The sequence below is a fragment of the Triticum urartu genome, chromosome 6A (genome assembly GCF_056163025.1).
Source record: "Triticum urartu cultivar PI428250 chromosome 6A, HENAU_Tu73, whole genome shotgun sequence".
In the NCBI taxonomy this organism is placed as follows: domain Eukaryota; kingdom Viridiplantae; phylum Streptophyta; class Magnoliopsida; order Poales; family Poaceae; genus Triticum; species Triticum urartu.
The window spans coordinates 444,116,335-444,188,072 of record NC_141878.1 but is presented as its reverse complement, the minus strand read 5'-3'; the positions used below and the strand labels follow the sequence as shown (position 1 = coordinate 444,188,072).

Below are 71,738 nucleotides of genomic sequence, written 5' to 3'. Positions count from 1 at the left end.
CTGTTGTTGCTTTTTCTTAAGGCTATTTGTCGTGGCTATAAGCCGGCGCTTGAAGCACTCTTGTTCGACGAGATCCTCAGGCACGACAAATTCGTCATCGTCGAGGCTTGCCTCGTCTTCAGAGGGAGGCATGTAATTATCATCCTCCGCCTCCCCATCTGCCGCTCTCTCGGGAGGGCTGGCTTCTCCATCATCCTGCTCTAAATCTTGCTGGAGGGGATTGTTGTTATCTTCAGCACTGTCCGGAGTGCTATTATCTCCTGTGCCGGTATCACCGCTTTTGCCTTGGCGAGACTTAGAACGGCGCCGCTGACGTCGGCTCTTGGGTTTCTTCTTGGAGGGGTCATCCTCCGCTGTCCCATCGCCATTGCCTTCTTTGGATGTGTCCACCATATATATATATATATATATCATATGATGAGGTGGCTGTCTAGTGCCCTGTGGGCAGTGGTTCTTATTCGCCTCCTGCATCGTCGTCCATGCCGTCGATGTCTTCGGAGTCGAAGTTGAGCATGTCGGTCAAATCGTCGACAGTGGCTACTAAGTGGGTGGTGGGTGGGCAGCGAATTTCTTCGTCATCCGCATCCCAATCCTGCCGAACATAGTTCGGCCAGGACTCTCCTGACAAGGAGAGAGACCTTAATGAGTTCAGTATGTCGCCGAAGGGCGAGTGCCGAAAGATATTCGCGGAGGTAAACTCCATGATCGGCGCCCAGTCGGATTCGATAGGCACGGGCGCAGGTGGTTCGGAGTCCGTGGCCGGGGAAGAATCCGGCGATTTGGCATCACGGCTCTCGTGAAGGGTAAGGTCGATACTCGGCTCGATCGCTGCTGAGGATACGGCCTCCGTGGAGGGGTATATCCACCCATCCATGGATGGCGCAATTGGCTCCGAATTGAGGGTCGGAGCGGTTACCGGTGCGATCTCCTGAACACTGTCCAATGGTAGAGCTAAATCATGCTCATCGTGACCGTGTGGCGCACTCGGTGGGGGCTTGAATCCGTCGAAGATCAAGTCTCCGCGGATATCGGCCGTGTAGTTTAAGCTTCCAAACCTGACCTGGTGGCCAGGGGTGTAACTTTCGATCTACTTCAGATGGCCAAGCAAGTTGGCCCGCAGTGCGAAGCTGCCGAATACAAAGATCTGTCCGGGAAGAAAAGTCTCACCCTGGACTGCATCGCTATCGATGATCGAAGGAGCCATCAAGCCTAATGGTGACGACACAGAGGAACTCTCAATGAAAGCACCAATGTCGGTGTCAAAACCGGCGGATCTCGGGTAGGGGGTCCCGAACTGTGCGTCTAAGGTGGATGGTAACAGGAGGCAGGGGACACAATGTTTTACCCAGGTTCGGGCCCACTTGATGGAGGTAAAACCCTACGTCATGCTTGATTATTCTTGATAATATGAGTAGTACAAGAGCTGATCTACCATGAGATCAGAGAGGCTAAACCCTAGCCTATGGTCTGATTGTATGTTGTCCTACGGACTAAAACCCTCTGGTTTATATAGACATCGGAGGAGGCTAGGGTTACACAAGGTCGGTTACAAAGGAGGAGATATGCATATCCGTATTGCCTAGCTTGCCTTCCACGCCAAGTAGAGTCCCATCCGGACACAGGACGAAGTCTTCAATCTTGTATCTTCATAGTCCAATAGTCCGGCCAAAGGATATAGTCCGGCTGTCCGGAGACCCCTAATTCAGGACTCCCTCACTAAGCGAAAAAGGAAATAGCTTCAATTTAACAATATCATTGTCCACATCTTTCTTATTTTGCATATCACACAGATCAACAAAGTTGTTTAGATGGATAGCGGCATCTTCACTAGGAAGGCCGGAAAACAGATCTTTCATGACAAGATTCAGCAAAGCAGCATTTATTTCACAAGATTCAGCATCAGTACGAGGAGCAATCGGAGTGCTAATAAAATCATTGTTTTTGGTATTGGTAAAGTCACACAATTTGGTATTATCTTGAGCCATCGTGACAAGCAAGCAATCCAACACACAAGCAAACAAGAAACGGGCAAAAAGAGGCGAATAGAGAAAGAGAGGGAGGATGGAGAGAGAGAGGGCGAACAAAACGGCAAGGGTGAAGTGGGGGGAGAGGAAAACGAGAAGCAAATGGCAAATAATGTAATGCGGGAGATAAGGGTTTGTGATGGGTACTTGGTATGTTGACTTTTGCATAGACTCCCCGGCAACGGCGCCAGAAATCCTTCTTGCTACCTCTTGAGCATTGCGTTGGTTTTCCCTTGAAGAGGAAAGGGTGATGCAGCAGAGCAGCGTAAATATTTCCCTCAGCTTTTGAGAACCAAGGTATCAATCTAGTAGGAAGCCACGCACGAGTCCCTCGCACATACACAAACAAATAAACTCCTCGCAACCAATGTGATAAAGGGGTTGTCAATCCCTTCACGGTCACCTACGAGAGTGAGATCTGATAGATATGATAAGATAATATTTTTTGTATTTTTATGATAAAGAGAAATAAAGATGCAAGTAAAGTAAATGGCAAAGGAAATAACTAAGTATTGGAAGATTAATATGATGGAAAATAGACCCGGGGGCTATAGGTTTCACTAGAGGCGTCTCTCGAGAGCATAAGTATTGCGGTGGGTGAACAAATTACTGTTGAGCAATTGATAGAATTGAGCATAGTTATGAGAATATCTAGGTATGATTGTGTATATAGGCATCACGTCCGAGACAAGTAGACCGACTCCTGCCTGCATCTACTACTATTACTCCACACATCGACCGCTATCCAGCATGCATCTAGAGTATTAAGTTCAAGAGAACAGAGTAACACTTTAAGCAAGATGACATGATGTAGAGGGATAAACTCATGCAATATGATATAAACCCCATCTTGTTATCCTCGATGACAACAATACAATACGTGCCTTGCCGCCCCTACTGTCACTGGGAAAGGACACCGCAAGATTGAACCCAAAGCTAAGCACTTCTCCCATTGTAAGAAAGATCAATCTAGTAGGCCAAACCAAACTGATAATTCGAGGAGACTTGCAAAGATAACCAATCATACATAAAAGAATTCAGAGAAGATTCAAATATTGTTCATAGATAAACTTGATCATAAACCCACAATTCACCTGTCTCAACAAACACGCCGCAAAAGAAGATTACATCGAATAGATCTCCACAAGAGAGGGTGAGAACTTTGTATTGAGATCCAAAAAGAGAGAAGAAGCCATCTAGCTAATAACTATGGACCCGTAGGTCTGAAGTAAACTACTCACACTTCATCGGAGGGGCTATGGTGTTGATGTAGAAGCTCTCCGTGATTGATACCCCCTCCGGCGGAGCTCTGGAAAAGGCCCCAAGATGGGATCTCGTGGATACAGAAAGTTACGACGGTGGAATTAGGGTTTTGGCTCCGTATCTGGTAGTTTCGGGGTACTTAGGTATATATAGGAGGAAGGAGTATGTCGGTGGAGCAACATGGGCCCCACGAGGGTGGAGGGCGCGCCTGGGGGTAGGCGTGCCCCCTACCTCGTGCCTTCCTGGTTGATGTCTTGGCGTAGGGTCCAAGTCCTCTGGATCACGTTTGTTCCGAAAATCACGTTCCCGAAGGTTTCATTCCGTTTGGACTCCGTTTGATATTCTTTTTTCTGTGAAACTCTGAAATAGGCAAAAAGCAGCAATTCTGGGCTGGGCCTCCGGTTAATAGAACAGGATATAATATAGCATGGAACAATAAAAAATTATAGATACGTTGGAGACGTATCAGTATGCCTCTACTTGGTTAGCTCGTTGATCAAAGATGGTTGAGTTTCCTAGCCATAGACATGAGTTGTTATTTTTTCAACGGGATCACACCATTAGGAGAATGATGTGATTGACTTGACCCATTTCGTTAGCTTAGCACTTGATCGTTTAAGTTTACTGATATTGCTTTCTTCATGACTTATACATGTTCCATGACTATGAGATTGTGCAACTCCCGAATACCGGATGAACACTTTGTGTGCTACCAAACATCACAACGTAACTGGGTGATCATAAAGGTGCTCTACGGTGTCTCCAATGGTGTTCGTGGAGTTGGCATAGATCAAGAATAGGATTTGTCACTCCGAGTGTCGGAGAGGTATCTCTGGGCCCTCTCGGTAATGCACATCACTATAAGCCTTGCAAGCAATGCAACTAATGAGTTACTTGTGGGATGATGCATTACAGAACGAGTAAAAAGACTTGCCGGTAACGAGATTGAACTAGGTATTGAGATACCGACGATCGAATCTCGGGCAAAGTAACATACCGATGACAAAGGGAACAACGTATGTTGTTATGCGGTTTGACCGATAAAAGATCTTCGTAGAATATGTAGGAACCAATATGAGCATCCAGGTTACTCTATTGGTTATTGACCGGAGACATGTCTCGGTCATGTCTACATAGTTCTCGAACCCGTAGGGTCCGCACGCTTAAAGTTCTGTGACGATCGGTATTATGAGTTTTTATGTTTTGATGTACCGAATGTAGTTCGGAGTCCCGGATATGATCACGGACATGACAAGGAGTCTCGAAATGGTCGGGATGTAAAGATCGATATATTGGATGACTATGTTCGGACATCGGAAGGGTTTCGGGAGGTTTCAGACATATACCGGAGTACCGGGGGTTACCGGAACCCCCCGGGAAGTTATTGGGCCTTATAGGCCTTAGTGGAGAAGAAAGAGGGCAGCCAGGAGGTGGCGCCCCCCCCTTGCCCCAATCCAAATTGGACAAGGGGAAGGGGCGGCGGCCCCCCTCTCCTTCCTTCTCTCCACCTCCTCCTTCCCCCTTCTACTTCTTGGAATAGGAAAGGGAGGGGGCAAACCTACTTGGAGTAGGATTGCCCCCCTTGGGCGCGCCTCTCCCTTGGCCGGCCCTCTCCTCCTCCACCCCTTTATATACGGGGGTAGGGGGCACCCCAAAGACACAACAATTGATCTGCTGATCTCTTAGTCGTGTGCGGTGCCCCCCTCCACCATATGCACGAGTAGAACACAAGTGAAGCGGCCCGTACCGACATTACGTGTACGCTTACCAGCATGTCATACTACTTACTAGCATGTCGTACTTTGGTTCGGCGGTATTGTTGGATGAAGCGGCCCGTACCGACATTACGTGTACGCTTACGCGAGACTGGTTCTACCGACGTGCTTTGCACATAGGTGGTTGGCGGGTGTCAGTTTCTCCAACTTTAGTTGAACCGAGTGTGACTACGCCCGGTCCTTGTTGAAGGTTAAAACAACACTAACTTGACGAACTATCGTTGTGGTTTTGATGCGTAGGTAAGAACGGTTCTTGCTCAGCCCGTAGCAGCCGCGTAAAACTTGCAACAACAAAGTAGAGGACGTCTAACTTGTTTTTGCAGGGCTTGTTGTGATGTGATATGGTCAGGACGTGATGAGATATAAATCGTTGTATGAGATGATCATGTTTTGTTAAAGTTATCGGCAACTGGCTGAAGCCTTATGGTTGTCTCTTTATTGCATAAGATGCAAGCGTCATACAATTGCTTTACTTTATCGCTATGCGATAGCAATAGTTGCAAAAGCAATAGTTGTCGAGACGACCATATGATGACACGTTGATAGAGATCAAGATGATGGAGATCATGGTGTCATGCCGGTGACGATGGATATCATGACAGTACTTTGGAGATGGAGATCAAAGGCACAAGATGATAATGGCCATATCATGTCACATATATTGATTGCATGTGATGTTTATCCTTTATGCATCTTATTCTGCTTAGTTTGACGGTAGCATTATAAGATGATATCTCACTAAATTTCAAGGTAAGTGTTCTCCCTGAGTATGCACCGTTGCCAAAGTTCGTCGTGCCGAGACACCACGTGATGATCGGGTGTGATAAGCTCAATGTTCATCTACAACGGGTGTAAGACAGTTTTACACACGCAGAATACTCGGGTTAAACTTGACGAGCCTAGCATATGCAGATATGGCCTCGGAACACTGAGACCGAAAGGTCGAGCGTGAATCATATAGTAGATATGATCAACATAGTGATGTTCACCATTGAAAACTACTCCATCTCACGTGATGATCGGTTATGGTTTAGTTGACATGGATCACGTGATCACTTAGATGATTAGAGGGATATCTATCTAAGTGGGAGTTCTTAAGTAATATGATTAATTAAACTTTAATTTATCATGAACTTAGTCCTGATAGTATTTGCATATCTATGTTGTAGATCAGTTGCTCGTGTCCCCGTTTTTATTTATGATATGTTCCTAGAGAAAACTATATTAAAAAATGATAGTAGCAATAATGCGGATTGGATCCGTGATCTAAGGATTATCCTCGTTGCTGCACAGAATAATTATGTCCTTGATGCTCCACTAGGTGACGGACCTATTGCAGGAGCAGATGCAGACGTTATGAACATTTGGCAAAGCTCGGTATGATGACTACTTAATAGTTTAGTGCACCATGCTTTATGGCTTAGAACCGGGACTTCAAAAATGTTTTGAACGCCACGGAACATATAAGATGTTCTAAGAGTTGAAATTGGTATTTCATACTCATGCCCATGTCGAGAGGTATGAGACCTCTGACAAGCACTTTGCCTACAAGATGGAGGAGAATAGCTCAGCTAGTGAGCATGTGCTCAGAATGTCTGTGTACTACAATCACTTGAATCAAGTGGGAGTTAATCTTCCAGATAAGATAGTGATTGATAGAGTTCTCTAGTCACTATCACCAAGTTACTAGAACTTCGTGATGAACTATAATATGCAAGGGATAAAGGAAACGATTCCCAAGCTCTTCGTGATGCTGAAATCGATGAAGGTAGAAATCAAGAAAAGCATCAAGTGTTGATGGTTGACAAGACCACTAGTCTCAAGAAAAGGGCAAAGGGAATACGGGGAACTTCAAGAAGAACGGCAAGCAAGTTGCTGCTCAAGTGAAGAAGCCCAAGTCTAGACCTAAGCCTGAGACTAAGTGCTTCTAATGCAAAGGGACTGGTCACTGGAAGCAGAACTGCCCCAAGTATTTGGCGGATAAGAAGGATGGTAAAGTGAACAAAGGTATATTTGATATACATGTTATTGATGTGTACATTACTAGTGTTTATAGCAATCCCTTAGTATTTGATACTAGTTCAGTTGCTAAAGATTAGTAACTCGAAACATGAGTTGCATAACGAAAAGAGACTATTTAAGGGTGATGTGACGATGTGTGTTGGAAGTGGTTCCAAGATTGATATGATCATCATCGCACACTCCCTATACTTTCGGGATTAGTGTTGAACCTAAATAAATGTTATTTGGTGTTTGCGTTAAGCATGAATATGATTTGATCATGTTTATTGCAATACGGTTATTCATTTAAAGTCAGAGAATAATTGTTGTTCTGTTTACATGAATAAAACCTTCAATGGTCATATACCCAAGGTGAATGGTTTATTGAATCTTGATCGTAGTGATACACATATTCATAATATTGAAGCCAAAAGATGCAAAGTTAATAATGATAGTGCAACTTATTTGTGGCATTGCCGTTTAGGTCATATTAGTGTAAAGCGCATGAAGAAAATCCATGCTGATGGGATTTTGGAATCACTTGATTATGAATCAGTTGATGCTTGCGAACCATGCCTCATAGGCAAAATAACTAAGACTCCGTTCTCCGGAACAATGGAGCAAGCAACTGACTTATTGGAAATAATACATACTGATGTATGCGATCCGATAAGTGTTGAGGCTCGCGGCGGGTATCGTTATTTTCTGACCTTCACAGATGATTTGAGCAGATATGGGTATACTACTTAATGAAACATAAGTCTGAAACAGTTGAAAAGTTCAAAGAATTTCAGAGTGAAGTGGAAAATCATCGTAACAAGAAAAATAAAGTTTCTATGATCTGATCACGGAGACGAATATTTGAGTTACGAGTTTGGTCTTCATTTGAAACAATGCGGAATAGTTTCGCAACTCACGCCACCTGGAACACCACAGCGTAATGGTGTGTCCGAACATCGTAACCATACTTTATTAGATATGGTACAATCTATGATGTCTCTTACCGATTTACCACTATCGTTTTGGGGTTATGCATTAGAGACAGCTGCATTCACGTTAAATAGGGCACTATCTAAATCCGTTGAAATGACACCATATGAACTGTGGTTTGGCAAGAAACCAAAGTTGTCATTTCTTAAAGTTTGGGGTTGCGATGCTTATGTGAAAAAACTTCAAACTGATAAGCTCGAACCCAAATCGGAGAAATGTGTCTTCATAGGATACGTAAAGGAAACTATTGGGTACACCTTCTATCACAGATCCGAAGGCAAGACATTTGTTGCTAAGAATGGATCCTTTCTAGAGAAGGGGTTTCTCTCGAAAGAAGTGAGTGGGAGGAAAGTAGAACTTGATGAGGTAACTGTACCTGCTCCCTTATTGGAAAATAGTTCATCACAGAAACCGGTTCCTGTGACATCTACACCAATTAGTGAGGAAACTAATGATGATGATCATGAAACTTCAGATCAAGTTACTACCGAACCTCGTAGGTCAACTAGAGTAAGATCCGCACTAGAGTGGTACGGTAATCCTGTTCTGGAAATCATGTTACTTGACCATGGTGAATGTCGGTGTCAAAACCGGCGGATCACGGGTAGGGGGTCCCGAACTGTGCGTCTAGGCCGGATGGTAACAGGAGGCAGGGGACATGATGTTTTACCCAGGTTTGGGCCCTCTTGATGGAGGTAAAACCCTACGTCTTGCTTGATTGATATTGATGATATGGGTAATACAAGAGTAGATCTACCACGAGATCAGAGAGGCTAAACCCTAGAAGCTAGCCTATGGTATGATTGTATGTTGTCGTTGTTGTCCTACGGACTAAAACCCTTCGGTTTATATAGACACCGGAGAGGGTTAGGGTTACACAAGGTCGGTTACAAAGGAGGAGATATCCATATCCGTACTGCCTAGCTTGCCTTCCACGCCAAGTAGAGTCCCATCCGGACACGAGACGAAGTCTTCAATCTTGTATCTTCATAGTCTAACAGTCTGGCCAATGGAGATAGTCCGGCTGTCCTGAGACCCCCTAATCCAGGACTCCCTCAGTAGCCCCTGAACCAGGCTTCAATGACGATGAGTCCGGCGCGCAGTATTGTCTTCGGCATTTCAAGGCGGGTTCCTTCTCTGAATACACCGCAGAAGAATTTGAATACGAGGATAGTGTCCGACCCTGCAAAATAAGTTCCACATTCCACCGTAGAGAGAATAATATTTTCGCAGATGTAATTTGCTGGTTTGTTTTGGCAGCATGACGTTATGTCATGGCCCGGTGATTATTCGAACCGTTTCTTTTAACCAGCTCCACACATAACGCGAGGTGGTTTCTTGACACGTCTTGTCAAAGAAGAGATTGTGTTCCCCCAATTACGGGATTCTCATTAATGCGGTCGTGGGTAACCCAACCGTGTCTAGGACTCCTAGATTATAGGCAAGTCCTAAACGGCTACGGAGAGGACGCTTGATATTCACCCTCTTTATAAAGGGACAAGGTTTTCGCTTTTTCCCTCTCGTGCTCAATCGAACCCTTCCCCCGCCTCGAGCTCTAACACCCAAAGCCCAGGTTAGGTGCTCCGGATCTTTAGTTATGTCCGGATCCAGCCTTCAAGGCCGATGGATGCCCTCCTTCGTCACGGAAGAGGACATTAAGAAGTTGAGGGAGGCCAAATACCTGACCGCCGAGGTTTCGCATCAGTTGCCTGCTCAAGGGCAGATCATCCCTACTCCTGAACCCAACGAGAACATCGTGTTCGTCTCCCACTTCCTCCGAGGTCTAGGCCTCACTCTGGATCCTTTCGTCAGGGGTTTGATGTTCTATTACGGGCTAGATTTCCATGATCTAGCTTCGGACTCTTTATCCACATCTCGACATTTATTGTCGTGTGTGAGGCCTTCCTCCGCGTTACCCCTCACTTCGGCCTGTGGCTCAAGACCTTTGAAGTAAAGCCGAAGATGATCGAGGGGCAACATGCAGCGTGCGGAGGTGCATCAATAGGCAAGATGGCAGGAGCTCCATGGCCGAAAGGTTCCTTTCCAGAGGTGTCCGAATTATGGCAACGGGAGTGGTTTTACGTCACGGCTCCCAGAAGTGCCAAGTGGGCGGCTGCCCCCGTTTTCCGCTCGGGCCCCCCACCACAACTGATGTCATGGATTAGCAGAGGTCTGAGCTGGGGTCCAGCCAAGGACGTGCCTATACTGCAAAGCCGCATCCGAGATCTCTTCGAGGGAGATTTTAATTTGGCTGTGGTAATACAAGTTATGCTGGTTCATCAAGTCCAGCCTTGCAAACGCCGGCCCCTTTGCTTGTGGGAGTTCAACCCAGAGGGACTGCGTGCCATTCAAAGTTTCCTCGGCCTGACGCACGAGGAGATGTACAAGTCATTCTTTGGACCTCAAGTAGAGTGTCCTGATATTACCGAGGACGTGGGCCTGAGCAGTAACCGCGCCGCCGAACAAGTAAGAAATCCTCTGGCCGAACACACTGTCTTTGATTCGTCACGAAGTTATTTCTGAGAATTTGCTTTTTGACCAGGACTGGCTAACAAAGACGAAGATGATTCGGTGTTTGGCCCCCCTCCCTGAGGGTTTGGAAAATCCGGTATTGGAAAAGATGCTCGAGGTCGCACCTTGCCCGGAGCCCTCGAAGGAAGATACCGGGGGGGATAATACGGGCGGACGCGGGCCCCCATCGCTGCCCATTCCAACTGAGGGAATGAGCGTCTCCACGAAGGAGGACAACCGGGGGAGGAAAAGGACTGCTTCCGAGGATCTGGAAGCCAAAGCCTCCAAACGGGAGAAGAAGTCTCCCACGGAGGGTCCTGCCTCGGGGGGTGCTTTTGCCGCACAAAGTCCGCGGGGGGATCATCCCTCCAACGATTCGTAAGTGATCCAAAATACTTTAATAGTAAAGGTATGCTATCTTTTTTCTAAGAAAATAACCACCGCATATATCTTGCAGTTCGGGCCTTAGCCCCTTTCAGATGAGCTCGTCTTCGGGGGATCTTCTTCCAGAGATGATGGAGAGCGAAACGCCTCCCCCGGACTCCTCCGCTCAAGAAGCGGGTGACCCCGAAGTGTCGTCACGGAGGGCCTCTCCGGATCCGGTGAGGCCAGAAGATAATCCCATAGACCCCCGAAGTCCCCAGCGTCCGGCTCCCGAAGAGAGCAGACAAAAGAGTCCGGCACCGTCTGGTGTGCGGTCAGACGTTCTGAGGGAGTTGGTGGGGCGAGCGGCCATCTCAGAATAACACCGTATGCTGATGAGTACGGTGATGGAGAGAATCTCGTCCGCCGAAAGCGGATTACATGAAGCCTTTATGAGTCTACTGACAGGCTTCGAGGTACGTGAGATAATATGTGATAGTACTGCACATGTTAGGTGTGCCCTGTGTAGATAGTAGCCCCTGAGACTCTGGTTGTCATCGAGAACGGCGGCGAACAGAGGATCATATTCCCAGGCAATAACCAGACTGCCCCTATGTACAGGTGGTGGAAGCTCGGGTGGCTAGCCGGACTAGTGACTTTGCCAAATTAAAACGGCAACTGGATGCGACAGACGCCGACATCGAGCTTGTTAACAAGAGGCTTGACGAGGCACAGGGTAAGTGTTATTATTTGGTGAACGCCACATAGTAAGAGTAGCATGATGCCAGTATCTTTAATATGTTGTGACTGCAGATGGAGCTGCCACCGTGGAAACCTTGCGGGCAGAACTTGCCCGAGCCAAGGAACAAGCGAGGATTAGTAATGCCGCTGCTTTCAAGGCGGCCGAAGAGTTGAAAGCCGGGAAGGCCGCACATTGCGAAAGCCAAGAGAAGATGGCCAAGATGGCCGTAGAATTAAAAAACACTGCCGACCGTTGCCGGGTCCTTGAAAAAGAAAACCGAGCGAAGGCAACAGACCTTGAGAAGGCCACGACGGCGGACAAAGACACCCGTTCTGCTATGAGAGCGAAGAAGGAGGAGCTGCGGGAAGCCAGGGATATTGCAGCTAGGAAACCCTTCATGTTACGGAGGAAGTTTGGAGATCCACGGTATGCCCCTCTGGATCGGCTGTGGAGTTCGGCAGATGCGTATATGGATTTGGCGGCGAGCGCTGCCGATGCGGCCAAGTACTTCCAAGGTCAGACAGATCGTGAAGTGGACAAGCTATTCTGGTCGCAATTCCACGTTCTAGAGTGTCTGCTTTCATTGACTGACCAGCTAGCCGAATGGGCCGAACTGAATAGGTTGTCCGGACTCGCCATGAGGTCTGTTGTGGATCAGCTATGGCCGGAAAAGCCAAAGCCGAACAACTATTTTAGCTTAGTGCAGCAGTTCCTTGGTGCGGTGCCGCGCATTAATGCGATGAAGAGGTCGGCGTGCATAGAAGGCTCGCGGATGGCCCTTGCCCGGGTTAAAGCATACTGGGCGGAGATGGACGCTACCACTGTTGCGGCGCAGGGTTCGACCATAGGCCGAGTGGCTGCCGAGCACTATTTCGAGGAGGTTCTCGAGGGTGCTCGTTTGATAGAGGCCCAGTTCTCGAAGAATATTATGTTTGAGTGATATGTATTCTCATTGTAAACACAATGCTTTTATGAAGTTTTTATAAGGCTATGTTTATACTTTTGCCTGAAAGTAGTATGATGCCTCCTGTGCGGCCGTTTATGTATACATGTGTATAACCTGAAAGATTGCAACTGTCGGCTTCAACCCCCATGCATATAATGCGGAGGTGCTCGCAAAAAACGCATGTTCACACTTAACCCAATGTCTTGGTCCTATTAAGGAGGTGATAGCGTAGCGAGCGAGGCAACCGGACTATAATGCTTTAGCACTTTCACTTAGCCATAGGAGTTTGACAGTGGGGCTACTAGATAGCCCCTGGTGGCTCCGCACTCTCCCAATCGCGGGGTGCGCACATGCCTGGCCGGAAAACGGCCCTTCGTTAAGGCGGAGGAATTCTAGCATTCCGATAGGTCATCGAGTGGTTGACCAGTCTCACGCTATAGCATGACAGTCAGTTTTCGGCTTTCTCTACTGAGGTGCTCGTCCGGATGAACCAGGGCACAATCGCAGTAGTTCTCCTAGTGCTACCTTAGCCGATAAAGCGGAACGTAAGGCACCAAAACACAGGAGCTGGGCAAACCCAACATTTGACCAAAGACAATGATTCGGAGCTGATGCATATAAGGCCAAACTCGCGACGCCGAACACTCCCTAAGGTATTCGGTCCTTATGGTATAAACCGGGCCTAAATAGTGCCCTTTGTAAGAAGCCCCTTGTGTCCAGGTACGTGCATTATTCTGACGTGGCCACATGCCAAGACGTCAGCATCCTTCTCAACTGTACTGAGAATTCGGTGGATATGTATCAACAAGAGACAGTAAAAAAGGTTTGCGCAGGGTCTTAATCTAAAAAGAATCCTTGGAGCGGGTCCCTACCGCACGTCTGCGCCTGTGTCTCCGTTGTGCCGTATCCTGGACGGGTGTAGCACGATGATCATCTATAAAAGAGAGGAACTTAGGTGAAAAAGTTGTCATGCAAAAAGGATAGTTTTTAAAGAAACCATGTATAATTCAAGATGATTAAAAATTGCCACTTGTCTGCGCGCGTTGAGCCCCTTGTATTTGTAATAGGGGTGTGACCATTGATCCGGTATGAATTACATATAGCTGCGCCGGACTCGTCTACCCGTGTCCGAGGTCTTGACGACCTGTTAAATGCTTTAGTTGGTGAGGCCATTTTTAGTGTGCGGCTGCCAAGGCAGCCGCACTCTCTTCGGCGCGCAAAGATCGCTTAATACTTCCGTTTACTATAATGATGCCACATGGGCCGGGCATCTTGAGTGTGAGGGAAGCGTAGTGCGGTATTGCATTAAAGCGAGCGAAAGCTTCGCGTCCGAGTAGTGCTTGATAGCCACTTTGGAACGGAGCGATGTTGAAGGTTAAATGTTTGCTACGGAAGTTATCGGGAAGCCGAATATAACCTTTAGTAGCAGGGAGCCCGTGCAATTAGCCCCTGGGCCTGGCGTTACTCCTTTAAAGGTAGTATTGCTATGGCAGATTTTTGTTGGGTCTATCCCCATTTCGCGGATTGTGTCCTGGTATATCAAGTTTAGACTGCTGCCACCGTCCATCAGGACTCGTGTGAAGTGGTATCCGTCAATTATTGGGTCTAATACCAGGGCAGCCCATCCTGCACGCCGGATACTTGCTGAGTAATCACGATGGTCGAAAGTGATCGGTTGGGACGACCAGTGGCAGGACTCCGCGGTGATAGGCCCTTGGGCATATTTTTCTGGGAGTGTCGTTTTGTATCTTCCTTTGATCACGTGTAACACGTTTACTGTTTTGACTTCTGGTGGAAATTTCTTTTGTTCCCCAGTGTCTTGCTTGAGAGGCTCATCCTCGTCTTCGCTTGGCGTATCCTCCCCCTTGTGTACGGCGTTGAGCTTGCCGGACTGCTTGAAGACCCAACATTCTCTGTGGGTATGATTAGCGGGTTTACCAGGGGTGCTATGGATCTGACATATTTGGTCCAGAATTTGTTTAGGCTGGACAGTTCGTCTCTGGCGCCTTTAGAGGGCGGCTTTTGCTGACCTGGCTCAGAGCTTTTGAATCCGGCGTTTACTGTCGTGCTCTTCGTGTTGTCTTCTTTATTCCGGCGTTTGTTATTGCTGTTGCGCCGTGATTTCCCGTTTCCATCTCTAACTTCAGATGTACTAGGGTCGCTGATGCTGCATCTGGCTAGCCAGCTGTCCTCACCCGCGCAGAAGCGGGTCATGAGGCTTGTTAATGCTGCCATTGTTCTCGGCTTTTCTTGGCCGAGGTGTCTGGCAAGCCATTCGTCACGGACGCTATGCTTAAAAGCTGCCAAGGCTTCGGCGTCCGGACAGTCGACAATTTGGTTCTTTTTAGTAAGAAACATGTTCCAAAGTTTTCGGGCTGACTCTCCGGGCTGTTGAGTTATATGACTCAAATCGTTCGCGTCCGGAGGTCGGACATAAGTCCCTTGGAAATTTGCCTGAAAAGCGTCTTCGAGCTCTTCCTAGCTTCCAATGGAGTTTTTGGGGAGGATTTTAAGCCAGTGACGAGCTGACCCTTTGAGCTTGAGGGGTAAGTACTTGATGGCGTGGAGATCATCTCCTCGAGCCATATGGATATGGAGGATATAGTCCTCAATCCAGACCCCAGGGTCTGTTGTTCCGTCGTATGCCTCTATGTTTACGGGTTTGAATCCTTCTGGAAATTCATGGTCCAGCACCTCATTGGTGAAACATAGGGGGTGTGCGGCAGCCCTGTATCTGGGTGTACCCCGTTGTTCGGATGTTTGTTGTGTTACATTGTATGCTGGGGCGCGCTTGCGTGATCCATAGGTGGTTCTGGTCTTTTGGTGTGAGCCCTCGCGTGGATCGCGTATTGTCTTGTGAGTGGCATTGTTTGCCGCTCTATGTTGGCCGTGAGGTCGTCTATCTGGCCAGGTGGCTGTTTTGATTTTTGGTTGTGGGGGGTCTGAGGCCTCCTCATCGAATTCAGGTAGCAACTTCCGCTTTGGGTAGCTCTTGGTTGGGCGATTGTCGCCGTACTTCGCTGCTGTGTTGAGTACTTTACTCCATCTGATTTGGAGTGTGTCCTGCGCAGCCTTGAGCCTTTGCTTCTGCTTTTTCAGACTCCTCGCGGTGGCAACAAGCCTTTGGCGGGCATTCTGCTGCTCTGGGTGCCTGTCCGGCGTTATGTCGTCCGGACTATTATCTTTAACAGAATTGGTTTGTTCGGTTTGATTCTCCGTATTGCCGTGGTCCGGCAGTGGTTCGCCCTGCTCCAACGCTGGGTCTGTATGATTGTTATTTCTGCCGAGGCGGGATTTGGGGCGGCGCTTGCGTCGCCGCTTTGACTGCTTCTCGAGGGCACAAGCCTTCGGTGCGTCCTTTCGTTCCTCGTCGTTGTCTTCTTTTGGTGTGTCCACTATGTATACGTCATATGATGAAGTGGACGTCCAGCGCCCTGTGGGCGGTGGTTCCTCTTCGCCTCCCACATCGTCGTCCGTACCATCGATGTCTTCAGAGTCGAAGTCGAGCATGTCGGTTGAGTCGTCGACAGTGGCTATTAAGTGGGTGGTGGGTGGGCGTCGAATTTCTTCGTCGTCCGCATCCCAATCCTGTTGGCCATAATCCGGCCAGGGCTCTCCTGACAAAGAGAGAGACCTTAGTGAATTCAGAATGTCGCCGAAGGGCGAGTGCTGAAAGATCTCCGCGGCGATGAATTCCATAATCGGCGCCCAATCGGATTCGATTGGCAGGGGCGCGGGCGGTTCGGGGTCAGAAAAAGAGTCCGGCACCTTGGAGTCGCGGGCTGCGCAGAGGGTTAGGCTGGTGTTTGGCTCGATCACCGTCAAGACTGCAGCCCCTGAGGCGGTGTCTAGCCACCCGTCCTCGATTGGCGCAGTTGGCTCCGAGCTAAAGGTCGGAGCTGATGCGGGCGCGGCCTCTGGGGTACTGTTCGGCGGCAGAGCTAGGTCATACCCATCGCGATAGTGCGGCGCGCCCGGCTGTGGGTCGAATCCGTCGAAGATCAAGTCTCCGCGAATGTCGGCCGTGTAGTTCAAACTTCCAAATCTGACCTGACGGCCAGGGGCGTAGCTTTCAATCTGCTCCAGATGGCCAAGCGAATTAGCCCGCAGTGCAAAGCCGCCGAATACGAAGATCTGTCCGGGGAGAAAAGTCTCACCCTGGACTGCATCGCTATCGATGATAGTAGGAGCCATCAAGCCTAACAGCGACGACACAGAGGAACTCTCAATGAAAGCACCAATGTCGGTGGCAAAACCGGCGGATCTCGGGTAGGGGGTCCCGAACTGTGCGTCTAGGCCGGATGGTAACAGGAGGTAGGGGACACGATGTTTTACCCAGGTTCGGGCCCTCTTGATGGAGGTAAAACCCTACGTCCTGCTTGATTGATATTGATGATATGGGTAATACAAGAGTAGATCTACCACGAGATCAGAGAGGCTAAACCCTAGAAGCTAGCCTATGGTATGATTGTATGTTGTCGTTGTTGTCCTACGGACTAAAACCCCTCGGTTTATATAGACACCGGAGAGGGTTAGGGTTACACAAGGTCGGTTACAAAGGAGGAGATATCCATATACATACTGCCTAGCTTGCCTTCCACGCCAAGTAGAGTCCCATCTGGACAAGAGACGAAGTCTTCAATATTGTATCTTCATAGTCTAACAGTCCGCCAATGGAGATAGTCCAGCTGTCCAGAGACCCCCTAATCCAGGACTCCCTCAGTGAACCTACGAACTATGAAGAAGCGATGGTGAGCCCAGATTCCGCAAAATGGCTTGAGGCCATGAAATTTGAGATGGGATCAATGTATGAGAACAAAGTATGGACTTTGGTTGACTTGCCCGGTGATCGGCAAGCCATTGAGAATAAATGGATCTTGAAGAGGAAGACGAACACTGATAGTAGTGTTACTATCTACAAAGCTCGAATTGTCACAAAAATGTTTTCGACAAGTTCAAGGTGTTGACTACGATGAGATTTTCTCACTCGTATCGATGCTTAAAAGTCTGTTCGAATCATGTTGGCAGTTGCCGCATTTATGAAATCTGGCAATTGGATGTCAAAACTGCATTCCTTAATGGATTTCTTAAAGAAGATTGTATATGATGCAACCAGAAGGTTTTGTCAATCCTAAAGGTGCTAACAAAATGAGCAAGCTCCAGCGATCCATCTATGGACTGGTGCAAGCATCTCGGAAGTTGGAATATATGCTTTGATAAAGTGATCAAAGCATATGGTTTTATACAGACTTGCGGTGAAGCCTGTATTTACAAGAAAGTGAGTGGGAGCACTACAACATTTCTGATAAGTGTATGTGAATGACATATTGTTGATCGGAAATAATGTAGAATTTTCTGGAAAGCATAAAGGAGTGTTTGAAAAGAGTTTTTCAAAGAAAGACCTCGATAAAGCTGCCTACACATTGAGCATCAAGATCTATAGAGATAGATCAAGACGCTTGATAAGTTTTTTCAATGAGTACATACCTTGACAAGATTTTGAAGTAGTTCAAAATGGAACAGTCAAAGGAGTTTTTGACGTTGTTGCAAGGTGTGAAGTTGAGTAAAGACTCAAAACCCGACCACAACAGAAAATAGAAAGAGAATGAAAAGTCATTCCCTATGCCTCGGTCATAGGTTCTATAAAGTATGCTATGATGTTTACCAGTCCTATTATATACCTTAGCATCATTCTGGAAAGGGAGTACAATAGTGATCTAGGAGTAGATCACTGGACAGCGGTCAAAATTATCCTTAGAGGACTAAGGAAATATTTCTCAATTATGGAGGTGATAAAAGAGTCCGTCGTAAAGAGTTACGTCGATGAAAGCTTTGACACCGATCTGGATGACTCTAAGTCTCGATCTAGATACATATTGAAAGTGAGAGCGATTAGCTAGAGTAGCTCCATGCAAAACATTGTAGACATAGAAAATTTGCAAAATACATACGGCTCTGAATGTGGCAGACCCGTTGACTAAATTTCTCTCACAAGCAAAACATGATCACTCTTTGGGTATTAATCACATAGCGATGTGAACTAGATTATCGACTCTAGTAAACCTTTTGGGTGTTAGTCACATGGAGACGTGAACTAATCACATAAAGATGTGAACTATTCATGTTAAGTCACATGACGATCTGAACTAGATTATTGATTCTAGTGCAAGTGGGAGACTGAAGGAAATATGCCCTAGAGGCAATAATAAACTTATTATTTATTTCCTTATATCATGATAAATATTTATTATTCATGCTAGAATTGTATTAACCGGAAACATAATACATGTGTGAATACATAGACAAACATAGTGTCACCAGTATGCCTCTACTTGACTAGCTCGTTGATCAAAGATGGTTGAGTTTCCTAGCCATAGACATGAGTTGTTATTTGTTCAACGGGATCACATCATTAGGAGAATGATGTGATTGACTTGACCCATTTTGTTAGCTTAGCACTTTATCGTTTAAGTTTACTGCTATTGCTTTCTTCATGACTTATACATGTTCCTATGACTATGAGATTGTGCAACTCCCGAATACCGGAGGAACACTTTGTGTGCTACCAAATGTCACAACGTAACTGGGTGATTATAAAGGTGCTCTACAGGTGTCTCCGATGGTGTTCGTGGAGTTGGCATAGATCAAGAATAGGATTTGTCACTCCGATTGTCGAAGAGGTATCTCTGGGTCCTCTCGGTAATGCACATCACTATAAGCCTTGCAAGCAATGCAACTAATGAGTTAGTTGTGGGATGATGCATTACGGAACGAGTAAAGAGACTTGCCAGTAACGAGATTGAACTAGGTATTGAGATACCGACGATCAGATCTCGGGCAAAGTAACATACCGATGACAAAGGGAACAACGTATGTTGTTATGCGGTTTGACCGATAAAAGATCTTTGTAGAATATGTAGGAACCAATATGAGCATCCAGGTTCCGCTATTGGTTATTGACCGGAGACATGTCTCGGTCATGTCTACATAGTTCTCGAACCCGTAGGGTCTGCACGCTTAAAGTTCTGTGACGGTCGGTATTATGAGTTTTTATGTTTTGATGTACCGAAGGTATTTCGGAGTACCGGATATGATCATGGACATGACGAGGAGTCTCAAAATGGTCGAGACGTAAAGATAGATATATTGGATGACTATGTTCGGACACCGGAAGGGTTCCGAGAGGTTTCGGACATATACCGGAGTACTGGGGGTTATCGGAACCCCCCGGGAAGCTATTGGGCCTTATGGGCCTTAGTGGAGAAGAAAGAGGGCAGCCAGGATGTGGCGCGCGGCCCCCCTTGCCCCAATCCGAATTGGACAAGGGGAAGGGGTGGCGGCCCCCTCTCCTTCCTTCTCTCCACCTCCTCCTTCCCCCTTCTACTTCTTGGAATAGGAAAGGGAGGGGCAAACCTACTTGGAGTAGGATTGCCCCCCCTTGGGCGCGCCTCTCCCTTGGCTGGCCCTCTCCTCCTCCCCCCTTTATATATGGGGGTAGGGGGCACCCCAAAGACACAACAATTGATATGTTGATCTCTTAGCCATGTGCGGTGCCCCCCTCCACCATAATCCACCTCGGTTATATCGTATCGGTGCTTAGGCGAAGCCCTGCGACGGTAGCTTCATCAACATCGTCACCACGCTGTCGTGCTGACGAAACTCTCCTTCGAGCTCTACTGGATCGTGAGTTCGCGGGACGTCACCGAGCTGAACGTGTGCTGAACGCGGAGGTGCCATACATTCAGTGCCGAGGATCGGTCGATCGTGAAGACGTACGACTACATCAACCGCGTTGTTATAACGCTTCCGCTTAACGGTCTACGAGGGTACGTGGACGACACTCTCCCCTCTTGTTGCTATGCATCACCATGATCTTGCGTGTGCATAGGAATTTTTTTGAAATTACTACGTTCCCCAACAGATTTTACCAATTTCAAACCCACGATCTTGCAACAACTCGGTAAGGTGGTCATACCACGCACGTGGGGCTTGTTTAAGGTCGTAGAGTGCCTTATCGAGTTGGTACACATGATCCGGGAAATAGGGATCCTCGAAACCGAGGGGTTGTTTGACATACACCAACTCATTAGTAGGACCATTAAGAGAAGCACTCTTCACATCCATTTGTTGCAACTTGAAGTTATGATGAGAAGCATAAGCAATCAACAAACGAATAGATTCAAGGCGAGCAACGGGAGCGAAGGTTTCACCGTAGTCGATACCCTCGACTTGGGAGTAGCCTTATGCTACCAAGCAAGCCTTGTTGCGGACAATAATCCCATGAGCATCTTGCCTGTTCTTAAACATCCACTTGGTTCCAATGACATTATGGTTCCCCGTTGGCCTTGGCACCAATCTCCACACCTTGTTGTGCTCGAAGTTGTTGAGTTCTTCATGCATGGCATTAAGCCAATCCGGATCTTCGAGCGCCTCATAGACCTTTTGGGGTTCAACACAAGAGACAAACACACGATGTTCACAATAGTTTTGCCAATTTTCTACGAGTGCTTACCCCCTTTCGAATGCTTCCAAGCACATTTTTCATGAGATGACCCTTGGTAGAGAGCTTGGATGCGATCTTGGCAGCACGACGCTCCAATTCCTCCTCAGGAGTGAGTTGAGGAGCGGTTACTTGATCATCTTGAGCGTCGTCTTGAGCTTGTTCTTGATCTTGAGCTTGAACTTTCTCGGAGGAGAGAACTTGACCTTGGGCATTGCTTGGTGGTTCAACACCATCTTGAGATTGATCTTGCCCTTGGTCTTGTTCATGAGGTTGAGGGCCTTCACTTTATTCTTCGGAAGCGTGTGGGCCTTGGGTTGGTGATGGTTCCACTTGAGTGGAACATTGTCCTTCTCCTTCGGCCACAAGGGATTCCTCAATGGGTAGGATAAAACCAACACCCATTCTTCTTATGGCTTGGGGAGGAATTTCATCACCTACATCACAAGTGCCACTTTGCTCCACTTGGGAGCCGTTATTTTCATCAAACTCTACGTTACACGTCTCCTCAATAAGTCTCGTGGACTTATTGAGGACACGGTAAGCATGAGAGTTTGTAGCATAACCAACAAATATGCCCTCATAAGCTCTAGCCTCGAATTTAGACAAACGAACACCTTTCTTGAGAATGAAACACTTACACCCGAACACCCGGAAGTACTTGAGGTTGGGCTTGTTACCGGTGAGTATCTCATATGGAGTCTTGTTCAAGCCTTTGCGGAGATAGAGCCGATTGGATGCATGACATGCAGTGTTGATGGCTTCGGCCCAAAAGTTGTATGGAGACTTGAACTCCGCCATCATGGTCCTTGCCGCATCCATCAACGTCCGATTCTTCCTCTCTGCTACACCATTTTGTTTAGGGGTGTAAGGTGCGGAATATTGATGCTTGATCCCCTCATCACTAAGAAACTCATCCAAGGTGTAGTTCTTGAACTCGGTGCCGTTGTCACTTCTTATTGTCAAGATCTTTGCATTGTGTTGACGTTGGGCTTCATTTGCAAAGTCAATGACAGTTTGTTGGGTCTCACTCTTCCTCTTGAAGAAGTACACCCAAGTGTATCTTTAATAGTCATCCACAATCACCAAGCAATACTTTCTACCCCCAAGGCTATCAAAGGATGGAGGCCCAAAGAGATCCAAGTGAAGGAGCTCCAAAGGCCTCTTTGAGTAAATGATAGTCGTGGGAGGGTGAGCCTTCTCATGTAGCTTTCCTTCAATGCAAGCACGATCTTTGGCAAAGCTAACATTTGTTAGTCCACAGACATGGTCCCCCTTGAGAAGACTTTGCAAAGATCTCATATTGACAACGGTGATGCCAAAGCCATCCCACGTCAACTTTAGCCATTAGGCATGTCGTGGTCTTAGTGGGTCGCTCTGAAAAGTTAATCACATAGAGACCGTTCTCGACATGCCCAACAAAGGCTACTTTAAGAGTCCTGCTCCACAAGAGGGCCATGATATCAATATCAAAGAAAGTGGCAAAAGCCCATGATTGCAAGTTGACGAACGGAAAGTAAATTGTATGCAAGGGACTCAACAAGCATGACCTTCTCGATCATGAGATCATGAGAAATGACAACCTTGCCAAGTCCCAATACCTTAGAGGACGAGGCATCACCCCACTCGACATTGGTGGGCATAGATGGAATCTTGTGCATGTCCACCACCAAGTCCTTGCTTCCGGTCATATGATTAGTGGCTCCACTATCGAGCAACCATGATCCCCCACTGGAAGCAAACACCTACAAGAGATCAATGCTTGGTTTTAGGTACCCATTTTGTAATGGGTCCTTTGATGTTAGTGATAAGGGTCTTAGGAACCCAAATAGACCATTCAATGTACTCATAAGGATAACCAACAAATTTAACATAAACATGCCCGTCACTAGCACGACATAACACATAGGAAGGGTTAAAGTCGCCGGCTTTGTTGGAAGGGGTGGCATTGCTCTTCTTGACACCACCACCCTTCACATTGTTCTTCTTCTCCTTAGAGGCACCCTCTCCCTATTTGACAAAATTTTGCATGAGAGGAGGAGGTCGTTTGGTCTTGTCATTCTTCTTCTTGTTCTTGGCCTTGGGTGCAAACCCAATCCCTTCCTTGGCCACAACTTCCTTTTGATTGCTCAAAAGGTCGTTGAGGTTCTTCTCACTTTGTATGCACGACACAAGGCCTTTCTCAAGTTGCTCCTTCAACTTTGCATTCTCCTAAATAAGATGCACATGCTCACAACAAGGGTTAGTAGCATTTACATTATCAATTAAGACCATATGAGGAAAAGTGGCTTTCTCCTTGGTTAGCTTCACTTGGAGTTGATCATGAGACTCTTTAAGACTAGCATGAGTACCATTCAAGGCCTTGTGAGCCTTGTCAAGTATATCAAACTCCTCCTTGAGTCTAGCAAGATCAACCCCAAGTTTGGCTTTCTCGGAATTTAGCACACGAGATACAACAAGAGCATGATCAAGATCTTTCTTCAATTTAGCATGGTCATCACTGTGTGACTCCTCAAGAGCCAAACGATGACCTCGCTCTTCCTCAAGAGCATTAGAGAGATCTGATATCTCATCGGCATAGTCACGACTATTCCTCTCCATCTTAGAGATGGTGTGTTCGTGAGCCTCGATAATGTCATTGGCTTCACCAAGTTGTTCCAAGAGAGCAACGAAGTGCTTCTTGGACTTACCCTTGAGCTTACTCATAAAGGACTCAAATTCATTCTCCTCCATGTTAGACCCCTCACTTTCATCAATGAAATCCATCAAACAAGGATGAGTAATGATGGTAGTTTTGATGTTGGGGGTTACCTTGTTGGTGGCTTTAGCCATGAGGCACTTGGCGGTGATGTTCTCATTTGGTGAGTCGAAGAGAGACACCCGTGGATTTGTCGCAATGGCAAAGGAGGCCATGGCAACTGACTCACCGTCGTCGTCATCATCATCATCATCATCATCATCATCATCATCATCATCATTGTACTCTTCTTGTGCCACCAACCCCTTGGGAGGAGTATTCTTGGTAAAGTTGCTCTTGTTGGGGAAGGACTTGGCCTTGTCTTTTCGGATAAGCTTGCCACCATTGTCTTCCCTCTTCTCATATGGACACTCCGCAACAAAGTGGCTCACATTGCCACAATTATAGCAAGTCCTCACTCGTTGCTTGCTCTTCGCGCCACTTGAGTTATTCTTGTTGAAGTTGGGCCTTGAGTTCTTCTTGCTCCAAAATTGCCTTGAAGCGAGAGCCATGCTGATGATAAGCATATTTTGTATCTTCGGGGTTGCTCTCCTCTTCTTCCTCTTCATCCTCTTCTTCCACACTAACCTTGGCCTTCAAAGCAAGGTTGGGCTTCTTAGCTCTTTGAGAACGCAACACCACATTGTCGGTGGGCTTGTCCAAGATCCTCATTGCCACAAACTCATCCAACACTTCACTTGAGGACAAGGTGTGGAAGTCCGGTCTTTGACGGATGACGGAGGACATGGCCTTGTGATAAGGCATCATGGCCTCGAGGAACTTGCGCTTGATCCAATTGTCATCCGTATCCTTGCTCCCATGATCTTGGAGAGAGACCGCGAGAGTGGTTAACCTCCGGTAAAGCTCACGAGGTTCTTCATCTTCGTTCATTGCAAACACATCGGCTTCATCTTGCACCACTTCATAGTTGGGGCGTTGAATGCTTGCGCTTCCCTTGTAAAGGGAAACAACATGGTGCCATGCTTCCTTGGCCATGGTGAAAGGTCGGAGATGTGCAAGATCTTTGGAAGGAATCACATCTTGGATGATGAAGAGAGCATTCTCGTTGAATTGATGATCCGCGGCTTCTCTAGGGGTGAAGTTGCTTGGGTCATGCGGATAGAAACCTTGTTCAATGATTCTCCAAAGGTTAGTATTAACATGGTTTAAATGACGTTTAAAGCGATATACCCAAGCATCAAAATCCTCATTTTTTCACAATCTTAGGAGGAGGACCGGCATGATTTAAATGAGTGGATGGAATAGGTCCTCCATAGATAGGAGGTTCCACATGGGAAAATATTCCACTACCCTTTCTACCACTAGACAAAGGAGCTTTCTCACTAGTAGCTTCCCCTTGTCGGAGTTAGCATATGTCACCTTGTTAGTGAGATCGACCACTTCCAACGATGCGGTGGATAATTTGAGACCATCAAGAAAGTTCTTAAACACGCCTTTGACCTCGGCTGTCATGGAGGTTTTCAATGTGTCGAGAGCCACATTGAATTCCCCACGTGAAACTGAGGTTTCCCCATCGGCCGTAGATGAGGACGGAATCACACCGGGGTGTTCCTCCTCACCGTCTACGGTGTCAACCATACTCTTCGGACGGCAAAGTCCTTAATAAAGAGACGGGGCTTTGATACCAATTGAAAGGATCGATATAGTTGACTACAGGGGGGGTGAATAGGCAACTAACAATTTTTAGCTTTTCTTCACCAATTTAAATTTTGCATCAAAGTAGGTTGTCTAGATATGCAACTAGGCGAGCAACCTATATGATGCAACAACAATAAGTACACACGCAAGCAAGGGAAGTAACACAAGATAAGCTTGCATGAGTGAAGGGACGAGATAACCAAGAGTGGAACCGGTGAAGACGAGGATGTGTTACCGAAGTTCCTTCCCTTTGAGAGGAAGTATGTCTCCGTTGGAGTGGTGTGGAGGCACAATGCTCCCCAAGAAGCCACTAGGGCCACCGTATTCTCCTCACGCCCTCACACAATGCGAGATGCCGTGATTCCACTATTGGTACCCTTGAAGGCGACGACCGAACCTTTACAAACAAGGTTGAGGCAATCTCCACAACTTAATTAGAGGCTCCCAACAACACCACGAAGCTTCACCACAATGGAGTATGGCTCCGCGATGACCTCAACCGTCTAGGATGCTCAAACACCCAAAAGTAACAAGATCCGCGAGGGATTAGTGGGGGAATCAAATTTCTCTTGGTGGATGTGTAGATCGGGGCCTTCTCAACCAATCCCTAGGAAATCAACAAGTTTGATTGGCTAGGGAGAGAGATCGGGCGAAAATGGAGCTTAGAGCAATAATGGAGCTTGGGGTGGAAGAGGTGGTCAACTCGGAGAAGAAGACTCCCCTTTTATAGTAGAAGAACAAATCCAATCGTTATCCACCAACTCAGCCTGCGACGCACGGTACTACCGTACCAGAGACGCGGTACTATCGCCAGGGCCCGCGATACTACCGCAAGGCACTACGGTACTACCGCTGGCGCAACAGTAGCTAAACCAGCCCTGATGCGTTGAAGCAGAGGGCGGTAGAACCGCTGGCGTGGTACTACCGCTCCCCCTTGTGGTACTACTGCAAGGCAGGGATAGTCTAGATAGAGAAGGCACAAACATATAAAAATACACCCGTGGCAACTTCCATTGAGTTTAGATCTATGCAAAAATCCGACACGGTACTACCGCGAGCCAGGAGCGGTACTACCGTGTAGGGCGCGGATGTAAAAAATTACATCCGCCCCTACTTCCGCTCGTGCTGCTGAGCCTGGCCTGAGGCCACGGTACTACCGCGTCCGAGAAGCGGTACTACCGTGAGCACCTGCGGTACTACCGCGCCCAAGGCCGGTACTACCGCAAGGGCCTGCGGTACTACCGCTCTGAGGAGCAATACTACCGCATACCCCAGTTCAGCAACACTAGAAGTCCTTCCTTTTGCAGAGATACGGAGAAACGGAGGATGCTCCAACGAGTCAAAGGAAAGGTGGTGCAAAAGGAACAGATGTGTACGTGTTGATTCCACCCAAACCTTTTCAACGCGGACCCCCTCTTAATAGTACGACTTTCCTACGACTCAAATCCACCGAAAAGAAACGTAGAGAAACGTCGTCTTCAATAGTCTTCGAGGGGCACCAAATCGTCTTGTGCCTAGACATAATATATCTGAAAATTCTCAATGCACACGATTAGTCCGCAAAAACATTGTCATCAATCACCAAAACTATTAAGGGATAAATATGCCCTTACAGTGGGCCATGGGGATAGTTCTAGTAGTGAATACATCCCTTTGTACCTGTCGTAAATCAAAATAGAAATAAAAACATACCCTCGTACTAATATAGCTGTACATATCCCTATGTTTGTTTAATGGCGAGATACGAGGGGGTTGCCCCACAGGTGCTCTTATGCATTTTCGGTAAACATGTGAATCACTTTCCACCTTTCCCCCATGAGCGACCCAACAACCAGGGTTTCCATGCTCCCCTCCTATCGCCGATCCGCCTCATCTCTTGTGGCCTTAAGACTATGTAGACGTGGTCGATCCCGACCCTTACCGGTGGGTGGGTTCCTGCTCCGTTTTAGGTGTGTTTTTAGTTTGTTTAGGATTTGTGTTTCGCTCGGGAAGGAAAGGCGGTGACGACTTCATGAAGATGAAATAAGGTTCTCCCCACCTAACCCCGTCCTAGCGACGCGTCTAGAGCTGTCGGAGGGCATGTCAAGGTGTATCCCCGGCAAATTTCACATGATTCGATCAATGCTTTGTCTTCGGTGGATCTGTATAGATTCGGTATTCTCGTGTCTACAAGTTTGATCATTCTCATCTCTTCATCGACGACGGTTGTTGTTCTGGTATACTAGTCCTTGTGACCATATCACGATGACTTCCTGATTGTCTACTACAACAAGGTTTGCTCAGCTTTGGTGGGGGTGGGTGGATGATGATGGTGGCGGGTCTCCGGCTCACTCTAGTGCATATACTCGTCCCTAGGGATGTAATTTCGGTTACTTCCAGTGTTCTATGTACTGGCATAATGTTCGGTGATAGATCGAAAGTTTTTTGATAGAAAAGACATAGTTGTCGCTTCAAACTCTAGCCCGCTCCTATATACCCTGGTCCCAAGCCAAACACACAAGTCTATGAAATCACTAGTTAAAGAGTACCCCTTGCAAAGGCCACCACCATCTTCTCAGTCATGGACAAGTGGCGTGCGTAACTTGTTGCAATCTGTATGTTTCCACTCTCTTCGTATATTCAAAACATTTTATCTCTTGAACCGTGCGTCCAAATCCTGAACTGTTTTTACTATTGAATTCTTGCATCAAGATTTTAAAAACTAGATACCATGTTAATATGTTTCGACGAACTTTCTTTTCATGAAAAATCAGAAATAAAAAACAAAAAGCAAATTTCGGTAACAAAAACAAAAAAAATCAACAAATGATAAAAATGAATAACAAAACACAGAAAAAACAGAGCCCAGAAGCATGTTTTTCAGGATGAAAATTCTAATTTTTCACTTATTTGCCCTCTTGCAGAAGCACAGTTTTCCCCAAAAAAAGCACAACTGCGCTTCTTGAGAAGCACTGTTGTGATTCTCATGAAAGTACATCTTTTTCCTTGTCGAGAAATACTTTTCACAGATGCAAATCTATACTTCCACGAGAAGCAAATATGTATTTCTCATGGAAGCACATATTTTTTTCTCTTTTCAGGGAACATAATTGTGCTCCTCGCAGAAGCAAAAATGTGCTTCCATGACAAGCACACAAACATTTTTTTCAAAACCTAGGAAAAATCAAGCATAGACCAAAAAACGAAAACCCTCGAAAAACCCATCAGAAACCCAAGAACACAAAACATGTACAAAAATAAAATAAAAACATGAAATCTAGAGAGAGCGTCCAACACGCGACATGTGACGGCGGTTGGGCGCACCACTTGGCGCGCTCTCAACTCACAAAAAGGACCCTTGCGGGTTCCTTCTAGGGCTAACCTTTAGTGTTTTTGTTTTCAATAGTTTGGATTGCTCACCACATGTGTCACATGGTGAGGGCTAATCTTTAGTTTTTTTAGGTGAAAACTAATCTTTAGTTAGTTTTTTAGAGAAACTAATCTTTAGTTAGTTGCTCCTGCAAGTCTAATTGAAATATCTGTACTGTATACTTGGTTGTTTTTGTAAGCCGAAATGAAGCCTGTTTTTTTTTAACGAAATGAAGCCTAATAAAAGAAGAACTAGCCCAACATCCAAATAGTCCTCCTATGGCCCAGAACACAGTGATGGGCCGACAGGCTAACGTTTCGTGGCCCTTACGAAACGAGAGCTTTTTAGAGCCCTCGCCGCATCCCCGAAGAGGCAGACCGCAAAACGAAAGCAAGCCGCCGGCCCTAGTTCGTTTCAGTGCCTCGCCTCTGCAGTCTCCACCACACGGACTTGCCACCATGACGGCGGCTCCTCTGTTATCGTTGACGGATGCGGCGACGGCGACGGCGACAGCGGTGCTGGCCCCGGGCCGAGCGCCCGCCAGAGCCCGCATTCAGGCCGCCCCCCGCCACCGGGCCACCGTCTCGCTGAGATGCCACCGCGCGCGGCCCCTAACCGCGGCCGCCGCCGCGGGCGACTCGCCGTCGTCCGCCGCGTTCCACGGCGAGTGCTTCGTCGTCGGGGACAACATCGACACCGACCAGATCATCCCGGCCGAGCACCTGACCCTGGTGCCGTCCAAGCCCGACGAGTACCGCAAGCTCGGCTCCTTCGCCTTCGTGGGCCTCCCATCCGCGGCCTACCCGATCCCGTTCGTCGCCCCCGGCGAGGAGTCGTCCCGCTACGCCGTCATCATCGGCGGCGCCAACTTCGGGTGCGGCTCCTCCCGCGAGCACGCGCCCGTCGCGCTCGGAGCCGCCGGCGCGCGCGCCGTTGTGGCCGAGGGCTACGCCCGCATCTTCTTCCGCAATTCAGTGGCCACCGGGGAGGTGTACCCCCTGGAGCTCGCGGACAGCGGTGCCAGCAAGGAGTGCAAGACCGGGGATGTGGTCACAGTGGACCTCGATAACTCGGTCTTGATTAACCACACATCCGGCAAGCAGTACAAGCTGAAGCCTATTGGTGATGCAGGCCCGGTTATTGAGGCCGGTGGGATCTTCGCTTATGCTCGGAAGGCTGGAATGATTGCGTCCAAATCTGCGTGAACAAAAAGTGAGTATTCTTCTACCGCATATTAAGCCACATAAGTTTAAAACATTGTTAATTCGAATTGGTGATGTGTTCTGTGTGTGACTATGACGCGAACCTAAGGTTATCACATGTTCAGAAGAACATTCGTTTTCTGCCAATACGATTAGGTGAACCTTTATCTTGAAATAAGTGTTTCGTTCAGTTGATCATGTAAGCAGGCAATAAACACCTCCCTTTGAGAGGTTTGTCTAACTAGTAGACTAGTAGAAACATATGCTTGGGCCATATGGATCTTGCTTTTGATTCTTACGGTATAATAGTTGCACGCCTTGTTAAGTACTGCATCTGTATGCAATGTTGCTTCTTTGTATCATCTGATACCAGCTATACACAAGAACACATGTCACAGTAGCCAAAACTAGGACTGTAATATGATGTCTATTTTGCACCAAAGAGGGTCAGTAACCCCAATGGTGCCTGTAGGAAATTATTGAACATATATCTGAGGTAAAGAATATTGCAGTGTTGTCACTTGTAAGGTTATTGATGTTTGTCTATTGACTTTAAGTAGTGGATTGAGAAACCTAGGCAGGTGATTGTCAGATCAGCCAATTCGCACTCCTTATTTTGATTGTGTTAGAATGGAATAACTTACCTGAAAAGTAAAACTTAGAAGGTATTATGTGAATGTGACAACTGTTTACACGCTCCTACAGCCAAAAGTCCTGGGATTAGCATCCCATAGTGAATCTGCACCTTCATCCTTAATCCTGGGGAATTCAACTAGGAATGGACACAAACCTAGAAGCGTACAGTCTCATTGACGCTTTCTGGACGTCCCTCTCATGTCGCCTCCCACCATTTTCTCAAGTTCTCCTCCCAGTCAGACTAACTCAACTCAAATCATTTACCTCAGAAAGAAAAGAAAGACAACTCAACTCACCCCCTTGATTCGCTCATATGTTCATCTTCCTCGATCAACATGGCTGCTGGAATATTTTTGCTTGCCCCTTGGTGGCGATTTTGTATTTTTAGAGCATGTTTGGTTACCCTTCCGGACTTTGCCACACTTTTGTCCCACAAGTGTGGCATTCCACATTTTTTGTGGTGGCCAAATTGGTCGCCACACTTGTGGCAGAAGTTGGCTAGCAACCAAGTCCATGACAAGTGAGGTATCTGACTAAAAGAAGTGTGGCATGCCATAACTGTGGCTACAACCAAACGCTTGCCACACTTGTGGCAGAAAAGTGTGGTGAAGTGGATGCCATCCAGACATGCCCTTAGGCCACAACTCACCTTACCCCTCAATTGTGATTTGGCTCCCAGTTCATTTGATTTTGGCATCCATTGTACACACCTACACGGCATGCCGCCACATTTTAGTGCCATGACACTCCAAGCGCCAAGCATGGGTTGCAATCGCCTCCATTTCTATTTACATGGCATGTTGGTGGTAGGATCAGAACAACGCATAATGAGGTTATTAGGTGTTGTAGGTCTATCAAATTTATTTATTTGTTCTTTATCTGATACTTGGACTCAGTTTGTGGTTGTTGAACTATACTGTGCTCAACTTATTTTATAATCTGGTGTGGGAAAAAGCAGAGAGAAGTTGGTTAGCCAAATGGAAAAATGGGCAAATCAGACGGTTCTTTGATAATGTGAAGACCTGACCAAACAGGATCCGGATTTTCTGTGTTTACCGTGCTAGACCTTAGAACAGTTGCTAGAAGGCAAAGTTTGAAGATGAAATATCAAAATACATGTCATTTATTACATTGCAAACATATATCCGAAGTACATTATTTCACACCACCTGAAGGCCAGTTCAACACAAATAAGATAAGACCATTAACCCCACACAAGTTAAGGGGACTCGCGACCCCAAGTCGTTAATCCTTTTCAAGGTCAGATTTTGCACATAAAACGTAGCGGGTGAGTACATTGATTGTACTCATAAGTAGTTATACCAGGAAAGAGCAATACATGCTTGATGTCCTATGTAGGTTTCTAGGGTTTCTTTTTTGAATTTGAAGTACCAATAATAGTTTTTTTTTGGAAATTAAAGAATATAGGGCTTGATGGACAATCTTCTAACTAACCTACCCAGTATGGGTTCACATCATCTGTATAGCTTGATGCTCATGCCTTAAACATGAGTTCATTACAATTGTACTACTTGAGCCCAAGTGTTCTCCCAAGATGTTTTTAAGTTTGAAAACAAGATGAGAGAAGATTATCTATCTGTTCTGGACCTAGTAGCTCAAAATGCTCGTAATTAGGTCACGGCTAATTGCCTTGATTCACACTTTGCAGAGTTGTGCACTTTTCCCACATGACACAATAAATCTTTTGTGTTGGTACACTTGCGGTTGGGGTAAGATCATGGCGGGGTCTTTCCAAAGTAGCACCCTATACTTGTACTAGATCTGCCCGCAACTATGTAACATTGGCCTCTCTGAATGGCCTTACCTAAGTAAAGGGTTTCCCACTATGTACTTGAACAAGCCAGAGCCCATATGGCTTGTGGTTGTATGGTAACCTTTGGGGCTCCATTGAAACATTGTTGATCTTTTTGACCCTTCACGAGTTCCTGACTCTGCACTTGTTTTCTGCTGGGATCTTGTCAACGCCCCCGACCTACCACTCTGCCCTAAGAAAATCATGTTTTTCTTTAGGCGGAGCGTCGACAAGAGTTGCAGGCGGGAAGTGGGTGTAGGCTCAGGAATTGGTGGGGACCGCTACCCAGGGTAAAAAAACGAGATCGATTTATGTTTCAATAGAACCCAAAAGCTTATCGCACAGCCACATTTTATATGGGCTCTGGCTTAGGTCAAATAATTAACAGTAAACCCTCACTTAAGTATTGCCATTCGGAGAGGCTGGTTGCAGGAGGATCTAGTACAAGTATATGGTGATCAGGAAAGACCCGTCACGAAGGATTGGTTGTGTCATGTGGGGTAAGTGAAGAACCTCTGCTGAGTGTCAATCTAGTCGGTTAGTCATGACCTGGTTACAAGCATTTTGAGCTACATTAAGTCTGGAAGAGCTGGAGGATCTTCTCTTGTCTTGTTTTCAAAATAAAAATGATTTGGTAGTACACTTGTGAACTCGATGTTGTATACTTGTTATGAACTCATGCTGAATGTTTTGGGACCCTGTAATCCATTATGGCTCTCATATGTAGGAAGGATCATCTATCTGTTCTGGACCTAATAGCTCGATGTGCCTGTAATCGGGGTAACGACTAATTGCCTTAATTCACACTTTGCGAGATGTGCACTTTTCCTACACGATACAATCAATCTTTTGTGTTTGTACACTTGTGGTCGCAATAAGATCATGGTGAGGTCTTTCCAAAGTAGCAGCATATACTTGTACTAGATCCGCCTGCAACTCTGCAACATTGGCCTCTCTGAATGGCCTTACCTAAGTAAGGGTTTCCCGCTATGTACTTGAACAAGCCAGAGCCCATATGGCATGTGGTTGTACGGTAACTTTTTGGGCTCCATTGAAACATTGTTGATCTTTTTGACCCTCGGTGGCAATCCTAACGAGTTCCTGAGTCTGCACTTGTTTTCAATTTGTAGCTCTTGTCAATGCTTCCGACCTACCACTGTCCTAAGAAAATCAGGTTTTTCTTTAGGCGGAACGTCGACAAGAGTTGCAGATGAGAAGCGGGTGCAGGCTCCGGAATTGGTGGGCACCACTACCTAGGGTAAAAAAAGATCGATTGATGTTTCAGTAGAACCCAAAAGCTTATCATACAACCACATTTTATATTGGCTCTGGCTTAGGTCAAATAATTAGCAGTAAACCCTGTATTGCCATTCGGAGAGGCCGATGTTCCATAGCTGCGGGCGGATTTAATACAAGCATATGGTGATCAGGAAAGATCCCGTTACGAAAGATTGATTGTGTCACGTGGGGCAAGTGTAGAACCTCTGCTTAGTGTCAATCTAGTCAATTAGTCATGCCCTGGTTACAAGCATTTTGAGCTATATAGCAAGTCTGGAAGAGCAGGAGGATCTTTTCTTGTCTTGTTTTCAAAATTAAAATGTTTGGTAGTACACTTGTGAACTCATGTTGTATACTTGTTAATAACTCATGCTGGATGTTTTGCGGCCCTTTAATCCATTACGGCTCTTATATATAGGTTAGTTGGAAGATTGTACATTGGCCCTAGACTACTTGGTAATGTATTTTGGAAATTATACAAGTTATTTCCAAGGATTATGGTCTTTCACACTCAAAAAGGGCTTTGCACAAAAATTAAATTTTAGAAGCCTACATAGGACATACCCCTACTCACTCTCCTGCTATGTTGCAGAGAACGTTGCGTGAAAAGGAATAATAGGTTAGGGTCAAGAGTCTTCACCCAACTTAGCTGGAGGATTTGTGTTGAACTTATTTTATAATGTGCTGTTGGAAAATAGCCATGAAAGCAGAGAAAAGTTGGTTAGATAATCACAGCTTTCATGTGATCTGTTATTGTCCTGATGTTCAGAGTTTACTTTACCTGGCTTGAGCAATAACTATCAACATCGGCTAGAATTGTTGCAAGGCATAGCTTGGCAAAATTGTTACTAGTTGTATATGAAATTGCAGGGGTTTGATATCCCACCCAAAGCTACAAATTACTCATGAGTCATAATTGTTCTAATCAGGCAGTTGTTTAAGTTTGCGTTAACATCACCAATGACTGACTGTTTGGGCAAACATTGATACTTGGTTATTTGTTTGAGCTTTGAATTATCAAGCAATCCAGCTGTTTGAAGAAACTTGGGTGTGCACTACTTCAATTTCATTTAAACTTGGCTTCAACTTCCATTTTATTAAATATATAGGAACATGTTTTCGTAGCTCAAATGATAAGCATCTGCTGTTGTATTCATATTAATGACACTAGACACTGAACTGTATACTCCTTATTTTATGATCAAGTTCTTCCCATAGTTGTGCCGATGTGTATCATATGTGTGTGATGCTAATAATGTGACAATGATCTCCAGGTAAGCTTAATCTGCTGGCAGATTAGTTGAGGCCTTGCAAGGTGGCAAGTAAGACTGGTTTATGAATAAGAGTCGTTGCACCTCTCCGGAGGTGAGGTGTGATTGTCCAGCAGTTTTGCTACTACTTTCGCATTGGCTTGTACCAGTAATACTAGGTTCAAGAGTGCTGAACTTTGTTGTATTGAATGTTACACCCATGTAATACAGTAGTTTTCTTTGCACCTGTTATCTTTGATGTCAAGTTAAGTGTACTCCCTGTTCAAAAATAAATAAAAAGTGTACTCAAGCACTAGCTTATGTTTATTGATTGCAGTAGTGGACTGTATCCAGTTACTTTTGGCGTTCAATTCAGTGAGAAAAAGAAAATCCACTTGCTTTTGTATTTATGGAAGCGAATGCCAGAACAAGAAGTTAATTTTGCCTTTATTTTACGGTGAAGATCATACTCGTATTGAGTAAGATTATGCAATTATTCTTGTAAAGTAGGAATTCCATGAAATATGCATATTGGGATAGCACTGTCCTGTACATTATTTCTCCTCTGATTGTAAACCACTTGCCTGTTATTGGATGGAGTATAATAAAGTAAAGAAAAACGGACTCAGGCCGGCAGCCAGAAACTATTGGATGATGGTCCTGCAACATTAACATATGCCACGCGCACGCACACACACGAAACCCGTGCTGTGCTGCAGTGCCCTCTGGTGACACTCACAGCCCCGGCACACTGACTAGCTAGCTATGAACACGGCACGGCCGTCTTCTCTCATTGACGACGACGGGTGGCGCCACCTGGTGTTGCGTCGCGTCTCCGCTCACCGCCCGAGCTCGGCGCTTCGTTTCCTTTGCGTCGCGTCACGCTCCAACAGCGAGGTCTACCTGCATTTGACCGACGAGCAGCACAAATCGTACGGGTCAGCACCGTTTTACCCCCTCGACCCGACACCTGTGCGCGCTCGCGACGACGATCATGCGAACTCTGATCATCACAAGAGCCTGGCCGGAGAGGATCGGCGTGTGTACGTACGTACTGGGTTGACCGCAGGCAAGAAAGCTCAGGCGGCAGCCATGAATGGGCTCGCACGCCGACGGAAAACGATCCCCATCGCATCACACTCCGTATGCTGCTCGTACAGTAGAGTACGTCCTATTTCTCCTATCCACATCACGAAGTTAAGCCAGTGACCGTCCGTCTTTCCCGTTCCACCTGGCAGGCTCAAGACTCTCTTCAAGCTGCCAGCAGCCAGCTGACCTTTGTGAATCATTTGGTGGGCTCGCGCCTCGTTGCCTCAGTGTCGCTCTCAGGATGCCGATGCCGTTTGCCTTCTCCATTTTTCGGTTTTTGTAGCAGCTTAACCTGCCGTGGGTCCGAGTGTTTTCCTGTGGCCGGAGAGTGTCCGAGTGCAGGACAAGTCTAGCAATGCCAATCATGCAGACAGTGCGTCGGCCCATGGGGGAGAGCGACACGGCTTGAAGGGCGGCACGCCCAAGTCAAACCCCTGCTCCCGTTTTGCTGGGGCGCGGTGTACGGGCAGGGGTCGTCGGCCCGTCCCTGCACCCGTCTGTTGACATCGTCCAGCGCCTGGCCGACCCATGATCATCTCCAAGCAAATGTCAACCCTTGAACTATTCGTAGCGAATGCATTCAGAGGGTGTTTGTTTCCAGAGACTTATTGGTCTAGGGACTTAAATAAGTATCTATAAGTTCCATCTAAACCAAACAAGAGGGACTTATGAGGACTTAAAGCGGGCATTTAGGATTTATGAAATAAGACTCTCAAGGAGGGACTTATAGGGACTTATAGTTGTAATATGGTCTTATAGAGACTTATAAGTCCCAGGAACCAAGCAGATAGGTACTTTTTAGGGACTTGAGACTTATAAGTTGGGACTAAAAAGAGTCCTAGGACTTATGAACCAAACACGGCCTCAATCAGCCAGGTAAACCCCGTGCTTTCTTGGCCCTCGGCTGGTTTTTAGCGGCCACATTCTGTCCGGCGCCTACTGTTCGCGGCACTGCTGCTGCGTCATCGTTGTCCTGCCTCCAACTGCCAACGGCGAACTGATTCGCCAACAAGATATCTGACTTTCCAGTTCGCACATGGAAAGAGGGACGGAGCTTTCAGGATAGGGAGGCTGGAATGCAGGCAGGCCGCATTCATTGCGGGTTAGCGCTCCGATCCTCAGCGCTTTAACAGTGACGACGCTGCCTGCGTAGGGTTCGTTTTAGTCGCGACTTTGGTTGCCGCCTGCCTCCGATCGGCGTCAACCGGAACGAAGAAACATGGTGTCTAACTGAAGCTGATTCCGTAGAATATACGTACGTACAGGGTACCTCATTCGTGTGCTCATTCTGCAACCAAGTACTCACACTGAAGAGCATTCAAACCTACAAGTGTGAGTACTAGTACATGCCAAGAGTAATCAGCGCGAATAATGTGCTGCGTCAAAACTTAGTGCTCCCTCCGATCCATATTCAATATTAGAAATGTTACAACTACCGTGTGATCCATTGACTAGCTGTACTAGTGTTCCTACAAATACAGTGCGCGACATGGCCCTAGTTTTGCAACTGCTTTCCTCTGTTTGCACCGGCCGGTGGCGGGAAGGAGAATGTCAGTGCCTTGGCTCCAACTAGCCAACTAGTAGGTTTACGTTAGGGTTTCTCGGGCAGCGACGGGGTGGCATTCGGATGGATGACGACACTTTTTTTTAAGTTGGTCTCGAGTCTAGATGTAATCGACAGAGCTACGATGTAAATTCTTGTCGTCTCCTTGAAGCGGCAAGGCTAGGGTTTCTCGTAATGCATGTGCGTCTGTGAGATCTGGTTTGAAGCATTTCATATTGATTCAAGGGTTCAACCATAACAACTGCGGCTTCAGGCCTCTGGTCCTTAGGGCACATGCATGGGTACTTTTTGACTGTCATTGACAAGTTCAAACCAGCTTCGGTAGGGGAGCGACGACCTGGCATTGGTAGTGGTCGTTTCATGGTCTAGAGATCTTGATATGTTTTCTAAGAAAAAAAACCCTACATCTGATCATAGATTTATTAGTACTCCTTTTATTTTTGTATACACGGCCACTATCAAAATTATAACTATACAAGGGAGTACTATCTTCGTATCAAAATATAAGACTGTTTTAAGCTAAACTAGCCTACGAAAAACGTCTTACATTTTGATACCAAGGGAATAATTGGAAGTTAGTACATGTATACACTCCTTGGGGCCGATGAGAGCTACCAACAAAAGTATCTCCAAGCTACTTTGATAATTATTTTCAACCCTGACCGTTGAATCAGACTTGATCCATGTTACCAGTACTCCGTATCAGGCAGAGCGGTCGTCCAATGTTTACTTTTCCTTCTAGCCGAAGTACATGCATGTGATCACGCATCGATGAATGATTGATGAAATCACGGAGGTAAACGTCCACCTTTAGTACGTAGAAGCTTCATGCATCTTTCTTAGCCAGTGGTCCGTATCCAGTATATAGTCGTTGGAAAGATCCTGACGTAGTGCTCTACTGATTAACAACGTCGTACGTCCGTGATACTAGTTAGATTAGATTCCAAATTGTGGAGTGGAAGTGCTGCCGAGCAGCCACGTTGCAGTAAACTCTCCAGTTTGTAAGCCTCCTCCGGATTGTGTTCTGACGAGATCACTTAACGACGACTTAACGTACTACTGTCAGCAGTTGACAAGTTAAGATGCATGCATGAGTAGCGCGGGCGCGTCTAATCCAAACAGTGTTGAGGCTATCAGCTGAAGCAAACACATGCGCTTGTTAATTATCTGGGTGAAGGCCGGCCTTAAAGAAACACTTGACAAATGTATAAGCTGTGACTTTGCGACGTGTTTGCATACTACCATTTAAAAACAATCGTGTCGCAGTTTACCAGATTTCAGACCTATAATTCACACTTACCAGCCTCGCAAGAGGTCACCCATGTTTTAGCATCTCATTTGACAGGGCTTCATTCCTCGTTAACTCTATTTTAAGTCCGGTAATCACATTGGTTTTGAGCATATGTGCATGATGAGCAAATGACATTGACAGGTACAGTAAAATAGAAGGAGTGAATCTTGAACTGACAAACCCACATTGCAATGGATTCACGCGAATTAATGAACCTTAACTCTTGTGCCTTCCAGAACACCGCTTGATACTGCCCCATTCGAGGGCGCCATGAGATCACTGAACAGCCTGTGTCAAGTGTGGAACTGAACTTCTGAGAAGATATTCCAAAGCAGGAAAAGTACTTCATTTAGAGCGTGTGACTAACGACGCTATGGCTAGGTTTATAGCTAGGCTGATCTTGATCCTTGAGGTGTGCACCCTATGTAGCCACACGTGAAGTCGTAACCGAATTTATGGCACCAAAAGGCAAACACAACTGCATATATAGACATCGACCGACGGATCGATGGATCTAAATCCAATCTCCTTCCAAATATACATACATAAACAAGCACCCACACTTTGATCTTCACGTAATTTACATTACATACATATCTATGCAGTGTAAGTATATATCAACATCTACCTATGTCGTCGATGCTTACGTTCATCACCCGTGACATGCATGCGCTAGTAATATTCTATCCTCCTCACTCCTGTAATCCTGTACACAGTGCACAGCTCCAGGCCAAGCTCCCAAGATGAGTCCAAAGCGTAGGCCGTCGAGAACTAGGAGCCACTAATTATTGGCAGCTTAATTTACACCTAAGTAATCACCATGCTTAGCTTACTCTTTTCACAGGCTCTACAGTTCCTGGCGTCGACCGTACCGGCGGCCCGGTAGTTCCGCCAGTCTCAGTTCACGGTCACCTCCGGGAAGCTACCCAGCTGCTGGCGCGGCGACAGGCTGCCGAACATCCCTTCGGCCAGCAGCTGATCCCACGTCCAGCTAGTCGGTGATGCCAGCGGGAACATCTCGTAGTTGCCGCCGGCATCCGACGAGGACGGGGTGGTGGTGCAGGACGTCACCGTCGAGGTCGGCGTTGAGGTGAGCGACGACGCCGGCGACGCGGACGCATCGGCCTTGCAGTGTTTCGTGGTATCCCGGACCACCTCGACGCATGGCTCGGCCGCCTCTTGCCGCTTCCGCTTGTTCTGCGACGTGGGCGCCGCGCGCGCGGTTTGCGACGGCGGCGGCGGCGGGGCGACGAAGTCCGTGGCGCCGCGGGAGCCGACCTCGTTGGGGAAGTTGAGGATGGCCTTGGCGCCGCGCATGCGGAAGGCGGCGCGGTCGTACGCGCGCGCGGCCTCGATGGAGGTGTCGTAGGTGCCGAGCCACACGCGCGAGCCGCGCTTGTTGGGGTCCCGGATCTCCGCCGCGAACTTGCCCCACGGCCGCTGGCGCACGCCGCGGTACTTGCGGAAGTCGTTGGCGTCCGCGGCCGCGGCGGCCTCCGCCGCGGGCACCGGCGCCGGCGCCGCCCAGCCGTGCGAGGCCGGCGGCAGCGAGATGGTCAGCGACGGCCTCCGGGCAGGGTCCGACGACACGGGGGACGCCTCGCCGCCGAACCGTATCATGACCGGCTCCGCGGCGGCGCGGTACGCCGCCGCGTCCGCGTAGTCGGTCGCCGTGAGGTCGACGAAGGCGGGGAGCGGCTGCGGCAGGAAGTCCGCGGGCATGAAGTCCGGGTGCGCGGCGAAGTCGTCCGCCGCGGGGAGGGGCAGGAGGCCGCAGGGGTCGGCGCCGAGCAGCTGGAGCCGCAGCTGCTCGTGGATGTACTGGAGCGAGAGGTCGTCCATGTCGGCGCCGAAGTCCATGGCCGATCGATCAGAGCAGAGCAGAGCGGAGGTCGGCGGCCGAGAGAGGGAGAGGGAGACTGGGAGCTGAGCTCGTGTTGGGTTTGGAGGTGTGCCGTGTGCGTGTGCGAATGCAAGTCCAGCTGCGTGGAGAAAGCTAAGGTGGATTCCGCTACTTATAGGTGGCCGGCCGGTGAGGAGGGGTGCGAGGAGAGGAGAGACAAATTTCTCCCTCTTTTCTCCGTGTTTCAGTGAGCTGTGGTGAAACACAAGTGCCAAAGGGGAGGGGCGGGAAGTGTGAAACTACTCGGCGATTTTGACGCGCGGGGTGTCGTGTTGCCGAACCAATAAATCATGCTTTGCAACGGAACGTGATGGTTTTAGGACAGAAGGTGCAATTGTGTACACATTCTAACTTTCAAATGCCTAGAACGAGAGGGTAGCTACCCCATGGGTTCATTAGGAGGCCTCCCCGCCACCCTTCTCACCATTCAAATTACAAACTACTTTTCTAGGGTTTTGCTAATTCTCGGACAATTGAACTAGAAATTACGCCGGTCGATTCCGCGTGAGAGAGGCGAAACCCCGGGCCCAGGATCAAGGGCACCGCAGCGAGCACCGGCAAGGCATGGAGAAGTCGGCAGGACTCAGGCGAGAGATATAGCAGGGGCCAACATGGCTGCCCACGACATCGTAGACGAAGGCGAGTCTGAGGGTTTGACAAGTGCGGGTGCGGGGCATTAGCCTGGGACGGGAAAACCGTGGCGAGTGGTGGCAAGGCGTGGCTGGCGACGAGTCTCGAACAAGAGGTTGACGTTGGTGAGCCAGGGTAGAGGTGGAGGAAGAAGGGGGTCGATGGGGTAGAAGATGGCCATGGAAGAAGATGAATAATGCTAGGTGGGAGGGGGTTGGATTCTCATCTTTAACATTTTGAATCGACTGCAACATTTTCTTTTTTTTTCTAGTAACCCGATGGACACGTGGTTCCTTTTTCTGATATGTTTCTCATGTTGAGATCTTTGAAATTGGATTAGATTTTTTATGTTTCCGGTGAATGATTTTATTTATATTAAGTGGTTTTGCATTCGACGTCGTAGGCGTCATGACCCCGGGCAAGCTCTACGGTAAGTTGTCTTGAGTGCAACTCAACCTACATCATCCTTTTGTTGTATATATGAAAATGAAGACTTCGTGATTTGGGGGAGTTTACATGCTCAGTAACACGCTAGAAAAACAACGAAAGAAGAGGAACATAATCAACAACATTGAAAAGAAAAATAGGAAAAGTCCAAGAAAACTGAAGTATGTTGGTAAGAAAGTTATGTGTAAAGTACCATGGAAATTAACTCTCTAAAGACACTATGTCCACAAAAGGAAGAAAATGACAAACAATAGAAAAATGAAAGTATGGACGAACAAAAGAAAATACCAACTTGTTGTTTTGGGGTTGATTTACTAGTTCTTCTCTTTTTTTCGAAGGGGGGGGGGGGTATTTTCTGTTCTTTAGTCGGTACGGTCACAAGTGAAGAGGAGTACTACAACATCTGTTGAAATAGTGGTTCTACACGCCACCGAAGATGTGAGTATGTAGAAGGCCATGATTTTGGAGGCGGAGGAGCGGTCCTCAGGGACAACAATCCCGAGTTAGCCAAACTCATGGTGTGCCGGCTTCTAACTCAGCTTGCTAAGGAGGCTGGTCTCCAGAAGATGATCCCGAGGTCCAACTCTCAGAATGTGGTCTTCAAGATCAATGGCGAGGCAAAGGATCTATCATCACATGGTCCACTTGTCAAGGAGGTGGGGAGGGGCTCCTCCAATCCTTCAACGAGTTCAAGGTAGTATCGCCCATGAACTAACTAAGGAAGATTGCAGAAATAAATTTTGTAAAACTTGATTTCAGGTACCACTAGCATTTGTTAGTGCGGATGTGACCATGCAACAAATTCCAACTAAGAAAACGATATGCGGAAGCACAACTATCTTAGTTGTTTACTTATGTTAACTGGTAGACTCGGAGAAACCTTAGTTGTTTACTTATGTTTACTGCGCCAAAGAAAAAGTTCAAATGGAACCTTATTGCACCACGATGCGAGGAGATCAAGCTTCTATACTCCAGTGTACTAACAAACATCCAATATATTGATTGGGAGGGCATGGAAATACCATGCGCCATACACCACCCTCTAATTGCTACTCACTCCTATCCAAAATATGTGTCGCAGTTTTGAACTGTGGTTGGTTTAAAACTATGACACTTATTATATAAATCGAAGGTAGTAAATAAATGTCGTAATTTTGAATTGAGTTAGTTTCGTCAGCTACTCTTTTTTTCTTTCTTTTTTTGCGTGAATTTTTTTGATCTATTCATTTTTAATCATGACAGTACAACGAACACCAAAAATAAAATAAAATACATCCAGATATGTAGACCACATAACGACGAGTACAAACACTGAAGCGAGTCAAAGACACGCCGCCGTCATTACCCCTCCCTTACCGGAGCCGGTATTTTCAGAAACAAAACCTTTTGTCCATCCGTCCTTGCAAATTATTGCATATGCAATTGGGAACTACTCCACTAGTTTTGTTTTGCATACGCGATGCGGCATGGGGTGGTACGTATCGGTCGGTTTAGGAAAGGAAAGGTGGTGAGCGGGACCCGAAGCAACTACGTATGAGCCATCAGCCATGTGCAGATAAGCAGCAGTGGACTCGGTCCGCTACTCCGGTTATAATCTACGTAGTCTAGAGCTAGCTAGTGGATGGATACCCGTGCCGGCCTGGAGCCAGGATCTTAATCGGTCTCGCAACTTGGCTGTGGCCTGTGGGAGAGGTCGGCCATAGTACAGTCCCCGTACGTGTTACTTAGGCATCATGCATAGGAACAGTAGCTGTTACCGCGCTTTTAACTCGCTGTTGTGTGCGTGTTGATGGAAAATCAATCAAGGATAAACGTCCACATAGATATATGCCGCCAAAATGAATGGCTCGATTAACTAATGAGGCGCACAGAGGACTTGGTCTAGCTGCTCTTCACCAATCCGGGGTTGCATCCGGCTCAGAAAACTCGTCGTGGTGCCAATCATAACTCGTACACATGCACCACACGCAGTAGCCGCTGGATCATGGTGGCATCACCTTTCTCCATCGACGCGAGATCAACACAGCACAGATTTACGGCGACGAGTGCAGGTGCAGCTGGAGGATTAAATGAGGCGGTGCCGGACTGTTTGGTCCCGCTCGCGCCCGTACGTACGTGTCGTCAGACGGTGACACGGCCGATCGGATATCGAGTTACCTACCCACACAAACTGGTCGACACGTGCCCGTCCGTGTTCTTCTCTTTTCCCACCGGAGGACCGGATCCGCAGGTCGGTTGTGGCTGGGGCTGGGGCTGGGCTGGAACTTGAGCCTGTACACACATGCATGCGCACTGTGCCAACAGTTTCTATCTGGCGGTAGGGGCCTTGTCAGGACCTTTGAGAGAGTTGTGTTGTTCATGGGCAATCATTGGGTATGTGGATTTTCCTTTTTCCGAAACATGTGGACCTTGCCATCTTAGAGCATCACTAATAGAAGATGCAAATTAGGAAATGTGAAACAGGAGATGTAAAATGCCTAAAAGACAACTCCAACAGATGATGTATATTGAAGATGTGAAAGAGCAACTTCAATAGATGATGCAAAATGGAAATGCAAAAACTAGTGGGGGCAGACAAAATGGGGCGGCGGCGGCGCGGCACGATTCGGGGCGGTCGCGTTGGGCAGCCGGAAGAAGGGGGGGGGGGGGAGTGGAGAAGGGGCATCCGATGTGTGTCGGGGGTGGTTAATCAGGACGACAGAGGAGCGGCGTAGGGGCGGAGGAGGAGCATTGGAGGAGCGGCGGGAAGAACGACGGAGGCAGACGACCGTTGGGTGGGCGGCGTGGCTCACCTGCGCTACCTCTGACGGTGGGTCAAGGCTAGGAACAAGCTTAGCCCGTCCATGACCGCACTATGGAAGCCATTATGGCAGCCAGACCTCTTGTGAAGCTTCAATTCGAAGCGGTGGCTGCGGGGGACAACCGTCGCTACTCAGGCGAGGTAGGCGGCGGGGGACAGGCAAACGGAGTCACGGCCGCGTCGGAGATGGGCGGGCGGGCGGCGGCGACGATTTTGGGTGAAATCGGCCGGCGGCGGAGTTGGGCGGCCAGGGGTCGGGCAGGCGCAAGCCGTATGAAGGCAGTTGGGCAATTGGCGTGCGATCATCGTTTTTACATCTTCTGTAGAGAGAGATGCAAATTTGTAACTCAAGTTGTTGTATTTTACTTCTTCGAAAAATGGTTATGTAATTTTTTTGCATCTACATCATCTGTTGTAGAGGGGGTTTTGGACCTCGGAGATGTAAAGTTAGTTTTACATCTATAATCTACATTATCTATTGGAGATGCTCGACTATCCAGAGGTAATTGCCTGGAGTGATTTGTGTGGAGATTTTCTGAAGAAAGGCGGGAAGCCTGAATGGGACGACGAGGTGGCAGCGCGAAGCTCTTCTTCTTCAGTTTAACTGCCAGCGCAAATCACGAGGTTAAACCTGATTTCCGTTCTCCCGCAAAAAAAAGCAAAAAAAAACAGATTTCCGTTGCCACCTTCTAGCCTGTAGGCCCGGGTTCAGAACCCGGACTGTGGACGGTACTACTAGTAGGCAGTGCAGACCAGGTCAAACGGGTGGACTAGGCTGAGCCCCTGCGCTCCTGAGCCCCTGCTCCCAAGCCCTCCGCCGCTTGCCACTCCGGCAGTGGCGTCCACCCCGGAAATCAGGTTTAACCTCGTGATTCGCGCTGGCAGTAACTGCCAACGCGAATCACGAGGTTAAACCTGATTTCCGTTCTCCCGCAAAAAAAAGCAAAAAAAACAGATTTCCGTTGCCACCTTCTAGCCTGTAGGCCCGGGTTCAGAACCCGGACTGTGGACGGTACTACTAGTAGGCAGCGCAGACCAGGTCAAACGGGTGGACTAGGCTGAGCCCCTGCGCTCCTGAGCCCCTGCTCCCGAGCCCTCCGCCGCTTGCCACTTCGGCAGCGGCGTCCATCCCCCGCCGCCCGCCACACCGGCAGCGGCGTCCACCTCTCGCCGCTGGCTGCCCCGGTCCCGGCGGCCACCTCTTGCGCCCCCCTCCGTCCCTTGGTCGTCCGTCCCCTGCCGTAGGCATGGCCAACAGTCCCCGCTCGGTCACCTCCACGATCCGCCCCCCTGGCGAGAGGCCGGTGGTCTCCGGCCTTGGCATCTCCTCTGGCTCCGAGGCCTCCGAGGAGCGTGGCCCGGTGGTCGAGTCGTCGGCGCCTGCTGTCCTGGTCGCCCCGCCTGGCTGGGAGCAGCCCCGGCCGTCCAGGAGGGAGCTGTGGCGTCGCCGCCAAGATGCCACCGCCCGGGCGCCACAGGTCCCGTCCCCGCCCAGGGAGCGCTGCGAGGTCTCACCGGAGATGGTGGGCCTCTGTTTCCGCTGCTTCCAGGACGGGCACTTCAAGGTGGACTGCACCAACGACGTGGTTTGCTTCTGATGTGGTCTCCCGGGCCATGTGTCCAAGGAGTGCAAGAGGCCCCGCAGCCGCTCCCCCGAAGAGGATCTCCGGCGCATCACAGCGGCAAAGGTTGCGCGGTGGGATTCCGCTCCGGTTGCTCGTGGGGGCGGCTCCGATCGGCGCGCCAGGATCCTCCCCACGCCGCCGCCGCCGCCTGCGGCCCCGGCCCCCAACGCCATCTGGCCACAGCTTGTCCCCCCCGTCTCGTTAGTCACGCGGTCGAGGAGCTTTGGCCGCAGGACCTCTGCATTGTTCGCCACTCCCCGTCCATGGCCGTGCTCGAGGGACGTCTCCAGCAGGCCTTGGCGGCATATGTCGGCGGTGCGCGCCATGACCTTTCCCCGAGTTTCGTCCTTGAGGCGCTGGGTGCGGTGATGGGCATCGAGCCGGAGTGGCTTTCGGTGCACTGTTTTCGCCTGGAGGATTTCCTGGTCGTTTTCACACGGCCACCGGACCGGAACAGAGTGGCGACCAGGCCTTTCGTGGAGCACAACGGCGTTCGTCTCTTCTTCCGGCAATGGACTCGTCAGGCATAGGCGGTTCATGCCAGATTCTGCTCAAAGGTGTCCTTGGTCCTCGAGGGATTGCCGCCGCATGCGTGGGAGCGAGAGGTCGCGGAGGACCTGCTTGGCTCCGCTTGCATCGTGGATTCGGTGGAGCCGGAGACCTCCTCGCGGAGCGACTTGTCAGCATTCAAGCTCTCTGCTTGGACGGCGGACCCCGAGTCCATCCCCTCCCTGCGATGGCTTGCGATCCCGGAGCCTGGTCTGCTTGCGCCACTCATGGAGCCCTCGCTGTTGCAGTACAAGATCCTGATCCACATTGATTCAGTCGCAGAATTTGGAGATCGAGATGAGCCATTCTTCCTGGGGTCCTCATCGGACAGTGGTCAAAGTGGGCTGCCGGAGCCGGACCGGGATTTTGGAGGCGGCGGTGGCGGCGGTGGCGGCGGTGGAGTCCCAATTAGGAGAGCCTGGCAGTTTGGCGTTCGAGATGCCCGCTATCTGGGGCCTGGCTCGGCGTATGGCGGCGGTCATGGACGGTCGCCGGGAACCTCGTCGGTGCGGACGACGCCTGGGATCGTCGGAGCAGAATGGCGCATCCCGCCTATGAGAGAGAAGCAGATGATATCAGCAGTAGGGCCACCTTCTCTGGTGCAAAACAGGTTATCCGTCAGAGTTTCAGCTTTTGACCGTCTGACGGGGCGGCCGGGTGCAATGGATGGAAATGAGGGGCGGCCAAATTCAAATCCCGCCCTCCCGGCCTTTGCGGGGATTGGGCAGCAGCCACCTGCCCGCGCTGCCAGCTCGGGGATCGATGTGCGCCATGCGGATTCGGGCCCGCGGCCTGCTACAGGTGCTGTCGTGGGGTCTGCTGACCAGTCAGCGAGGAGAATTGGACAGACTGCGGATCCTTCCAGACCTGCCCAGTCCCAACTTGCCGTGGGGTCTGCTGACCAGTCAGCGAGAAGGATTGGACAGACTGCGGATCCTTCCAGACCTGCCCAGTCCCAACTTGCCACAGCGGCGGATGCGGCCTCGCCCAGGGCGGTTCCGGAGGCATCAATGATTGAGACGACCATTGTGCCACCTCCGCCCCGTGGCGCAGGCCTGCCCAACCACTCCCAGGCTGGTGGGGCCTGAACCTGCGGATGAGGCTCGAATCCTGTAGGCGGTTGCGGTCGGCCCCGCAGGCCCCAATGCTGGCTCGGGGATCGTGCCTGACCAGAGTACTTTGGAGGTGGGGACTGCCAGTGGAAATATGGCGGAGAAGGAGACAAATGCGATGGGGCCTTCCCAAGGACGTGACCCACCATCAGCCAATACTAGTGAAGCTGTGTTCCTAGAGCCTGGACAGAACAAGGTGGGGCCTAACCCGTCCACGTCCACTGTTGCTGATGTGTTTCATGCACCGCTGCATGTAGCTGCATGCATGGACTTGGAGCCTTTCGTCCTTGCTGGCGGAGAACTGGAAGCTGCCGCGCCGGCCACTGCTTCGGCTACTGCTCGGCCAGACGATGATGGACTTCAGGCTGCCATGATCTCGGAGGGCATGACTCAGCAGGAGGCCGTGGCATATGCCAAGCTCAAATCCTTCTGCTCCAACCTCTTGAAGAAGCTTGCCCCCCCTCTCCTCAAAGAAGTTCAGGCCTCTTCCTCCCACGTCGAGACCATTTCGTGCACCCCAAGAAGAAACACCAGAGTTGCCAAGCGCTCGGCTTCGTCCAGTGTTGCCAAGGCCACGCCGGCAGAGAATGTGCTTCTGCGCACATTGGGCCTCGTGCCTGAGGACATGATCGCGGATGATGATGCAGTTCAAGAGCTTAAGGACCTCTTTGACTCGCCACTTTGGGAGCAGCATGTGAGGGTGATTGCTGCCTTGTTTGGCAAGACAGCGCAGCTGCAGGAGGCACAACAGCGTCCGACGATGGAGATCATGGCATGATGCCACGATCGACGGCTTGGCGATGGCGCACTTAATGATCATGGATTTAAGCCCATCGTTGATCTGTTGGAATGTGCGGGGGTTAAATAACGCGGCGAAGAGGAAGGCGGTGAGAGAATTCTTGGCGACGGTGAAGACGAGCCTTGTTTGCTTACAGGAGACAAAACTTGATGTAATTGACCCTTTTATCTTAATGCAATGCCTCGGTCAAGCCTTTGATGGTTAATCATACTTGCCGGCAATAGAGACGAGGGGTGGAGTCCTACTCGCCTGGGACTCCGCCATTGTCGATGTAGATAACATCCAGTTAGATGACAACTTCCTTACAGCCAAGGTTTGGCCTAAGAGGGGAGGGGCCTGGTGGATATCTGTGGTATACGGGCCACAAGGAGACGAAGATAAAACCAAATTATTGGCGGACTTGGGTGCCAGGAGAACAAATTGCCCCGGACCTTGGATGGCTTCGGAGAAGAGCAATGCGAACCTTAACAGACCCATGATGAACAAGTTCCGGCGATTTGTTGATGACAATGAACTCAAAGAGCTTTACATGCACGAGCGGATATTTACATGGTCCAATGAAAGAGATAACCCTACCATGACCAAAATCGACCGCGTTCTAGTCTCGGTGGACTGGGATTTGGAGTACCCGGACTGCCTGCTTCAAGCTCTGTCCACGAGTGTCTCGGACCATGCGCCTCTCCTCCTGAGCACTAGCGCCCCCTTGCTCTGAAAAAAAGATTTCGGTTTGAGCTTTTCTGGACTAAGCTAGAGGGGTTTGAGGATGCGGTGCGCGAGGCTTGGGTCTGCGATGACGCCATCACGGACCCCTTCAAACGGCTGGACGCCTTGCTTAGAAACGCAGCAAGGGCGCTGCAAGCTTGGGGCCAGCGGAAGCAGGGCAACATTAAACTGCTCATGGCCGTCGCCAACTGGATCATATTCAGATTTGACAAGGCGCAGGAGGCTAGGCATCTGACAAAATCTGAGCTATGGTTAAGGCGCACGCTGAAACACTCTCTGCTGGGGCTGGCCTCCCTTGAGCGTACCATTGACAGGCAAAGATCCAGATTTCGGTGGCTGAAAGAGGGCGATGCCAACTCCAAATTCTTCCAGGCTATAGCGAACGGAAGGCGATCTAAAAACTTCATTACTCATATTAGGCATGGAGATGAGATCCTCACAAATCATGACAAGATGGAGGAGGTGTTCTCTGAAACCTACCAATCACTCATTGGGACTGCCCACGCCCGAAATCACACTCTTGATCTTCAGTTCTTGGGCGTGGAGTCGGTGGACCTTAGTGATTTGGAGGAGATCTTTACCGAGGAGGAGGTGTGGGCCGTCATCAAGGAGCTGCCTGCGGATCGTGCTCTGGGCCCGGATGGCTTTATAGGAGCATTCTATCACAAGGCCTGGAACATCATAAAAAAGGATATAATGGCCGCCCTTCTCAAAATCTTCGTTGGGGACGGCCGAGGTTTTGCCAAGCTGAATCGGGCGTTGATTGTGCTCATCCCCAAGAGGGCGGACGCGAACACGGTGGCTGACTTTCGCCCCATTAGCATGCCCCATAGAATTTCCAAGCTATTCGCCAAGTTGCTTGCCACCAGATTACGACCGCGGATGCAAGATATCGTCACCTTCAATCAGTCTGCTTTCATCAAGGGACGAAGCTTGCACGACAACTTTCTACTCGTGCGGCAGGTGTCTAGGAAGATCTCGGCGAGAAAAAGCAAAGGCGTGTTCCTCAAGCTTGATATCTCCAGGGCCTTCGACTCTCTCTCATGGCCCTTTCTCTTCGAAGTCCTCAAGGCCAAAGGATTCGGTGATTGTTGGATCTCCTGGATTATCATTCTACTGCAATCAGCTTCCACCAGAATTGTGATCAATGGTGACCAAGGTAGGCGCATCAACCATGCCCAAGGTCTGCGACAAGGAGACGCTGTCTCGCCTCTCCTATTTGTGATTGCTATGGATATCCTCACAACCATCTTCGCCAGAGACCTTGAGGAGAGAATCATTACAAGCTACATGGGCATCTCGGCACATCAGCGTCTTTCCATATACGCAGATGATGTAGCCCTCTTCATACACCCCCTCAGGCAAGATCTCGAGTTCATCAGATGTGGGCTACAGATTTTTGGCGAGGCTTCGGGCCTCAAGGCCAACTACAGAAAATCTACTGCCACGCTCATTCATGGCGATCAGGAGGACAAGGAGAGAATCCTGGCAACCCTCCAGTGCACGCTGACCAACTTCCCGTGCCGATACCTCGGGCTCCAGCTCGCGATCAAGCAGCTCACCAAGGCTGATTGGCAACCCTTGCTCGATCTCGTGAGAAAATTCCTCCCTGCATGGCAGCGTGGCCTAATGCAGCGTTCTGGGCGCCTGATTCTTGTGAACTCTGTCATAGCGGCGAGGCCGATCCACCAGCTGCTCATCCTCGAAGCCCCGGCTTGGGTGCTGGAAGACATTAATAGTTGGATGCGGGCCTTCTTTTGGGCTGGCAAAGATAAAGTCAATGGTGGCCAATGCTTGGTGGCATGGAACTCTATATGCCGTCCTTGAAGTTTGGTGGGCTGGGAGTCAAGGATTTGCACCGGCAAGGGCTCGCCCTTAGGGTTCGGTGGGAGTGGCTCCGACGCACAGATCCGAACAGGCCATGGCAAGGGCTCTCTCCTTTTGTGGATGATGATGCTAGAGCAATTTTGGACAGCCTGATGCATATCTCTGTTGGGAGAGGAGATAAAGTACTTTTCTGGAGAGATCGATGGATCCATGGCTTTGCGGTCAAGGACATTGCACCCATGGTTCATGCCCTAATCGACACTCGGACGATAAATCAAAGAACTCTGCAGCAGGCCACTGTGGATGAGAGATGGGTTTTGGACATCCCGGACAGCAACTCCTTCCAAGTGCTTCTACAAGTCATGCATCTACGGCTGGCCATCTCCACGGTGCAGCAAGACCTCGACGTGGAGGACGTGTTTTCTTGGCCCTGTGCTGCCTCACAAGCTTATTCAGCGCAGTCCACCTATGCCACTCTTTGCCACGGCTTGGTCTCTTTCCCCCAGGCCAAAGCCATTTGGAGGAGTTGGGCTCCACTCAAGTGCAAAATTTTCTCTTGGTTGGCCACGCAAAAGAGAATCTGCACTTCGGATCGTCGTGCCAGGCATGGCCTTCAGGACGAACCTTCCGCATGCTACACATGTCTCCAGGAGGTGGATAATGTTGATCATATCCTTGCACAATGTGTCTATGCCCGTGAGACCTGGCATCGCTGCTTTGATGTTCTGAACCCGCCTACCGCGGTCACGACACCCCAAGATCGCTTTCTGGAATGGTGGATGGCGCAGAGACAAGCCTTTCAAAAGGAGGAGAGGCGTGGGTTTGACACTTTGGTTATCTGTGCCACGTGGTCCATGTGGAAGCAGCGGAACGCCCGTGTCTTCAGTCGGAGAGAACAACAGTTAGATGCGCAGGCCCTGACGAGTAGCATTCTTGAGGAGATTAAGGAATGGAAACTTGCTAGAGGCGGAGTAGGTGGTTTACAAAGATTCGTGAGAGTGTAGCTTATTCTCTTGTAATGGTGTGGGTGGGCTAATGGTGGTGTCCGCACTACTATCGGCCTCTTGTAATCAAATTTTCTTCCTTCTATAAAAATATGGTACGCAATTTGCGTATTTAAAAAAAAACGGGTGGACTAGGCACCAAGAAGAACCGAACCCCATTTGCGGCTCGGGTTGACGCCAATTTAACGCAGGCCGCGCCGGGCCACCGGGCCCCGAGCGGCGCGGCGAGCCACCGGATTTTCTCGCGTTTTGGACCCCGTCCCGGTCCCGCGGCAACGACGAAATCCGGAACCCCTCCCTCTTTGGACGCCTATGCGTAAGCCTCGATCCATCTCGCTGGGTCGACTCGACCCGTGATGTGGATCAAGCCGTGCGTGCGTGCGTGCGTGCCGGCCGGCCGAGCGTCCAGACACGCGCGGCACGGCACAGAGTGCCAGGTCCCCTTTTCCTTTGCTTGCTTGATGTCAGCCATTGGACCCAACCACTCTTACACCACACAACACCACGTCCTCATGCAATCCAGCTCTTCCGCCAGGGTCGGGCCACGCGGTTTCGTTCATGCGAGTTACGTCCAAACTTATCTGCTGCATAGATGTCTCCGTTTCTTGAGTCATCATGGTCATGCATGCATGCATGCAATCTTAGGTAGCGCAGTGCAGCTAGTACTCTCGGATCAGACCGCCGTTCAAGCATCCACGTTCAGACCAGATCACCATTCAGGCACCCACGCGTTCGCTTGCTTAACGGCAGTGCTCTCTGCTTTTAAGTTTTATTAACTAATCATCATAGTAAAAGATCACCGCCTGGCCGTGGTCCTCCAGTGACCATATTATTTTTACGACGGCACACTCCCTATACAAGGCTGAGCTATCATAAGACCGGTGATAATAACTGATAGTAAGTGGTTACATGCCCTAGGTTCGAACGAAGTGAATAGACAGGCAGAGACAGGGATACACGATCGGAACTTGCAGGGTAAAAAACACAAGTCGATCGACACATACGCTCGCCAAATCACCTCAGCACAGCACCCACATTTTGTTTTCGAGAATGTCTCAGCATCCGCGTCAGCCTGTCACACCGCCGCCTGGGTTGTAACGAGCTGGTGCCAATCCCTGTTGAGGAGAGGCCTCTATCGGGGTTGCAGGAAAGAAGGGACTACTTGTCACGCTGTTAGGTTTTATGTTTATCTATTATGAAAACATTAGATTAGAAAACAGCGGCATTGCTTTGAACGCATGGACAGACGAATCTGTAACATCGCTTATGCCCAAAGTCGTCGTGTCTTCCTTGGAGCTGAGATCGATGCCAGCAATCCGCCTTCTCCGGGACTCTGGAGCTACCGATGCACATACGTGTTTACGAGTAGCTTTGCGAACCCAGACACCTGACCTCCATCGGCCGACGCCTTTGCCGCGGTGCAATTGCCAGGCAAGGTCTCTCTCTTGCTGCGCGATGGGAACCAACAAACCGGCAAAATTACTCTCTCTCTCTCTCTCCGGCCCTAGGCCGCCATGGCAAAAGGTGCGGCGGCCTGAGGCCCATCTCAAATAAGGGCCCCGCTATATATACATACCTAAATAAACATAGCTGGTTCTTCTTAAAGAAAAACAACGCTGGTATTTGATCCACCTAAGTTGGCCAATGAGCTTATTCTGCCGTCGATGAAATGGGATCGGGTGAGGATCTCCCAAGTCTTCCTGCCTACATCCGCTCAAGCAGTTTTGTCCATCCCGCTTTGCACCGAGTCAATTGCACAAAATTACTACATTTGCGGCTAGGTTTACAGAAAACCATCAAGTCACTAATCCATTGCAAAAACAACTGCTTTTTCACTAAACCTCTTGCAAAAAGCACTGATCATCCACTTGTTGGAAATATGCCCTAGAGGCAATAATAAATTGGTTATTATTATATTTTTTTGTTCATGATAATCGTTTATTATCCATGCTAGAATTGTATTGATAGGAAACTCAGATACATGTATGGATACATAGACAACACTATGTCCCTAGTAAGCCTCTAGTTGACTGGCTCGTTGATCAATAGATGATTACGGTTTCCTGACCATGGACATTGGATGTCGTTGATAACGGGATCACATCATTAGGAGAATGATGTGATGGACAAGACCCAATCCTAAGCCTAGCACAAGATCATGTAGTTCGTATGCTAAAGCTTTTCTAATGTCAAGTATCATTTCCTTAGACCATGAGATTGTGCAACTCCCGGATACCGTAGGAGTACTTTGGGTGTGCCAAACGTCACAACGTAACTGGGTGGCTATAAAGGTACACTACAGGTATCTCCGAAAGTGTCTGTTGGGTTGGCACGAATCGAGAATGGGATTTGTCACTCCGTGTAAACGGAGAGGTATCTCTGGGCCCACTCGGTAGGACATCATCATATGTGCACAATGTGACCAAGGAGTTGATCACGGGATGATGTGTTACGGAACGAGTAAAGAGACTTGCCAGTAACGAGATTGAACAAGGTATTGGGATACCGACGATCGAATCTCGGGCAAGTATCGTACCGCTAGACAAAGGGAATTGTATACGGGATTGATTAAGTCCTTGACATCGTGGTTCATCCGATGAGATCATCGTGGAACATGTGGGAGCCAACATGGGTATCCAGATCCCGCTGTTGGTTATTGACTAGAGAGTTATCTTGGTCATGTCTGCATGGTTCCCGAACCCGTAGGGTCTACACACTTAAAGTTCGATGACGCTAGGGTTATAGGGAATAGATATACGTGGTTACCGAATGTTGTTCGGAGTCCCGGATGAGATCCCGGACGTCACGAGGAGTTCCGGAATGGTCCGGAGGTAAATATTTATATATGGGAAGTCCTGTTTTGATCGCCGGAAAAGTTTTGAGTTTTATCGGTAATGTACCGGGACCACCGGGAGGGTCCCGGTGGTCCACCAAGTGGGGCCACCAGCCCCGGAGGGCTGCATGGACCAAGTGTGGGAGGGGACCAGCCCCAGGTGGGCTGGTGCGCCCCCCCACCAAGGCCCAAGGCGCAAGGGAGAGTGGAAGGGGGCAAACCCTAGGCTCAGATGGGCCTAAGGCCCACCTAGTGGTGCGCCCCCCTCTCTCCCCCCTTGGCCGCCCCCCTAGATGGGATCTAGGGCTGGCCGCCACCCCTAGGGGTGGAAACCTAGGTGGGGGCGCAACCCCTCCCCTTCCCCTATATATACTTGAGGTTTTGGGCTGCCAGAGACACACGATTCAATCTCCTTGGCGCAACCCTACCCCTCTCCCTCCTCGTCTCTTGCGGTGCTTGGCGAAGCCCTGTTGGAGTACCACGCTCCTCCACCACCACCACCACCACGCCGTCGTGCTGCTGCTGGATGGAGTCTTCCCCAACCTCTCCTTCTCCCCTTGCTGGATCAAGGCGTAGGAGACGTCATCGGGCTGTACGTGTGTTGAACACGGAGGTGCCGTCCGTTCGGCACTAGGATCATCGGTGATTTGGATCACGACGAGTACGACTCCATCAACCCCGTTCACTTGAACGCTTCCGCTTAGCGATCTACAAGGGCATGTAGACGCACTCTCCTTCCCTCGTTGCTAGATTACTCCATAGATTGATCTTGGTGATGCGCAGAAAATTTTGAATTTCTGCTACGTTTCCCAACAGTGGTATCAGAGCTAGTTCTATGCGTAGTTACTATGCACGAGTAGAACACAAAGTAGTTGTGGGCGTCGATATTGTCAATTATCTTGCCGTTACTAGTCTTATCTTGATTCGGCAGCATCGTGGGATGAAGCGGCCCGGACCGACCTTACACGTACGCTTACGTGAGACCGGTTCCACCGACTGACATGCACTAGTTGCATAAGGTGGCTGGCGGGTGTCTGTCTCTCCCACTTTAGTCGGATCGGATTCGATGAACAGGGTCCTTATGAAGGGTAAATAGAAGTTGGCAATTCACGTTGTGGTTTTGGCATAGGTAAGAAACGTTCTTGCTAGAAACCTATAGCAGCCACGTAAAAAACTTGCAACAACAATTAGAGGACGTCTAACTTGTTTTTGCAGCAAGTGTTTTGTGATGTGATATGGCCAAAGGATGTGATGAATGATATATATGTGATATATGAGATCATGTTCTTGTAATAGGAATCACGACTTGCATGTCGATGAGTATGACAACCGGCAGGAGCCATAGGAGTTGTCTTTATTTTTTGTATGACCTGCGTGTCATTGAGAAACGTCATGTAATTACTTTACTTTATTGCTAACCGTTAGCTGTAGTAGTAGAAGTAATGGTTGGCGAGACAACTTCATGAAGACACGATGATGGAGATCATGATGATGGAGATCATGGTGTCATGCCGGTGACGATGATGATCATGGAGCCCCGAAGATGGAGATCAAAAGGAGCAAAGTAATGATGGCTATATCATGTCACTATTTGATTGCATGTGATGTTTATCATGTTTTTGCATCTTATTTGCTTAGAACGACGGTAGCTTAAATAAGATGATCCCTCATTAAAATTTCAAGAAAGTGTTCCCCCTAACTGTGCACCGTTGCGAAAGTTCGTCGTTTCAAAGCACCACGTGATGACCGAGTGTGATACATTCTAACATTCACATACAATGGGTGTAAGACAGATTTACACACGCGAAACACTTAGGTTGACTTGACGAGCCTAGCATGTACAGACATGGCCTCGGAACACAAGAGACCGAAAGGTCGAGCATGAGTCGTATGGTAGATACGATCAACATGAAGATGTTCACCGATGATGACTAGTCCGTCTCACGTGATGATCGGACACGACCTAGTTGACTCGGATCATGTAATCACTTAGATGACTAGAGGGATGTCTATCTGAGTGGGAGTTCATAAGATGAACTTAATTATCCTGAACATAGTCAAAAGGTCTTCGCAAATTATGTCGTAGCTCGCGCTTCAGTTCTACTGTTTAGATATGTTCCTAGAGAAAATTTAGTTGAAAGATGATAGTAGCAATTATGCGGACTAGGTCCGTAAACTGAGGATTGTCCTCATTGCTTCATAGAAGGCTTATGTCCTTAATGCACCGCTCAGTGTGCTGAACCTCGAATGTCGTCTGTGGATGTTGCGAACATCTGACATACACATTTTGATAACTACGTGATAGTTTAGTTAAACGGTTTAGAGTTGAGGTACCGAAGACGTTTTGAAACGTCGCGAAACATATGAGATGTTTCGAGGGCTGAAATTGGGATTTCAGGCTCGTGCCCACGTCAAGAGGTATAAGACCTCCGACGATTTTCTTAGCCTGCAAACTAAGGGAGAAAAGCTCAATTGTTAAGCTTGTGCTCAGATTGTCTGAGTACAACAATCATTTGAATCAAGTGGGAGTTGATCTTCCAGATGAGATAGTGATGTTTCTCCGAAGTCATTACCACCAAGCTGCTAGAGCTTCGTGATGAACTATAATATATCGGGGACATATATGATGATCCTTGAGATATTCGCGATGTTTGACACCACAAAAGTAGAAATTAAGAAGGAGCATCAATTGTTGATGGTTGGTGAAACCACTAGTTTCAAGAAGGGCAAGGGCAAGAAGGGATACTTCATGAAACGGCAATTCAGCTACTGCTCTAGTGAAGAAACCCAAGGTTGAACCCAAACCCGAGACTAAGTGCTTCTGTAATAAGGGGAACAACCACTGGAGCAGAATTACCCTAGATACTTGGTAGATTAGAAGGCTGGCAAGGTCGATAGAAGTATATTGGATATACATTGTGTTAATGTGTACTTTACTAGTACTCCTAGTAGCACCATGGTATTAGATACCGGTCTGGTTGCTAAGTGTTAGTAAACTCGAAATAAAAGGCTGCGGAGTAAACGGAGACTAGCTAAAGGTGAGCTGGCGATATGTGTTGGAAGTTTTTCCCAATCTTGATGTGATCAAGCATCGCACGCTCCCTCTACCATCGAGATTGGTGTTTGCGTTGAGCATAGACATGATTGGATTATGTTTATCGCAATACGGTTATTCATTTAAGGAGAATAATGGTTACTCTATTTATTTGAATAATACCTTCAATGGTCTTGCACCTAAAATGAATGAATCTCGATCGTAGTGATACACATGTACATGCCAAAAGATATAAGATAGTAATGATAGTACCACCTACTTGTGGCACTGCCACGTAAGTCATATCGGTATAAAACGCATGAAGAAGCTCCATGTTGATGGATCTTTGGGCTCACTCGTTTTTGAAAAGTTTGAGACATGCGAACCATGTCTATTGGTGTATATGCATGAAGAAACTCCATGCAAATGGACCATTTGGACTCACTTGATTTTGAATCACTTGACACATGCAAATCATACCACACGGGCAAGATGACTGAAAGCCTCGCTTTCAGTAAAATGGAACTAGAAAGCAACTTGTTGGAAGTAATACATTTTGATGTGTGCAGTCCAATGAGTGCTGAGGCGTGTAGTGGATATCGTTATGTTCTTACTTCACACATGATTTGAGTAGATGTTGAGTATATTTACTTGATGAATCACGAGTCTGAATTATTGAAAGGTTCAGGGTGAAGTTGAAAGATCGTCGTGACAAGAGGATAAAATATCTATGATATGATCATAGAGATGAATATCTGAATTACGAGTTTGGCACAGAATTAAGACATTGTGGAAATTGTTTCACAACTAATACAGCCTGGAACACTATAGTGTGATGGTGTGTCCGAATATCATAACTGCACCCTATTGGATATGATGCATACCATGATGTCTCTTATCGAATTACCACGATAGTTTATGGGTTAGGCATTAGAGACAACCACATTCACTTTAAATAGGGCACCACGTAATTCCGATGAGATGACACCGTATGAACTATGGTTTAGAGAAACCTAAGCTGTCATTTCTTAAAAGTTTGGGGCTGCGACGCTTATGTGAAAAAGTTTCAGGCTGATAAGCTCGAACCCAAAGCGGATAAATGCATCTTCATAGGACACCCAAAACAGTTGGGTATACCTCCTGTCTTAGATCCGAAAGTGATAAGGGATTGTTTCTGGAATCGGGTCCTTTCTCGAGGAAAAAGTTTCTCTCGAAAGAATTGAGTGGGAGGATGGTGGAGACTTGATGAGGTTATTGAACCGTCTCTTCAACTAGTGTGTGGCAGGGCACAGGGAGTTGCTCCTGTGGCACCTACACCAATTGAAGTGGAAGCTTATGATAGTGATCATGAAACTTCAGATCAAGTCACTACCAAACCTCGTGGGATGACAAGGATGCGTACTACTTCAGAATGGTACATAATCCTGTCTTGGAAGTCATGTTGCTAGACAACAATGAACCTACGAGCTATGGAGAAGCGATGGTGGGCCTGGATTCCAAAATGGCTCGAGGCCATATAATCCGAGAGAGGATCCATATTTAAAAACAAAGTGTAGACTTTGGAAGAACTACTTGATGGTTGTAAGGCTGTTAGGTACATATGGATTTTAAAAGGAAGACGGAAAATGATGGTAAGTATCACCATTAAGAAAGCTCGACTTGTCGTTGAGATGTTTTCCGACAAGTTAAAGGAGTTGACTACGATGAGACTTTCTCACTCATAGCGATGCTAAGAGTCTGTTGGAATTATATTAGCGATTGCTGCATTATTTATGAAATCTTGCAGATAGGATGTCAAAACATTGTTTCCTCGACGATTTTCTTGAGGAAAGGTTGTATGTGATACAACCGGAAGGTTTTGTCAATCCTGAAAGATGCTAATAAGTGTGCAAAGCTCCAGCAATCCTTCTAAGGACTGGAGTAAGCATCTCGGAGTTGGAATGTATGCTTTGATGAGATGATCAAAGATTTTGGGTGTATACAAAGTTTATGAGAAATTTGTATTTCCAAAGAAGTGAGTGGGAGCACTATAGAATTTCTGATGAATATATGTTGTTGACATATTGTTGATCAGAAATGACGTAGAATTTCTGGAAAGCATATAGGGTTATTTGGAAAGTGTTTTTCAATGGAAAGCCTGGATTAAGCTACTTGAACATTGAGCATCAAGATCTATAAGGATAGATCAAAACGCTTAATGGTACTTTCAAATGAGCACATACCTTGACATGATCTTGAAGGTGTTCAAGATGGATCAGTCAAAGAAGGAGTTCTTGCCTGAGTTGTAAGGTATGAAGTTAAGACTTAAAGCTCGACCACGGCAGAAGAAAGAGGAAGGACGAAGGTCGTCCCCTATGCTTTTGTCATAGGCTCTATACGGTATGCCATGCTGAGTACCGCACCTGATGTGTGCCTTGCCACATGTCTGGCAAGAGGGTACAAAGGTGATCTAGGAGTAGATCACCAGATAGCGGTCTAAATTATCCTTAGAGGAATAAGGATATGTTTCTCGGTTATGGAGGTGATAAAGAGTTCGACGTAAAGAGTTACGTCGATGCAAGCTTAACGCCTATCTGGATAGCTCTGAGTAGAGATACCGGATACGTATAATGGAGCAACAATTTAGAATAGCTCCAAGTAGAACAGTTATTTGAAATGGCTCCAAATGTAGCGTAGTAGTTGCATCTACAAGATGACATAGAAATTTGCGAAGTACATACGGATCTGAATGTTGCAGACCCGTTGACTAAAACCTCTCTCACAAGCATAACATGATCAAACCCAGAACTCTTTGGGTGTTAGTCACATGGGGATGTGACCTTGAGTGTTAATCACATATCGATGTGAACTGGATTATTGACTCTAGTGCAAGTGGGAGACTGTTGGAAATATGCCCTAGAGGCAATAATAAATTGGTTATTATTATATTTCCTTGTTCATGATAATCGTTTAATATCCATGCTAGAATTGTATTGATAGGAAACTCAGATACATGTGTGGATACATAGACAACACCATGTCCCTAGTAAGCCTCTAGTTGACTGGCTCGTTGATCAATAGATGGTTACGGTTTCCTGACCATGGACATTGGATGTCGTTGATAACGGGATCACATCATTAGGAGAATGATGTGATGGACAAGACCCAATCCTAAGCCTAGCACAAGATCATGTAGTTCGTATGCTAAAGCTTTTCTAATGTCAAGTATCATTTCCTTAGACCATGAGATTGTGCAACTCCCGGATACCGTAGGAGTACTTTGGGTGTGCCAAACGTCACAACATAACTGGGTGGCTATAAAGGTAGACTACAGGTATCTCCGAAAGTGTCTGTTGGGTTGGCACGAATCGAGACTGGGATTTGTCACTCCGTGTAAACGGAGAGGTATCTCTGGGCCCACTCGGTAGGACATCATCATATGTGCACAATGTGACCAAGGAGTTGATCACATGATGATGTGTTACGGAACGAGTAAAGAGACTTGCCAGTAACGAGATTGAACAAGGTATCGGGATACCGACGATCGAATCTCGGGCAAGTATCGTACCGCTAGACAAAGGGAATTGTATACGGGATTGATTAAGTCCTTGACATTGTGGTTCATCCGATGAGATCATCGTGGAACATGTGGGAGCCAACATGGGTATCCAGATCCCGCTGTTGGTTATTGACCGGAGAGTTATCTCAGTCATGTCTGCATGGTTCCCGAACCCGTAGGGTCTACACACTTAAGGTTCAATGACGCTAGGGTTATAGGGAATAGATATACGTGGTTATCGAATGTTGTTCGGAGTCCTGGATGAGATCCCGGACATCACGAGGAGTTCCAGAATGGTCCGGAGGTAAAGATTTATATATGGGAGTCCTGTTTTGGTCGCCGGAAAAGTTTTGGGTTTTATCGGTAATGTACCGGGACCACCGGGAGGGTCCCGGTGGTCCACCAAGTGGGGCCACCAGCGCCGGAGGGCTGCATGGGCCAAGTGTGGGAGGGGACCAGCCCCAGGTGGGCTGGTACGCCCCCCCACCAAGGCCCAAGGCGCAAGGGAGAGTGGAAGGGAGAAAACCCTAGGCTCAGATGGGCCTAAGGCCCACCTAGTGGTGTGCCCCCCTCTCTCCCCCCTTGGCCGCCCCCCCTAGATGGGATCTAGGGCTGGCCGCCACCCCTAGGGGTGGAAACCTAGGTGGGGGCGCAGCCCCTCCCCTCCCCCTATATATACTTGAGGTTTTGGGCTGCCAGAGACACGATTCAATCTCCTTCTTGGCGCAACCCTACCCCTCTCCCTCCTCGTCTCTCGCGGTGCTTGGTGAAGCCCTGCTGGAGTACCACGCTCCTCCACCACCACCACGTCATCGTGCTGCTGCTGGATGGAGTCTTCCCCAACCTCTCCTTCTCCCCTTGCTGGATCAAGGCGTAGGAGACGTCACCGGGATGTACGTGTGTTGAACACGGAGGTGCCGTCCGTTCGGCACTAGGATCATTGGTGATTTGGATCACGACGAGTACGACTCCATCAACCCCGTTCACTTGAACGCTTCCGCTTAGCGATCTACAAGGGTATGTAGATGCACTCTCCTTCCCTCGTTGCTAGATTACTCCATAGATTGATCTTGGTGATGTGTAGAAAATTTTGAATTTCTGCTACGTTCCCCAACACCACTTTGACTCGTGTAAGCGTGTTTATGACATATGGGACCAGATCGTCAGAGCTGACTTGGCAAAAAAGATTCTTCTCCAATCTCTTTACATACAGACCCCTCGATCAAAAAAGAAAAACGCAATCAAATCCCGTCGTCTCTCTGGATGGAATGCACGGGGAGCCGGAGGAGGCCGCTGGGAGCTCGTCCTTGAAGCCACGACGGCGCACTTTGCCTGTCGTCCGTCGGGATGTTGTGGCCGCTCGGCGCCGTGGATGGGGCCCAACCTCCATGCGCTTCGGTCCCTGCGCCGGCGGCTCCGCCCATCTCCGGTGCCTCTTCCAGGCCCGCAGGAGAGCCCCACCGCCCTGTGCGCACGCGCCATCTAGCCTCGCGCCGCTCCGCCCGGGCTTCGCCGCAGCTCGCTGTCGCCAGTTCGCCGGTGCACCGGGCACCACCGCCGCCCCCTCTCCCTCTCCAATTCCGCTGTCTCTCTTCCTTCTCCAACACTGCCGCCTGCCACCGCGCCAAGGCCTCGCCTGCCGGCGATGAGACCTTCCCGTCCGCGCGCGCGCTGGGCGAGACGCCGCCCACCCTAGGGGACACCCTCCCTGCGAGTAGAGCCGACGAGTGGACGGTGCCAGAGGAAGAGGTCCATGAATCGACAGCGGCCGGAGCTGGGCCACCATGGTGTCATCCTCGCCAGAGGAGCCGTGGCTGCAGCACCTCCCCTCGACGGATCCCGTCGCAACCCAGCTCAACAACGACGGATCTGAGCGGAAGGACGAGGCCAACATCGGGAGGAGTTGATTGCGTTTCTTTTTAGATTTCAGGGGTGTGTGTGTCAAATTTTTGCCAAGTTAGCTCTGACGATCTGGCCCCATCTGTCATAAATATGCTTAGACGAGCCAAAGTGGATGATCAGTGCTTTTTGCAAAAGGTTTAGTGAAAAAGCAGTGATTTTTGCAACGGATTAGCGACTTGGTGGTTTTCTGCAAACCTAGCCGCAAATGTGGTAGTTTTGTGCAATTGACTCCTTTGCACAAGACAGCTTGATGATTTCTGGTCATGGGTACATGAGCAAAATGGCGCTTTTTCCGTACGCCCAGCATACCGCATGCTGGTACCAACTAAACTCCGTTGAGACGCATGGTTGGAAGGTCGTGCTGACAACTCAAATTCTGAAAGAGAAATAAAAGCATGGACGAAAACGTGGAAGATTGACGTTCCATCAAAAATAATAAAAATTTATGTGGAGGCTAGTGCAACAGTCCTTGCCAACTTCAGACTTGCTCAAACACCGAAAGATGGCAGTACAATCAGACTGTGGACTTTGTGGCTCTGAAGATTCATGGCGGCATTCTTTGATGGAGTGTAACATGGCACGTTGTGTTTGGGCATTCGAGGATGAAGATGCAAAACGCTTTATTTTCTCATTGATGGACTCTATACCATATGAGGATTTCATCAAGATACTTGTAACACTATGGCCGATTTGGCATGCTTGGAGAAAGGCTATCCATGAGCATGTATTTCAGGGGCCATAAGCTACTAATCAATTTGTCAATAATTATCTAAGGGAACTTCTGATTTGCAAACCCTTGAAGCAACATGAAACTGTTCGAATACCTCTGAGACAACATCACAGATGGATCCCGCCACCTGCAGGAACTGCAAAAAATTGACGTGTCACGCGATGCAATGGAAGGGATTCCACTGGGAAGTATCTAGGCCCTTCAGCAATAAAATGTTAAGGTGTGACTGGCCCAAAATCATTGGAAGCTTCAGCTTGTCAAGAAGCGCTCTCACTTGCTCTTGACTTATCACTTGCAAACATACAGATAGTTTCAGACTGTCAAGGTGTGATCAAAGATATCCATGAAAATATGGATGCGCTACACTCTAACATTATTAAAGAGATCAATCTTACATCTCAGTAGTTCTCTCATTGTTCCTTCATCTTCGAAGGAAGATAAACTAATATTGAGGCACATAGCCTGCTAAACATGCTATAGGTCTTTCTTTAGGACGCCAAATGTGGCTCCTTAATCCTCCGGATCTACATTATATTTCTATGAACTTTTATAGTCAATAAAGTGGAGTGTGTTTAGACTAAAAAACCTTAAATAAACTATAGAAAATATGGTTTGTGAAACATATCTTCAAAATTGGCATGGGTGGACGGGGGCATTTTCCCTCCCCTGCACTTCTTCACATTGTATTTATTTGGTAAGTTACCTATGGTTAAGTACATGTATCTTATTATTATTATTGGGTGAAGTCCTTGTGTGCCCAAGGAGGGCGGCGGCAGGGCGTTCTTGCCTCCCGCGGCGTCTTCATGCAAGGCCTGGCGTCCAGTCGGCGCGGCGTGGTCCCGCGGTGGTCTCTGTTCATGGTGACACCACCCCTCTTCGGCTGGCTATCCTGTCCATGGCGGCGTCCTCTCCCTGGCTACTAGCGGGTGCTCAACGGATCTGGCCTGGGGCCGCGGTGGAGGCGTTATGCGGGTGCGTGGCGCGCTAGCCGTGCGTGGTCGTGTGTGGGCGCCCTCTTCTTTGGCGCGTGCACACGGGCCAGCCATGGTCATGCGCAGGGTGCGCCTACCGCTGCTGGGTTCTCCGTCGTTGGTGCTACAGGTTGATACGTCTCCAACATATCTATAGTTTTTTATTATTCCATGCTGTTATATTATCATTCTTGAATGTTTTATAATCATTTTATATCATTTTTTGGTACTAACCTATTGACATAGTGCCAAGTGTCAGTTGCTGTTTTTTGCATGTTTTTTACATCGCAGGTAATCAATATCAAATGGAGTCCAAATGCAGCGAAACTTTTTGTGGATTTTTGGACCAGAAAACACCCAATGGGCCGAAGAAGCGCCTGTGGGGTTCTCCGAGGGGAGCACAACCCACCAGGGCGCGTCTGGAGGCCCAGGCCCGCCTTGGTGGGTTGTGCCCACCTCGGGTGCCCCCCGAACCGTCTCTTTGCTCTATAAATACCTCAATATTCCAGAAACCTAGGGGAGTCGACGAAAATCAATTCCAGCCGCCGCAAGTTCCAGAACCACCAGATTTAATCTAGACACTGATACGTCTCCAACTTATCTATAATTTTTTATTGTTCCATGCTATATTATATCCTGTTTTGGACATTATTGGGCTTTATTTTACACTTTTATATTATTTTTGGGACTAACCTATTAACCAGAGGCCCAGCCTAGAATTGCTGTTTTTTTGTGCCTATTTTAGGGTTTCGCAGAAAAAGAATATCAAACGGAGTCCAAACGGAATGAAACTTTCGGGAACATGATTTTCGGAATGAACATGATCCAGAGGACTTGGATCCTACGTCAAGCAATCAACGAGGAAGGCACGAGGTAGGGGGCGCCCCTACCCCCCGGCGCCCCCTCCACCCTCATGGGGCCCACGTTGCTCCACCGACGTACTCCTTCCTCCTATATATACCTACGTACCCCCAAACTACCAGATACGGAGCCAAAACCCTAATTCCACCGCCGTAACTTTCTGTATCCACGAAATCCCATCTTGGGGCCTTTTCCGGAGCTCCGCCGGAGGGGGTATCGATCACGGAGGGCTTCTACATCAACACCATAGCCTCTCTGATGAAGTGTGAGTAGTTTACTTCAGACCTACGGGTCCATAGTTATTAGCTAGATGGCTTCTTCTCTCTTTTTGGATCTCAATACAAAGCCCCCCCTCTCTTGTGGAGATCTATTCGATGTAATCTTCTTTTGCGGCGTGTTTGTTGAGATCAATGAATTGTGGGTTTATGATCAAGTTTATCTATGAACAATATTTGAATCTTCTCTGAATTCTTTTATGTATGATTGGTTACCTTTGCAAGTCTCTTCGAATTATCAGTTTGGTTTGGCCTACTAGATTGATCTTTCTTGCAATGGGAGAAGTGCTTAGCTTTGGGTTCAATCTTGCGGTGTCCTTTCCCAGTGATAGTAGGGGCAGCAAGGCACGTATTGTATTGTTGCCATCGAGGATAACAAGACGGGGTTTATATCATATTGCATGAGTTTATCCCTCTACATCATGTCATCTTGCTTAAAGCGTTACATTGTTCTCTTGAACTTAATACTCTAGATGCATGCTGGATAGCGGTTGATGTGTGGAGTAATAGTAGTAGATGCAGGCAGGAGTCGGTCTACTTGTCTCGGACGTGATGCCTATATACATGATCATACCTAGATATTCTCATAACTATGCTCAATTCTGTCAATTGCTCAACAGTAATTTGTTTACCCACTGTAATACTTATGCTCTCGAGAGAAGCCTCTAGTGAAACCTATGGCCCCGGGGTCTATTTTCCATCATATTAATCTTCCAATACTTAGTTATTTCCTTTGCCATTTATTTTACTTGCATCTTTATTTCTCTTTATCATAAAAATACTAAAAATATTATCTTATCATATCTATCAGATCTCACTCTCGTAGGTGACCGTGAAGGGATTGACAACCCCTTTATCGCGTTGGTTGCGAGGAGTTTATTTGTTTGTGTACGTGCGAGGGACTTGTGCGCGGCCTCCTACTGGATTGATACCTTGGTTCTCAAAAACTGAGGGAAATACTTGCGCTGCTCTACTGCATCACCCTTTCCTCTTCAAGGGAAAACCAACGCAGTGCTCAAGAGGTAGCAGACACCATCTCGGAGGGGTTCATCATGTCCATTGGTGCCTCTCTAATGATGTTTTAGTAGGTCTTTGTAGACCTTTGGGTCCGTAGTTAGCAGCTAGATGGCTTCCTCTCTCTCTCTCTCTCTCTCTCTCTCGTTTGATTCTCAACACAATGGTCTCTTGAAGATCCATATGATGTAACTCTTTTGCGATGTGTTTGTTGGGATCTGATGAACTTTGAGTTTATGATCAGATCTATGTTTTTATCCATGAAAGTTATTTGAGTCTTCTTTGATCTCTTATATGCATGATTGCTTATAGCCTCGTATTTCTTCTCCAATATTTGGGTTTCGTTTGGCCAACTTGATCTATTTATCTTGCAATGGGATGATGTGCTTTGTGATGGGTTCGATCTTATGGGGCTTGATCCCAATGACAGAAAGGGAACCGACACGTAGGTATCATTGCCATTAAGGATAACAACATGGGGTTTATTTCTACATAAATAGATCTTGTCTACATCATGTCATTGTTCTTATTGCATTACTCCGTTTCTCCATGAACTTAATACACTAGAGGCGACCACTAGGCATCAGACTACAGCAGGGATGCATCCATCAGACCACTGTAGGACCGTACGATGAAGATAATCAGGTCCATCCGATTTGGTCGCAGGCCCCTCGCATAGGTGGTTTAATGAGCGTTAATTAAGTGCTTCCATGCAGGTAATTACTCCACCCTAAACGCACACCCTCGACGTATGCCTTCCTCCCTCTGGCTTTGTTCTCGCTGGATTCTGTCTTGCATAGTCTATTTCCTGGCACGAATGCTTCCCTCCCGTAGTTGCAAAAATGGCGCATCTCAGCCGCGAAATTGAGCATCGTGGGATCTCTGATGCAAACTGGCGTCGTGCTTCGTCTCCGGGCATGAATTCAGAAGTAGTTGGGGGTTCTGCAGCCGGTACTAATCCGCCTTACCAGAATCCACCGATTGTGAACAATGGAGATGAAGAGGTAAGATGAACAATTTCCATAAAAGTTTCGGCGATTTTTTTGTTGATTTTTGACGAGTTCTGTGGTCGTTGTGATGGGAGGTGGTTGTGGGATGCAAGTTTCTCTTGTTCAGAACAAATATTCTGGGATTATTGATATAGATTTATGAATAATATGATGATACGTAGATAGAAGCATGATGTGTTGCTCCATGATGCAAAATGAATGCCTGCTGGATGCTTATATGTGACTGTCAAGTTTCAGATATGTGCTAGTGAGTAGCATGAGGGTTGGCGCAATGTTATTCTTCGTGCATCATCCGCTAAAATTGCCTGCGTAATTCATTGGAGTATGTAGTTTATATTTCCTATATTCCCCAATATTTATAGGGTGCAATGGTTGGGATTGAATCATTGAACCAAATTGTAGAAATCAGCTGGAGATAACAAGGCGTAACAGAATGTAGGAGCATGTTCATGGATGCAAATGTCGATGCTAAATTGTATTTTTCTATGCAGGATGAAATCATGGATGACATCGAAGGGGATACGTATATGCCATTTGTTGATGACGCAACTACTCCTCGACCAGCTGCGCCATATGTAGGACAGGTGTTCGACACCATCGAGGAAGCACAGAAGGTTTATAATAAATATGCAAAGAAGCTTGGATTTGGCCCTAGGATTTGTTACACAAAGAGGATACAGAAGAAGGGGTGTGACCACATCATCAGGACAGAGTTTGAGTGTGTTCATTCAAGAGGGGGGAAAGTGCAGGTTGGAGGAAAACAAGGAGGTTGTGATCCTGAATGGTGTGACGCAACAGAAGAAGAAGGCAGTGCATCAAACATAGAACCAGATTTTGGTAATAAGAAGGTTGCTCAACAACGGTCCAGGAACAAGGTTAATAGGCATGAATCTAGAGCACGGATGGCCATGTTGTTGAGGAATGGAAAATGGGAAGTCTCGGTTTTTGAGGAGCAACATACACACCCAATGATGAGTAGGGAAGAATGGACGAGGTTCTATAGATCTCATAGGAAGGTGCCGTATGAGGACTACATGTTTCTCAAGACACTGCATAATCGGAACATACCAACCGCATTGATCATGGCTACACTTGGAGACTTGCATGGGAAACTAGGCAACCTACCATACACTGACAGAGATGTTGCAAACATTCGAACTAAGATGAGAAATGAGGTGTCTTTAAATGATATGGCGAAAACGATGGAGTATTTTGAGAAGCTTCATGCAGAGAGTCCCCTGTTCTATTATGCGAAGCTGGAAGATGAGAACAAAGCAGTGAGGGCACTATTCTGGGTGGATGGACGGACCTGGGAGGCATACAAGAAATTCAAAGACCGCGTCTTCTTTGACACTACGTTATGTACGAACAGGTACGATATGCCATTTGCACCCATCGTGGGGATCAACAATCACATGCAGACGATGATGTTAGGATGTGCGTTGCTCCCGGATGAAAAAATAGAGACATTCAAGTGGGTGTTTGAGAGGTGGATGGATGCAATGGGTCATGATCCTCCTGGGTGCATAATGACTGATCAAGATCAAGCGATGGCGACAACTATTGGTATGGTGTTTCCAGGTATAATACACAGATGTTGCAAGTGGCATGTGCTGAAGATCGCAAAGGAAAAACTTGGTATGTTGTTTAGGACAAGAGAGGATTTTGAGAAAGAATTCTATTATTGTGTGAATGGGACGGACACCATAGAAGAATTTGAGGAAGCATGGAAGCAGATGGTGTTGAAGCATGAGCTTGTTGAGCACACACATCTGATTAACATGTGGGAATGCAGAAAAACTTGGGCACCGATGTACTTTAAAAAGAATTTCTTTCCCTTCACTGGAACGACCGGCAGATCAGAAGGTTTGAACTCATTCTTCAAGAAGCTTGTGCACCCTCATGACTCGGTGTGGCAATTCGTGAAGCAGTACGAGTACATTCAGGAAACTAGGCTAGACCAGGAGGACAATGTTGGGTTCCTCGGCGAGGCGACGGTTCCAATGTTGTGGTCGAGGTAAGGAAGGATATTTTATTCAATTTCCATAACTGATTCTGGAAGCATCATCAGTACTGTGATATTGATTCTGTATTGTTGTGGTCATGCTTCTGTAATTAGTTCTAAGTTTGTAATGTTTATTTCGCTAGGTACAAGATAGAGGAGCAAGCGTCAAAGTTTTACACCAGGTCTGCCTTCGAAAAGTTTAGAGATATGATGGAGGAAACAACAACTTTGATGATTAATCCGATTGAAGGTAATCAATTTAAGTTTGAGGTTCGACGATGCGATCCAAGTTCTACTAAAATCCATGTGGTTGTTGTCGACCCAGTTGACAACTCGTATGACTGCTCATGCAACCGATTCCACATGAATGGGATCTTGTGTCATCACATTCTGAAGGTCATGGTGCATACTAATGTGCAAGTAATACCAGAGAAGTACTTGTTGTATAGATGGTCTGAGGAAGCAACCGTTAGACCTGCAAGAAGCAATGTATTTTCTTCAGATGTCCCAGAAACAAATACTTTGAGGTACAATGACATGTGCATTAGGATGTGCACCCTTGCTTCGGATGCATGTTTTGGTCCAGAAACGTACAAGATTGTTACTGGTGGAGTACATGATTTAAGCAACCTGGTATGGAGGTGGAGGTTGTTTGGTGGTTTGCCAGAGTCAGCAGCACCTAATGAAGAAGTAGTAGGCTGCAGTGATGTCTACTACGCAACCTTCTTCTTGTAGATGTTGTTGGGCCTCCAAGTGCAGAGGTTCGTAGGACAATACCAAATTTTCCTCAAGTGGATGACCTAAGGTTTATCAATCCGTGGGAGGCGTAGGTTGAAGATGGTCTCTCTCAAACAACCCTGCAACCAAATAACAAAGAGTCTCTTGTGTCCCCAACACACCCGATACAATGGTAAATTGTATAGGTGCACTAGTTCGATGAAGAGATGGTGATACAAGTGCAATATGGATAATAGATATGAGTATTTGTAATCTGAAAATATAAAAACAGCAAGGTAACTAATGATAAAAGTGAGCGTAAATGGCATTGCAATGCTAGGAAACAAGGCCTAGGGCTCATACTTTCACTAGTGCAAGTTCTCTCAACAATAATAACATAATTGGATCATATAACTATCCCTCAACATGCAACAAAGAGTCACTCC

General features: G+C 47.9%; 3 protein-coding genes and 1 pseudogene across 4 annotated transcripts; 3 read left to right on the top strand and 1 right to left on the bottom strand.

The window, feature by feature from the left end:
• The first annotated feature begins 29,218 nt into the window (after positions 1 to 29,218).
• LOC125513963 (3-isopropylmalate dehydratase small subunit 1) lies at positions 29,219 to 35,366 on the top strand. Of its 2 annotated transcripts, none has more exons than XM_048679199.2 (2): positions 29,219 to 30,072; positions 33,698 to 33,718. In XM_048679199.2, exon 1 carries the CDS (start codon positions 29,319 to 29,321, stop codon positions 30,063 to 30,065), a length of 747 nt encoding a protein of 248 aa, XP_048535156.2. In that variant the 5' UTR covers positions 29,219 to 29,318; the 3' UTR covers positions 30,066 to 30,072; positions 33,698 to 33,718. The 2 variants fall into 2 exon arrangements, with proteins under 2 accessions (XP_048535156.2, XP_087384407.1); XM_087528281.1 differs by lacking the exon at positions 33,698 to 33,718 and adding an exon at positions 35,064 to 35,366 and having other exon boundaries at positions 29,220 to 30,072.
• A 4,102-nt stretch (positions 35,367 to 39,468) lies between these two features.
• LOC125512243 (uncharacterized) lies at positions 39,469 to 40,990 on the bottom strand. The gene has a single exon (XM_048677336.2). The coding sequence runs from the start codon at positions 40,841 to 40,843 to the stop codon at positions 39,881 to 39,883; it is 963 nt and encodes a 320-aa protein (XP_048533293.1). The 5' UTR covers positions 40,844 to 40,990; the 3' UTR covers positions 39,469 to 39,880.
• A 5,020-nt stretch (positions 40,991 to 46,010) lies between these two features.
• LOC147965614 (uncharacterized) lies at positions 46,011 to 48,025 on the top strand (annotated as a pseudogene).
• Positions 48,026 to 68,402: 20,377 nt separating this feature from the next.
• On the top strand, positions 68,403 to 70,988 carry LOC147965613 (protein FAR1-RELATED SEQUENCE 5-like). The gene is made up of 4 exons (XM_087530528.1): positions 68,403 to 68,564; positions 69,062 to 70,587; positions 70,719 to 70,825; positions 70,972 to 70,988. Exons 1-4 carry the CDS (start codon positions 68,403 to 68,405, stop codon positions 70,986 to 70,988), a joined length of 1,812 nt encoding a protein of 603 aa, XP_087386654.1.
• Positions 70,989 to 71,738: the final 750 nt, after the last annotated feature.

Coding starts and splice junctions, on each gene's coding strand:
- LOC125513963 (XM_087528281.1), top strand. CDS start 29,319: ATGACGGCGGCTCCTCTGTTATCGTTGACGGATGCGGCGACGGCGACG.
- LOC125512243 (XM_048677336.2), bottom strand. CDS start 40,843: ATGGACTTCGGCGCCGACATGGACGACCTCTCGCTCCAGTACATCCAC.
- LOC147965613 (XM_087530528.1), top strand. CDS start 68,403: ATGGCGCATCTCAGCCGCGAAATTGAGCATCGTGGGATCTCTGATGCA. Junction 68,565..69,061: donor TGAACAATGGAGATGAAGAG/GTAAGATGAACA, acceptor TTTTCTATGCAG/GATGAAATCATGGATGACAT. Junction 70,588..70,718: donor GTTCCAATGTTGTGGTCGAG/GTAAGGAAGGAT, acceptor TTATTTCGCTAG/GTACAAGATAGAGGAGCAAG.